Source organism: Hakea prostrata, chromosome 10, assembly GCF_041222555.1.
Source record: "Hakea prostrata isolate BN-2017 chromosome 10, UWA_Hpros_2, whole genome shotgun sequence".
NCBI classification, from domain to species: Eukaryota; Viridiplantae; Streptophyta; class Magnoliopsida; order Proteales; family Proteaceae; genus Hakea; species Hakea prostrata.
This window is the reverse complement of record NC_142609.1, coordinates 2,734,192-2,805,189: the sequence shown is the minus strand read 5'-3', so window position 1 is coordinate 2,805,189 and position 70,998 is coordinate 2,734,192. Positions and strand designations below refer to the sequence as shown.

At 38.4% G+C, this 70,998-nt stretch overlaps 5 protein-coding genes across 12 annotated transcripts; 3 read left to right on the top strand and 2 right to left on the bottom strand.

Annotated features, from left to right (window-relative positions):
- The first annotated feature begins 4,974 nt into the window (after positions 1-4,974).
- Positions 4,975-9,838, top strand: LOC149001467 (WAT1-related protein At1g43650-like). 2 transcript variants are annotated; one of them, XM_089137202.1, is made up of 6 exons: positions 4,975-5,166; positions 5,489-6,083; positions 6,638-6,789; positions 8,482-9,082; positions 9,363-9,514; positions 9,606-9,838. In XM_089137202.1, the coding sequence occupies exons 1-6, from the start codon at positions 4,985-4,987 to the stop codon at positions 9,796-9,798; spliced, it is 1,875 nt and encodes a 624-aa protein (XP_088993328.1). In that variant the 5' UTR covers positions 4,975-4,984; the 3' UTR covers positions 9,799-9,838. The 2 variants fall into 2 exon arrangements, with proteins under 2 accessions (XP_088993328.1, XP_088993329.1); XM_089137203.1 differs by lacking the exons at positions 8,482-9,082; positions 9,363-9,514; positions 9,606-9,838 and adding an exon at positions 6,883-7,171.
- A 4,240-nt stretch (positions 9,839-14,078) lies between these two features.
- LOC149001466 (uncharacterized) lies at positions 14,079-26,934 on the top strand. Its single transcript, XM_089137047.1, has 11 exons — positions 14,079-14,401; positions 20,530-20,681; positions 21,089-21,695; positions 22,191-22,342; positions 22,436-22,621; positions 24,322-24,416; positions 24,557-24,618; positions 24,706-24,905; positions 25,408-26,011; positions 26,493-26,644; positions 26,745-26,934. The coding sequence occupies exons 1-11, from the start codon at positions 14,372-14,374 to the stop codon at positions 26,932-26,934; spliced, it is 2,430 nt and encodes an 809-aa protein (XP_088993173.1). The 5' UTR covers positions 14,079-14,371.
- A 138-nt stretch (positions 26,935-27,072) lies between these two features.
- Positions 27,073-35,879, bottom strand: LOC149001465 (beta-glucosidase 12-like). Of its 6 annotated transcripts, none has more exons than XM_089136660.1 (14): positions 35,670-35,879; positions 35,490-35,559; positions 33,070-33,128; positions 32,887-32,962; positions 32,679-32,756; positions 32,516-32,603; positions 31,992-32,244; positions 31,766-31,881; positions 30,980-31,197; positions 30,854-30,885; positions 29,963-30,065; positions 29,728-29,836; positions 29,454-29,622; positions 27,073-27,275 (listed from the first exon to the last, which is right to left on the bottom strand). In XM_089136660.1, the coding sequence occupies exons 1-13, from the start codon at positions 35,817-35,819 to the stop codon at positions 29,454-29,456; spliced, it is 1,521 nt and encodes a 506-aa protein (XP_088992786.1). In that variant the 5' UTR covers positions 35,820-35,879; the 3' UTR covers positions 27,073-27,275. The 6 variants fall into 6 exon arrangements, with proteins under 6 accessions (XP_088992786.1, XP_088992785.1, XP_088992784.1 ...); XM_089136659.1 differs by lacking the exon at positions 27,073-27,275 and adding an exon at positions 27,890-29,356; XM_089136658.1 differs by lacking the exon at positions 27,073-27,275 and adding an exon at positions 27,890-29,314.
- A 4,730-nt stretch (positions 35,880-40,609) lies between these two features.
- On the top strand, positions 40,610-42,432 carry LOC149001464 (D111/G-patch domain-containing protein). Of its 2 annotated transcripts, XM_089136667.1 has the most exons (4): positions 40,615-40,930; positions 41,005-41,541; positions 41,788-41,853; positions 41,948-42,432. In XM_089136667.1, the coding sequence occupies exons 1-4, from the start codon at positions 40,814-40,816 to the stop codon at positions 42,005-42,007; spliced, it is 780 nt and encodes a 259-aa protein (XP_088992793.1). In that variant the 5' UTR covers positions 40,615-40,813; the 3' UTR covers positions 42,008-42,432. The 2 variants fall into 2 exon arrangements, with proteins under 2 accessions (XP_088992791.1, XP_088992793.1); XM_089136665.1 differs by lacking the exons at positions 41,788-41,853; positions 41,948-42,432 and having other exon boundaries at positions 40,610-40,930; positions 41,005-41,756.
- Positions 42,433-42,484: 52 nt separating this feature from the next.
- Positions 42,485-62,349, bottom strand: LOC149001463 (squamosa promoter-binding-like protein 14). The gene is made up of 3 exons (XM_089136664.1): positions 61,562-62,349; positions 43,580-43,719; positions 42,485-43,460 (listed from the first exon to the last, which is right to left on the bottom strand). The coding sequence occupies exons 1-3, from the start codon at positions 61,948-61,950 to the stop codon at positions 42,820-42,822; spliced, it is 1,170 nt and encodes a 389-aa protein (XP_088992790.1). The 5' UTR covers positions 61,951-62,349; the 3' UTR covers positions 42,485-42,819.
- Positions 62,350-70,998: the final 8,649 nt, after the last annotated feature.

The following is a 70,998-nucleotide window of genomic DNA, read 5'->3' as shown; positions in this document are numbered from 1 at the left end:
ACATAAATTAGAACATGTTTTTTATATAAAAAATTTGACAAGGATCAAAAGGGTAAATTAGTGGCCATTAAATTGAGAAAACATGCTTCCATATTGTGGGAACATATTAAGAAGCAACATGCTAGAGAAGGAAATGCAAAGATAGATAGATGGATAAGATGAAGAAGTTGCTACAAAAAAAAAAAAAAAAAACTCCCACTCATTATAAACAGGAGGCGTTCATTGAGTATCATAATATTCAGCAGAAAAACTCCACAGTCAAGCAGTATACTAATGAATTTGATCGCTTGTGATTGTGGTGTGATGTGGCAGAGGAAGATGAATAGACTATTGTTCAATATTTGGCAAGGCTGCGATCTAAAATCTCAAATGTTGTTCAGTTGCAACAATATTGGACTTATGAGGATGTGTGCAGATTGACTTTGAAAGTGGAAGCTGGACAGTGCAATAGAAAGGGCAATATTTCTAGGAACAAATTCCATAATAGATTTCCAAACAAAAATTCTACAACAAGTTCAACACCATCAACAATTAAGGGTGATAATTCTAAACCTGCAATATCCAAAGAGGGTCATAGTAGTGGAACTAGAAAGGGAGGAGCTGCAGCCAAGCAATGTTTTAAGTGTCAGGAAATTGGGCATTTTGTTGCTGATTGCCCAAACCGACAGGTTGTGACATTAGTTGATAACCCAAACTTGGATAACACCCTAGTCTTTGATGAATCCAATGGCGAAGAAGAGGGTGATAATTCATGAGGAAGAGATCCTTTATCCTGATATTGGTGAGTCCCTAGTTATTAGAAGAGTTTTAAACACTGTTGTAGCAGATGATGAATTGTGGCTTAGGCATAACATCTTTCATACAACGTGCACGAATAAAGGAAAAGTCTGCAATATGATTATTGATGGAGGGAGCTACGAGAATGTGGTGTCTATTACCATGGTGGAAAAGTTGAGACTGAAAACAGTGGATCATCCTCAACCATATAAGCTATCATGGCTTAAGAAAGGGAATGAGATGAAAGTGACAAAAAGATGACTTATGTAGTTTTCCATTGGAAAGAAATATGGTGTGATATGATCCCTATAGATGCTTGTCATATTCTGTTAAGAAGACCGCAGCAGTTTGATTGAAAGACACAACATGATGGATTCAAGAACACCTACACCTTCAAGAATGATGGTAAAACTATTACACTTGATCCTTCAGATTTAAGAAAATAGTTAATGAATAGGTTGTTGTCCAGGTCAGAGTTTTAGGAGGCAATTAAAGCACCTGAGATTTTTGCATTTGTGTTCGTATTTCACAAATGGAAAGAGGTGTGATTGTCTATGAGGGTAATTTGGGGGTTTAAACTAAAACGTCTTTTCAGTTAAGTGTAATTTAATGTTTTAGAAAAAAAATTTAATGGTAAAAATGAAATTTAACTAAAAAAATATATAACATAAGGAAAGTGTTTGATACTTTTACCATGGTAGAGGGGAGGCCAGTGATATTATCCAACTAAAAGGGCTCAATTGCCATTTGGTCCAATAAGAGGGGAGGTAAGTGATATTTACCCTTTTTTCTTTCACTCTTTTAATAACGCTAATCTTTTTAGTTTAAAAAAACAAAATGGCTGATGATGGAGATTGGTCAAAAGCCTTTGCAAAAAAACAATATTTTCAATTCAATCCATTAAACTATTCAGTGAGATTACACATAATAGAGCTAGCAGTAATATTATCATATCACAATATGACCATATTCTGATGAACTCAAATAATATCTTATTAGTATTTTGATGGATTCAAACACATCGGATAGTTTTTAGATAGATATTTTTCCAAGTTTTTTACGCGTTGGGTCCTCTTAGTAGAGCATAAACTAATGTTGGATCCTCTTAATGCAATAAATTATGCTTGGGTCCTAAAGCAACTAACATTGTTTGAGAAATTTTAAATTTATTCGTGAAATGACCAAAGTGCCCTTCCACCTAATGAGAGAAATCCTAATTCTGACCTTCTTTAGGCTCACCCTGAAAAACTCTCAAAGAAGATTGGCAATTGATGTTTCTAATGATTATGAATCTTCAAAAAGAAGAGTCCATAGAAAACGTAAAGGTTGAAGAACAAATTAATTGATATTCAAGAAAAAAATTGAGAAAAATCCACTTTTCTCTTCTTTGATCTTTCTAAAATCTGAAAGTTGAAAAAGAAAAAGAAATACATATGATAAAACATGTAAAGAATTTGTCTTGGGACTTGGAAGCAATCCCAAAAGCTCATCACATATGATAAATCTGTTCATAGAGAAATTGTAGGAGATTATATTTAGGACTTGGAGAAGGATTTTTATTTTGCATAATTGTCAAGATTTATCTTCTTTGGTTTAAAATTCTTCCCTTGAAGTTCTCAAATTTTAACTATTTGCAAATAACTATTTTATTGGGTCTCGAGTTCAAACTCCAAGATATTTCATCCAATTCAACTAACTCAAACCGCTCGCCTTTCTCTCTGTTTTAAAATCCTAATTCCCATTCACCGAAGAGATCCTACAACTTTGGTTGACTAGGAAGAAAATAGAAATGGCAATGTCCGATAAAGAAGGCTTTATGAACAAAGGCGGTAAACACAATAGTGTTATTGTGGACATAGAAGGTTGTCTAATACTCTAATGTCACAAACAATGACATCTCCCTAGTAGGTGCTTGTTGAGCTACGATCCATAACAAAAACAAGAGCCGAGTTTTCCCTTAAGATTGAGGAAAATCCCGGTATGGTGAAGGTGGGGACCAGCAAAGAGGCTGGGCGTGGGGTGACTAGGTGTGGGTGTGGGGGGTATGTGGGGGGCTAGGTGTGGGTGGAGGGGTACTTTGTTTATTTCACGAGAAAATTTGACGCTTCTCAAACAGTGTTAGTTGCTTTGAGACTTAGATGTAAGTTATTGCACTAAAGGGATCCAACATAGTTTATGCTCTACTAATAGGACCCATGCTTAAAAGACTATTTTTTAATATAGATTCTTCTATATGGGTATCAATTGTAGATTGAATACAAATTTTTGACTATGTTGCAATGTGGACTATACAATGCACAAGACAATTCTTCAATATTCTTCTAGTAGCCAATGAATTCCATGCAGAATTTTTTTTTCCCCAAATATAATCAAACATTAGAATTCCAATACAACCATGTATAATTGGAGAGACATTAATTGTGAATTAACCAAAATTCACAATACATATGATTGCATTGATAACGACCCTCAAGTCAAGAAAACGATATATCATACACCATAATAATGACAATTAATTTCGAAATAAACCAACAATAGTACATGGCAAATAAACATGTGATACGGTTCAATATTATTAGGGATATTTTTGGCAAACCACCCAAAACCCAAGCCACCACTTCCTCTCAGGCTTATGCGACTAGAGTTGCTTCTAAGATATCCAAAGTTGATCAAACTCCTACTATTATACTCAAGATGGTTTCTACAGATGATACTCACAAGGACTCTAACTGATCCAATGAAGAGTTTGAAGTAGATTACAATTTCTATAAAATCCAGCTTGATATGTTATGTAATCTCAAATACTTATCTTCATGTAAATCCAAACTCTACAAGCACTGTAACATAGGAATCTACATGATGACAACTACAAGAGTCCTAGAAAACTGATGAACAAAGACTTTGACTCTATATAAGAAGTCATGTACACAACTAAATTACATAATGAAAACATCTCAAACTCTCACGTGGACATAGGTTGCAATTCAACCGAACCATGTAAACTTTGGTCTCTCTCTCACTCTTTCACACACACACATCTCCATCATTCCCACGGTTTCTAGAAAATATACACAATACACGCACCTGCACTCGGAGTTTGTATCCTCCACCCATCAGGGTGGGGGTCTATGTTCCCTTCTATCCTCTCCACCATACATGAGGAGGGGGCTTGAACTCTCCTGAGTTTGTATCCTCCACCCATCAGGGTGGGGGTCTATGTTACCTTCTCTCTCTCTCCACCATCATGGGGGGGCTTGAACTCTCTCTCTCTGGATGCGTCGGTCGCATTCAACCAAACCATGTAAACTTTGGTCTCTCTCTCTCTCTCTCTCTCTCTCTCTCTCTCTCTCTCTCTCTCTCTCTCTCTCTCTCTCTCTCTCTCTCTCTCTCTCTCTCTCTCTCTCTCTCTCTCACACACACACACACACACACACACGCATCTCTCTCTCTCTCTCTTCATCATTCCCATGGTTTTTAGCCAATATACACAATACACGCACCTAACTATCCTCCACCCACAAGGTAGGGGTCTATGCTCCCTTCCGTCCTCTCCACCATACATGAGAAGGGGGCTCATGGGAGGCCCACTAAGGGTCCCACCTCTGATTCATTTTATCAGAACTCAGGGATACAATTCTTCCAATAAATAATATATATATGTGAGGGGAGCATGAACTTTTGAACTTGTGCCCTAGGAACTCTAATTTTTTTTTTTGTTTTTGAGCCTGAAGAATCTCTTTTATTAGGTGCATAAATTGCATATTATCACTCTTTGTCTAACTTTTGTGCTTGTCTCGCATCCATAGATGTTGTTGTCTGGTGGAAATTAACAGGGAAGAGATAGAGAATGTAAACTATAAAGAAATGGGCTTCGTATATGCTCATGTTGGTGGTACGATCGGTTTAGTGACTAAGTCAATATCCTTTGCGTACATTTACACACCACAATTAACAATAGAAAGTTGAAGCTGATACTTCACAACTATTTAAGCCTTAATTTCCATGAGTTTAATGTTCCATATGACCATAAGCCTATTGCAAAATTCTCTCTTACTCTCTTTACTGCTCATGTGTTCACACATAGCTGAGGTTGATTCTCCACTATAAGATCTGGGGAACTTATTCAGTCCCTTTGTATCTGACTTCTCAGTTGGGCTCTTTTAACTATAAAATTTGTTCTTCAAACAACAAGAGCTAGAGATAAGGCATGGGGGCCATAAAGATATGCGCTCCTTACATAGCCATGGTGCTGGTACAGCTTGGTAATGGTGGATTCACCGTTCTCATCAAAATTGCACTAAACCAGGGGCTCAATCAATTTGTCTTTCCAATTTACAGATACCTATTTGCAATGATCTTGCTAGGGCCTTTTGCTTATTTCCTTGAGAGGTAATTAAGTACTCATTCCATTCTTCTCTATCTCGTATTGCACTTGCATCAATCTGTTGGAGAGATTAACAAAACACATGGATTGCATTTGATTCTAACTCTGAGTTATCTCCCAATTATATTGGTTATATAAAGATAATCAAACATCATCATCGGTAACTTGATAAAATGAGGGTTTTCTTGTGGACTTAGGTTTTTTACAGTAGAGGCCAAACCACATAAAACATTGTTCGTCTTTCTTTTCTTGTTCTCATTGTTCTTCATTGCATGAAATGGTGGGGTCAACACAATCTCACACCTTCTGCTCTGTTTATGATTGCAGGAAACAAAGGCCTCCTCTTTCGATCCCTATAATGATCAAGGTTTTCATTTTATCGACATTTGGAACAACCATTTGTGTCAATGTCTTCTATGTTGGTCTCCAGTACACTTCCCCAACTGTGGCAAGTGTCTTAGGTAATGTAACTCCTGGTTTCACCTTTGTCATGGCACTTCTGTTCAGGTTGGAGAAAGTGAAGATGAAGACTGCTAAGGGGAAAGCTAAAGCCTATGGTACATTGCTTATAATTGGTGGAGCCATGATTTTTACTTTCTGGAAAGGAGGGTACCAAGTTGAAGGCTTCATTAGAAGTCCATTGCTCAACACCAGAGACTCAGTTCATGGATCAACTTTAAAGCACCACAAAGAGGACTGGATCAAAGGTTCACTTCTGATTCTAATTAGTTTTATTGGCTGGAGTGCATCGTTCATACTACAGGCATTGGTTTCAAATGTCTATCCAGCTCCATTATCATTGAACACAATGATATGTTTCTTTGCTTCGTTGGAATCTGCTATTCTTGCTCTCTTTCTTGTAAGGGAACCAACGTTGTGGAGAGTGGAGTGGAATATGGAGCTTTTGATCATCGTCTACTCGGTGAGTTATCTTCTATGCTTCAGGTGGAAATACAGTAGATATGTTAGTATCCTCAACTTTTGCTTCTGTTGGAAAGCAGAAGAAGACATCAATCTGTTGGGTACGTATGCACAACTACAAAGAATAATATAAGCAAAAGCACGACACAACAGCAAGGAATTTTCCATGGTTTAGCAAAATTGTCTATATCCACCAAAGATAAAAAGAGAGTCCACTATTTCTTGAGAATCTCACTACTTTTTCACCTTACAAAGTGTTATCATTTGTTAAACTTGTTTCCTAAGTTATCCCACATAGACTATTCATAGGAAACTTAGAACCCTAATCCCCATTTAATTATAATTCTACGTACCCCTCGTGCAATTAATTGATCGAAAGTCTGTTTTAATTACAAGTACGGTCATACTCTAATTATATAGACCCATAAAATACAAAGACATATCCAAACACAACACAATCTTCTCTTCTTTAACAGCGCTTTTAGTAACTTGTAAGGAAGTTCTTGTAAAGTAATCAGATAGCAAGTACATGAATGATATTTTCTTATTTGGCAGGGTACTATCAACTCAGCTATAGTGGCTTTCCTACTAACATGGAGTATCAAAGAAAGAGGACCAGTTTTTGCAGCTATGTTTTGTCCCTTGCAGTTGATAATTGTCTACATACTCTCGGTATTTGTCTTCGCTGAGAGTTTTCACTTGGGAAGGTAAGCAAACTAAACATGGATTGATCATTCCTAATTGCGATATCTGCAGCCTCAAATCTCAGATGGGTATGGATTGTTTCTGGTTTCTTGCAGCTTGATCGGTGCATTTCTCATTGTCATTGGCCTTTATATTGTATTATGGGGCAAAAGCACATACAGTAGCAGTGAAGGGAAGGTAGTGAACGATAAATGTTCACTTGATCATCATCAAATACAAGAAATCCCCATAGCTATTCAACCCTTAAGTATGACCATCCCAATCACAACTGTAAAAAACTGAGTAGATTTCTGTGCTTCTACTTTAAAGAGCTTGTCATAAACCGTTCAAGGTTACTTGGATTACCCAAGTGTATTCTATAGCAAATAGTTAAAATTTACCTTTCTTCCCTATAAACGAAAGAAAAATATTTCTTCAATTTAATATCTCATAAAGTAATGAGAAGTACTCACTTACATGACCATCTAATCCGATCTAATGTCAATATGCCTCGTCTAATAAGCCCCAGTTTGATTTAGCTCGAACCATAAAGGGCTGGTTCAATTCGATTTATAAAGTGCAATCGGTTCTAATGCCAATATACCCAGGTCACAAACCTTGTGGTTGATACGAAAGCACCTTTTTTTTTCCACTAAGTCGAATATATTAAAGACAAATCACATCAATACATATTCGAAATTCTGGCACATGCATGCTGTGTCCTCTAACCTCTTATCTGAGTCAAAAATGAAAAGGTTGGACCAAAGGTGTCAAGAATTCTACATGTTCCAGAATCATATCTTATTCCAATTTACTGGGAGGAGCAACATTAGAGCTTCAGAACAAAACCTGCACTAACAGAGGTAGCAATCAAACCTGAGTCTTATCAAAGTTTCAGATAAAATCACAAGACACCTAATTCATAATTAATGGCTAAAGATCAATGATGCTCGACAACACTTTATCTCCGCTGGCCTAATTTCTGCTGAAGTAGCTTAGATTTTCATAGCCTGATCTTGCACTTTTTTTTTTTTTTGGATGAATGGTCTTGCACATCTTATTCTTTCTTTTTTTCATTCTCTTTTATTCGCAACTATAAATGTTTCTTGCAATAACAATCAAGAAGTAAACAATGAGAATGGGAGCCTTAAAGATCTGCGCTCCCTACATTGTAATGGTGCTGACACAGTTCGCTTATGGTGGATTCTACATTCTTATAAAGATTTGTCTCAGCAAGGGCCTTAGTCAATTCGTCTTTCTTGTTTATAGACACCTTCTAGCAATGTTCTTGCTAGGTCCTTTAGCCTATTTTCTTGAGAGGTACGCTAGCTTTTTTTCTTTTCCTTCTCTTCATGGTGGTTCACCCTGTAATTAAACTGATATGTTCGAAGGTTAGCTTCCCTCATTTATGTTATGTATGTGGGTTTGATTCGGTGCGACTCCACCCCATCCCCCGGCACCCCCTACCCTGGCGGACAGAGCTTGCTAAGTCCAAATTGCATTCGAATTATTTTTCTGATAGCTCAAATTCCTCACCCTGTCATTGATTTTTGACAATTGAAACTAGTGGATTGTTGACGGCCCGTGGGGTTTTCTCTCCCTTGAGGGTTTCCTACGTAAATATCTTTTGTGTCTCTATGTTCAATTTTTTTATTTTCTTTTGTTGTGTAGTTGTTCCTCGGATTCAACTCTTACACTTTATATATAAGTTGCAGGAAACAACGCCCTTCTCTTTCAGTTCCAATACTGATCAAGATTTTCTTCCTTTCCACACTTGGAACTACCATATATCAAAATGTCTACTATATTGGCCTTAGATACACTACTGCTACTGTTGGAACTGCCTTAAGTAATGTAACCCCAGCTTTCACATTCATCATGGCACTTCTCTTCAAGTTGGAGAAAGTGAAAATCAAGACTGCTAAGGGAAAAGCTAAGGTCTATGGTACATTTATTTGTATTGGAGGAGCTATGATTTTTATATTCTGGAACGGAGGGTACCACTTCAGAAGCTTAACCAGGGTCCCATTAATCTACATTGATGATACTAGAAGTTCTGCTCATGGGTCAATAGGGCACCAGCAAGAGGACTGGGTTAAAGGTTCACTTCTTATCCTGACCAGCTTTATTGCCTTGAGTGCATCTTTCATACTACAGGCACTCACCTCTAGTGTCTATCCAGCTCCATTGTCATTAAGTACTTTGATTTGTTTCTTCACTTCTTTGGAATGTACTGTTCTTGCTCTGATCTTTGAGAGGGAAACAATGGCGTGGAAATTGGAGCCGAATATCCAGTTTTATACCCTCATCTACGCTGTGAGTCAATTTCCTATTTTATAGTAACATAAGTCCGGATCCTCTACTGTTAGGGTTGAGGTTTGTGTGCTTCCTTCACACCTCTACATCATATATTAGAATCAAGGCCTATGTGAGGCTTAGCAGGAGTCTCATCTTTAATATATTTTCTCAATATTCAAAGGTGAGCCCGTCCCTAATGTATGATGGAGAAGTATGAGAAGAGAACAAACCTCTATCCTGAAGATCCAGACTCCGAATATAATAGGGTTTTGAAACCATAAGATTTGATTTCTGACAGGGAGTTGTCAGCTCAGCCCTAGTGTATTACCTGCAAACATGGTGTATCAGTGTGAAGGGCCCAGTTTTTTCTGTTATGTTCTTTCCCTTGTCACTGCTGATCGTCGGTGTATTCTCAGCAATTTTCTTCGCCGAGCAGCTTCACCTAGGAAGGTGAGTAACAAAAGATAGAATTATTATTCATACCAATAATTTCTACTGCTTCAATCACTAATAAATGTAGGTTGCTTCTGGTTTTTTATAGTGTGATCGGTGCATTCCTCATTATCGTGGGTCTTTATACAGTATTATGGGGCAAAAGCACAGATGTTTACAGTGAAGGCAAGGTTGTGAACAATGACAAAAGTTCACTTGAGGATCAAGAGACACTAGAGATCTCCATAGCTAATCAACCCTTTAGCATGAAGATACCAACCAGATCCGATGAAAGGAACTGATTAGTCTTTTATATTGTACTTTGAAAGAGCTTGTTAAACATTACTGATTGAGTCATTAATTGAAATAATACATGAAATAAGTGAATATGTCTACTACATACCTTTAAAAATATATGTTTGCAAGGTTAATTAACATATGTGAAGGTCACTTTTGCTTTTAGGCAGGGTTTCTTTCATAAGGCCGATGTACCTCAGTAATACATCTCATTTTCACATTGAAGGATCAAATTTAGATGTGGATCATGGTTACATAAGTGACAATCCGAATGTATCACATCCCAAATTTCAAATCCAAATTCTATGAACCAAGTATTTTCCTTAGGGTTGCAATAGGGACGGGGCTGAGCCAAGCTTTTCAAAATCTAAATCTGGTCATGTATGTTCTTAGCTAAGTCCATTCCAGCCTTGACCCTTACCCAAGGCTTAAAATTCTTGTATCAACATTTAATCCTAACTGGACAAGCCAGTACTAGTCCTGCCTTGATTATCCTTGATTGCACCGCGTTGAGACAGGTCAACCCTATCGATATCCCTATCCCTATCTTGATTGGTCGTATCCCTAACCCCTAATTCACCCTTGTTCTTGACCCTGACTTTGATGCTGGTCGTGGCCTTGGACCTAATAAATCTAATATTAAAAATAAGAAAAAACAATTGCAAATACAAATGTCGATAGCATTAGCCATATAGTAATGTTTTAGCAATCTTTCCCTTTTCAATCTCTTTGCAAATTGATCTCACATCCATTTAGTACTAGAACCAAAATCAAAACCAAAAGATATAGATACTGGAGTAACGAAAATCTTCTATTAGCTAAAATTGTATTGAACCACCCGATTGATACCCACAAGTTATGATACGCACATTCACCTTTATCCAGTTTCATCAACTATTGCATGACTGTACATGTAAAACTAATTAATCTTCACTTGTGACCGTCGGTGTCTTCTCAACAATCTTCTTGGCTGAGCAGCTTCACCTGAGAAGGTGAGCAACAAAATATAGATTTGTTATTCCTATCAATATTTTTTCTATTACTTCAATCTGATGAATACGGATTACTTATGGGTACATTGCAGCGTGTTTGGTGCATTCCTTGTTATCCTGGGTCTTATACAGTATTATGGGGCAAAAGTATAGACAGTTATAGTGAAGGCAATGCTGGCAAAGATGATAAAAGATCTCTTGAGGATCAAGAGATAGGTTAGATCTCTATAGCTGTTGTAGTGAAAATGTGTTGGGGACTTCTTGGTTCACTCCTGATCCGGGTCTGGTTCCTAAAACCACACCAATGGTGAGAGTGGGCCTCCTATGGGGACGGAAAGCTACCTCCAATGATTAAATCAGTTCAGTTAAAATTATGTGGAGTAAAGTTGGCAAATATATTAGATATTGGTAGATTTTAAAATCATGGGATTCAATCTTGCTACCCAAGAGAGCATCTCTTAGCCAAATTGGAAACAAGTGGAGGTCTAACGAACAAAATTGGTAATAAATCTGAAAATCATGTAAATAGACTCACCTTCAGTAATTTGAAAATATCTCTCTCGTATGAGCTCGGATTGCAGTGATTCAAGATGTTATGGAACGATATTAAAAATATCTACAACTTTGTAGTTTTGAGTTTTTCCAAAATCCGAACAAATAAAGTTTGAATTGACGAGTAAAGAGAAGAAATTCATTGTGTGGGAATGCATAAAAGAGAAGTCAACCATAAAGAAGAGAACATGGATCTTGGCTTTCATCTCTCTCTCTCTCTCTCTCTCTCTCTCTCTCTCTCTCTCTCTCTCTCTCTCTCTCTCTCTCTCTCTCTCTCTCTCTCTCTCTCTCTCTCTCTCTCTCTCTCTCTCTCTCTCTCTCTCTCTCTCTCTCTCTATGTTTGATCTTTATTTGTCTTATGAACGTTGTGATAATGAGTAGCTAATTCCTTTTCTTTGGGATGTAGATGAACTAATGCTTATTTCATTAATTTGAATGTTCTATATCTTCTAGTTGATTTTGTTTGAGTTTGGCCAAAGATATTCTATAGCTCAGCAAACTAAGCGTGCCAAACTTCGGCGAAGGAGGATAGTCTTGCGAAGATAAAGCATATCTAGGAAGACCATCCTTAATTTGCTTGGAAGTGTAGAGTTATATCAGTTAGTGAAAAGATTAGAGATTCGAAATCCCAAAGATCTTCACGTATTCATAGTTAAATTTTTTGCATTAATTAATAGATTTAATTTAAATTTAATTTTATTGATTTCAATCTTAATAACTTAGCATTTTAGTTCCTCATAGTTCCACCCCATACTTTCTGCTAGCTACATTAGTATAGCCTTTTATTTTATTTTTTTATTTCTGCTGAGAAGAAGATGCATGAGGTTAATGCTAGGTGTTCGGGAGTGAGTCCTTTGAAGAAAACATCTGTTATATAAGCGTGCAACATTGTGTAGAGTTCCTTGACGCTTGAATGGTGTGGCAAAGTGTGGTAGGTAGGTAGATCGGATCTGCAGCCTCAGGAAAAACCATTGAAGAGAAAAGCTCCATTAACTATGGATTGTCCTAGAGAGGGCAGTTCATTCCTCGGCGGCCCACTCGAAAACAATATGGGGCAAATGGTAGCTGGTTTGTACTCCTAACCATATTGAATGAAAACTGGTTGGTTTTGCTAACTTTCCTGCAGAGATGGTGACTATTGGAGGTTGGCGAATTGGAAGGCTGCGTTTCTTAGCAAACTCTGAGGATAGGGCATCCTCAGCAAGGAACTTAGAAGAAGAGGTTGAAGAAAGAAGGAACCGGGCCATGCTGACAAAATCTAAAAACACAGACTGGTATACTAAGGACAAGAACGCTCTGTATACTAACAAAGCTCTGCACCTGGATTCCAGAACTAGCGATGAAAGCTCAACAAAGAGGCTTGGAGGAAATATATAAGGAAGGTCAAGAGAAACTACAGAGAGTTCCCAAAACTTGATCTTAAAAATTCTTGAACTTTTCAGAAGCCTAAGAAACATGTGTTAAGTAATTGGGACAATTGCAAGCAAGAGTAATAAGGGCTCTAGAACCGCTAGGGTGACCCTATGGCTTTTACCTTTGCTCCATAAGAACAACCAAGACGATGAAGGAGATGCAAAAACATCTAGCAAGTGTTTCTGCAAGTGTAGTTTACTCATTATCCACAAGATACACTAATCAACCCATTGGGTGTTTATTTTTCCATGTGGAAAATTAGATTAGTTTACTTATCCACAAGATATACCAAACTAATCTAATTTGCCACGTGGAAATTGAAATAAACACCCAATCCCTGGTTGATTATGTGAACTGCACCATAAGATCAAAACACATTTTAATATTATCACTACGAACCACCAAGCACCAACAGTGCCACGCATTACCAAAAAGAGAAGAAAATATCAAAAAGAAAAAGACTACAAGATAAAAAGTACTCCATATAGTCATATTCGAATTGATGACTATCTTCTTATCGTTTTGTTTTTGCTAATGCGAGGCACTGTTGGTTGTGACACTATTTAAACCGTGCAGGAATTAAAGGTAAATGAGGATTTTGAACAATCTTGTTAAAGTATGGTGTGACTTATATACATGTGTTGGAACTTTTACTTTTGAGAATAGAGGATTATGCTCTCCAATATATCTCATCATTTCATATTTAAGAGGAAAATGTACATTTAATCCACTAGGGAGAGTCCAACCTGACACTTCACTGTTGATCATTGCCAACTAAGCTAAACTTTTGATGATATTTTTACAGAATATTTACATTCAATATTTATATATATTATGCTTGAAAGATGAGATGTCATCTTAAAGGGTTATTTTTGTGTTTTTGCTCTCTTACATTTAAAAAATAATAATTTTACGTTCAAAAGTAGGAATAATTCGACCGACAAAATCCCACTACTATTTTTTGCTTGTAATTCTTCGTAGTTATCCACTATTAGTTATCAAAGGCTTGACCGTTAATTTTATTGGTGAAGTGAGTAAGAAAGTAAGAATCCTCTGAACCAGTTAAATGACTAAAGGTCCATTAAAGTGGTCGCCATGAATCCGTTCAACTAGTTTTGAACTTTTTTATTTCGAAAATCTCTCCTGCTCTGCATCGGATAGCAATTACCTGACCCTTCAACTAAATTTAAGATAAAGCCAGAACACACATTCATCATCAATGGCAGGCCAGATGACAAAGCTCCACAATTATTTAGTGGTCCACATGTTGATGATTCGTAAGCCCATTCTAAAGTCTATTCTAAAGCTTCCACTGGCTGATTTAAATAAGTATAGATCAATCCAGTGAGCTGTGAGTGGATTTTACTGCATGCACAGTGATCTTCTTCTCTTGCACGGCTTATTCTCTCATTCTCTCCTCCACTATTGTAAGGTGTAAATTGTTCAAGTGGGTGCAATTGATTGTCGAATATAACTTCTGGGAACTTATTCAGATCTCTTAAAACCTCACTTCATAACTTGTTCTATTCTCTGTATTGGTCACACTTCAGCGATTCTTCCTCTCTCCTACCCACCCTCTTCGCCTCTTGGATTCTTGTTGAAAACAAGGAAGAAAGAAACTATGGGAGCCTTGAAAACATGTGCTCCGTATTGTTGAAGTTCAAACACCGACTTGTAGGTCGGCAAACTCAAAGTCGGTTCAGTTCAGAAGCTTCATGAAGATGGTAGAACACTGCAGAAATTTCAAGAGATTGTAGAAAAGATAAGGTGGCTGTTGAAGAAGATTGTAATTGGTAGCAGCTTCACGGTGGTAAAAATCAGAGGCGGTTTCAAGAGTCGGTCCAGTATGAAGAATATTGTGATTTGAGAACAGAATGGCGGTCTTTATGTCTATATAAAGAGCCTAGTCATGTTGTGTTGTACGGTGTGTGTGTAGTTAGAAAAAGTTAGTGGGAGGAGAAGAGTGTGGTAAAGTGTTGAAACACCTTTATCATACGTAAGAACAAAAAAAGGAAGAGTGGAGAGAAAGCATAAGGGAGCCATTAAAGGTGAGGGAATGAAAAAAGTGGTGTAGCATTTTGTTTGTAGCTTTTTTTATTAGAGGTGATTTTTGTGGTGTTTGTTTTTTAACACCTCTTCTTGTATACTGTGAGTGGTTACACCATCACCCTGCTGCACCAACACGTGGTATCGAGCCTGTTCGATTCTAGTTGATGAGCATCAACTTGATGAGATGGCAATATGATCCAGCCTCGATTCCTAAATTGAGAGTCAATTATGATAATTGGAGCATTCAATGAAGGTACTACTCGGATCTCAAGATCTATGGGAGATTGTTGATGAAGGCTATCTGAACCACTACTGGCTTGTCCGATGCCCGAAGTGCGTTGAGGTTCAGAAAGATAAGAAAGCTCTCTTCCTCATCTATCAAGGGTTGAAATCGGTGTTGAAGATTTGAATGCCATATCGAGCTGGGATATTTAGTCCTACGGCGTGGATAAAGCAGTCGCCTTGCTCTGGCTGTTTGAACTCTTAGAATGAGTACATCTGTTATTGTGATTACTTTAGTGAGTTCGACTATTGTTCAAATGAAATGGAGAATATTAGATGATGTCGGATTATGAGATCCTTAGATCCCTTGTTCCAAAATTTGAACATATTGTGGTGGCTATTGAGGAATCTAGGATCTATCCACAATCTCTATTGATGAGCTTATGGGTTCTCTAAGCTCACGAGCAAAGGATAAATAGAAATAAAAGTCTGGTGAAAGTCTGGATCAGCTCTCGAGTAAATTATCCATGAAAGATGAAGGTTCAAGTAGCGAGTCAAGGACGAGGACGAGATGTGGAGGTTGGACGAAACATTCAGGGAGCACTATAGCAATTATGGTGGAGTGGAGGTGACAAATAATTATGATCGAGGACGATCAATATAGAGGTAAGGTTGGAGATCAGAGGGCGTGGTTCTTATTCTCAAAGAAATGAAAGATCCCAATATCAATGCTATAGGCAAGAGGTTGGTCATCTCGGCTATGGTGCCGGGCTTGAACAAATATTGAAGAAAGACTCACCTTGCTAAAGAAGTGGCGAATGATCAATCCACGGTGTTGTGACCTATGAGGAGTGGAGAACGAGATACTGGTTCCTTGACACCGGAAGTATCACATGTGCGGCTTGGAGTATTTTCTGAATTGAGCGAGACGTCAGGAAGTCATGTTTGGTGACTCATCCAAGATTCGTCAAAGGGGGCAACATAATGATCCAGTGAAGAATGGAGACCACAAGTTTATCACGGATGTCTATTATGTTCCGGGACTACAAAGCAACATATGTCTTGGACAACTCCTAGAAGGGTATGATATTCATCTCCGGATTTCACACTCACTATTATGAACAAGGTTGGAGATTTGATTGCAAGAGTAAAGATGTCTAGAGCGGACTATTTACTTTGGACATCAAAGAAGAAAAGGTAAAGTGCCTAAACTCCATCATCAAGAATGACTCATGGTTATGGCATTTGCGGTTTGGGCATCTTGGCTTCAGCGGCTTAAAATTACTATGGAAATCAAAGATGGTGAATGGTTTACCAAATATTAATCATCCAGATCAAATTTGTGAAGGGTGCATTGAGAAGTCACCGGAAGCTTTGAAGTTGGAAAGTCAAGAAGAGCAACAAAGCCATTGCAGTGATTCACGGTGATATAGTTGGACCACTTGAGGTTGCATCACTTGGAGGTCACGGTGCTTTATTACTTTCATTGATGATTTTAGCGGGTATTTGGGTATATTTCATTAAAGAAAAATCGGATGCTTTAGACAAATTTAAAGAGTTTAAAGCATTTGGTTGAAAAACAAAGTGGCTATCATATCAAGACTCTCGGATCGGATAGAGGAGGCGGTATACTTCAAGATTATTTGAAAGCTTTTGCAAAGAAAATGGTATCTTGCACCAACTCACAGCTGCTTATACTCCACAACAAAATGGAATCGCGAACGGAGAATCGCACAATTCTGACATGGTGAAGCATCTTGAAAGGTAAGAATCTACCTAAAGTCTTTTGGGCTGAAGTGTAGCATGTCTTGTCTATCTACTCAATAGATGCCCAACTAAAGTGTCAAGTTCAAGACACCTTTCGAGCATGGACCGGGTACAAACCCGGTGTTAGTCATTTCAAAATCTTTGGATGCATTGCATATGCACATGTGCGAGCAAGGAGGCTAGATGATAGAGAGAAGCATATTTTCATAGGCTATGATGCAAGAACAAGCCTACGGACTCTACAACCCAATTAGCAAGAAAGTTGTAATCTCAAGAGATGTTGATTTCGATGAAGCGGATCATTGAGTGGACGAAGAGAAAGAATGTCGGAACATTTTTGAAAGACGAGAGCTCTTCAAGAACAGCACCAACACGGATGAAGATCCGGATCGGACTCCTCCACCAAGTCCGGTTCAATAACTCCAGGCAGCAGCAGCTCCTCAACGAGCTCCTACAAGAACACGAAGGCTTAGTGATGTCTACAACACTCTGAACCAATACAAATGGTAGATGATTTTACATTGTTTTGCCTTTTAGCAGAATGTGATCCAATCACATATGAAGAAGCTGCTCGTGAAAAGAAATGGCAAAAAGCCATGGATGAAGAAATAGAAGCAATCAAGAAAAATGATACGTGGGAGCTCATTGATTTGCCAAAAGGACACAAGACAATTGGAGTAAAGTGGGTATACAAGACGAAGACGAATCAAGAAGGAAAGTTGAGAAATACAAGGCAAGACTTGTTGCAAAAGGCTACAAGCAACAACAAGGTATTGACTATGATGAAGTATTTGCACCGGTTGCAAGGATTGACACCATCGGACTTCGATTGCTTTAGCGGCTCGGAACAAGTGGAGAATCTATCGGATGGATGTAAAGTCGGCTTTTCTCAATGGATACCGGAAGAAGAAGTATACATTGAGCAACCCCAAGGATATGTGAAGAGGCCAAGAAGATAAGGTATACAAGCTAAAGAAGCATTGTATGGCTTAAAGCAGCACCAAGGGCTTGGAACATGAGGATTGATGCATATTTCCAGGACGGCTTCATAAAGAGTCCATATGAACACACCTTATATACAAAGATAAATGGAGATGGAGATATCATGTTCATCTGTCTCTATGTGGATGACATGATTTTCACGGGGCAATAATCCGGTATGTTTGAAGAATTTAAGAAGGCCATGACACAAGAATTTCGGATGACGGATATTGGAAAGATGTCATATTTTCTTGGAATAGAGGTAATGCAAGCGAGATGAAGGAATCTTCATTTCACGGAAGAGTATGCGAACAAGTACTCAAGAAGTTCAAGATGGATCGTTGCAAGGCAATAGAAACACCGCAGATGCAAATGTGGCTTAGACATGATTCAAGAAGAACCGGTCAACCCTACTTTTCGAAGCTTGATTGGAAGTTTAAGATACTTAACTTTCACAAGACCGGACATCATGTATATAGTAGGTGTCGTCAATGAGATACATGGAAGAACCAAAGCGAGTCACTTCATCGCAGCAAAGAGGATTCTAAGGTACATAAGAGGTACAACTTCTCAAGGTCTTTCTATACTCGGTTAGATAATCCAAGACTGGTTGGTTACACCGATAGTGATTATGGGGGAGACCTAGATACAAGAAAAAGTACTTCGGTACGTATTTCTTATTGGATCTGCGCAGTTTCATGGTCGTCAAAGAAGCAATCAATGCTGGCGCTTTCATCATGTGAAGCGGGAATATATTGCAGCATTATGTACGTGCCAAGCAATATGGTTGAGAAATCTTATGCAAGAGATGCATCATCCACAAAAGGATCCTACAACCATATATATTGACAACAAGTCGGGCTCTCTCTCGGAAGAATCCGGTGGCCCACAACGAACTAAGCACATTGACACAGTACCACTTTATACGACGACATGTGAAAGACAACAATGTGAAGTTGGCATCTTGTCAAGCGAAGATCGGATTGCGGACATTTTTACCAAGCCACTCAAGACTGAAGTATTCAAGAGATTAAAAGCACAACTCGGCATGACAAGTCGGGTTTGAGGGGGAGTGTTGAAGTTCAAACACCGACTTGTAGGTCGGCAAACTCAAAGTCGGTTCAGTTCAGAAGCTTCATGAAGATGGTAGAACACTGCAGAAATTTCAAGAAGATTGTAGAAAGAGATAGAGGTGGCTGTTGAAGAAGATTGTAGAAGTTGGTAGCGACTTCACGAAGCCGGTAGAAAGAAATCGGGGGCGGTTTCAAGAGTCGGTCCGGTATGAACAGATATTGTAGAAGTTTGAAGAAACAGCAATGGCGGTCTTTATGTCTATATAAAGGAAGCCTAGTCATGTTGTGTTGTACGGTGTGTGTGTAGTTAGAGAGAAGAAAGAATTGGTGCAGCAGGGTGATGGTGTAACCACTCACAGTGTATACAAGAAGAGGTGTTAAAAAACAAACACCACAAAAATCACTTCTCTAATAAAAAAAAGCTTACAAACAAAATGCTACACCACTTTTCTCTCTTTCTATTTCTCTCTCCTCACCTTTAATGGCTGCCCTTTATGCTCTCTCTCTCCACTCTTCCTTTTTTTTGTTGCTTACGTATGATAAAGGTGTTTCAACACCTTTATCCACTTACTCTCCTTCTCTCCTCCCACTAACTTTCTTTCTTCTCTCTAACTACACACACACCGTACAACACAACATGACTAGGCTTCCTTTATATAGACATAAAGACCGCCATTGCTGTTTCTTCAAACTTCTACAATATTTCTGTTCATACTGGACCGACTCTTGAAACCGCCTCTGATTTCTTTCTACCAGCTTCGTGAAGCTGCTACCAACTTCTACAATCTTCTTCAACAGCCACCTCTATCTCTTTCTACAATCTTCTTGAAATTTCTGCAGTGTTCTACCATCTTCATGAAGCTTCTGAACTGAACCGACTTTGAGTTTGCCGACCTACAAGTCGGTGTTTGAACTGATACCACGTGTTGGTGCAGCAGGGTGATGGTGTAACCACTCACAGTGTATACAAGAAGAGGTGTTAAAAAACAAACACCACAAAAATCACTTCTCTAATAAAAAAAAGCTTACAAACAAAATGCTACACCACTTTTCTCTCTTTCTATTTCTCTCTCCTCACCTTTAATGGCTGCCCTTTATGCTCTCTCTCTCCACTCTTCCTTTTTTTTGTTGCTTACGTATGATAAAGGTGTTTCAACACCTTTATCCACTTACTCTCCTTCTCTCCTCCCACTAACTTTCTTTCTTCTCTCTAACTACACACACACCGTACAACACAACATGACTAGGCTTCCTTTATATAGACATAAAGACCGCCATTGCTGTTTCTTCAAACTTCTACAATATTTCTGTTCATACTGGACCGACTCTTGAAACCGCCTCCGATTTCTTTCTACCAGCTTCGGAAGCTGCTACCAACTTCTACAATCTTCTTCAACAGCCACCTCTATCTCTTTCTACAATCTTCTTGAAATTTCTCCGTGTTCTACCATCTTCATGAAGCTTCTGAACTGAACCGACTTTGAGTTTGCCGACCTACAAGTCGGTGTTTGAACTTCAACACTCCCCCTCAAACCCGACTTGTCATGCCGAGTTGTGCTTTTAATCTCTTGAATACTTCAGTCTTGAGTGGCTTAGAGAAGTGATTTTTGTGGTGTTTGTTTTTTAACACCTCTTCTTGTATACACTGTGAGTGGTTACACCATCACCCTGCTGCACCAACACGTATATGGCCATGGTGTTAATACAGTTCGGTTATGCTGGATTCAACATTCTCCTGAAGATTTCTCTCGACAAAGGAGTTGGTCAAGTTGTATTTATAGTGTACAGGCATCTAATTGGCTTGATCTTGTTAGGCCCTCTAGCCTATTTTCTTGAGAGGTAATCTCTTTCCCCTTGTTCTATCACCTATGTCCTTGCATTTTTATAGGTTCCCTATCTTCTTTGAGTTATGTGTGGGTTTGATTCTGCATGACTGCTGAGAGATGGCAGGGGGCAGCAGCAATTTTGAGCCGAAATTATTTTGGTGAAGCCAGAACTACATTCAATTCTCCATCCAATAGCCCAGATTATCCTGAGATATGTTAGGGGTCTGATATAAATATGTAACTCTCCTCTCTTGTAATTGATTGTTGACAATTGAAATTAGTATTATTTGCAGCTGTTATTTTTTTTCCCCTTGAGGGCTTCAACATAAAAATCTTGGGTGTTTTTTCCTTCTTTCCTTTCATTGTGAGGTTGCTCCTAAGATTTGATTCTAACACTTCATGGGCACCATACAACTTCAGGAAACAAAGGCCTTCTCTTTCTCTTCCCATGTTGATCAAGATTTTCGTCCTATCATCACTTGGTACAACCATTTTTCTTAACCTCTACTATGCTGGCTTATATTACACTTCTCCCACTGTTGGGTCTGCCTTAGGAAATGTAGCCCCTGCTTACACATTCGTTATGGCTCTTCTGCTGAGGCTGGAGAAAGTGAGGCTTAAGACTGCAAAGGGAAGAGCTAAGATCTTGGGTACAGTGGTTTGTATTGGTGGAGCATTGATTTTTATATTCTGGAAAGGTGGGTACCAGTTCAAAAGCTTGACTAGAAATCCATTGATCGACGTTGGTGACACAAGAGGTGCTTCTGCTTCTGTTCATGGGACAAGGCACCCCAAAGAAGACTGGGTTAAAGGTTCACTCCTTATCCTAACAGGTTATATGGCTTGGAGCGCATCACTTGTACAACAGTCATTCGTCTCAAATGACTATCCAGCGCCATTATCTTTGAACGCTATGATTTGTTTCTTTGCTACGCTACAATGTTCTGTAATTGCTCTCTTCTGCGAGAGGGAAGCAAGCTTATGGAGACTCCATTGGAATGTTGATCTCTTGACGGTTGTTTACACTGTAAGTTAATTTATAGATTTGCAGTGGAAATAGCTAGTGTTATGGATTTATATTATGTTGTAACCAAGTTGCAAGATGGACCAGCACTAATATATTTTAGTAAGGAACCATGTGACCTAATTCATAAGATATGTGATAGAATGAGAGAACTACCCATCACTGATCTCAATTTATGGTGGTGTGGGGGCAAACCTCCTGCAGTATGCTATGACCTGACCCAGTGGATCAACCTGTTTACCTGATTAAAGTTTATATATATGTACCTTACGCTCACGGGAGCATCGACTTAAGATTTTGGATGAGAGTTCTTGACGTTGTTTAGGCATTCTGTTTTGCTTTCACATGGTAAAAAGTTCTTCTTCTTCATCAGTTGACGTAACACACTGCATTAGTGTGTCAACCACGATAAATCTCGGTGTGTTTTATTCATGATTTCTTGATGTTCATTTTAACATTTTACCCAATCTGTTTTCGATGATCATTGCTTCTTTACAGGGACTAGTTAACTCAGGCTTCGTGTATTACCTACAAACATGGTGTATCAGTGTGAAGGGACCAGTTTTTTCAGCTATGTTTTTTCCTCTCTCGTTGATAATCGTGGGCATACTCTCAGCCATTATCTTCAGTGAAAGACTTCACTTGGGAAGGTAAACAACAAAGCATAGAGTGGTTCATCTTATTGCTATTTCTAAAGCACCAATCTCACTAGCAAGTACTGGATTTCTTCTGGTTCACTACAGCTTGATCGGTGCGTTGCTCACAGTTGTAGGGCTTTATATAGTATTATGGGGGAAAAGCACAAATAGCTGCAGTGAAGGAAACATTGAGGAAGACGAAAAAAACTCTATTGATCATCAGAACCTGGACATCACCATAGCTAATCAGTCCTTGAGCATGAACAGTGTCACAATCACGAGAGAAAAAAACTGACCAATTCTTACCGTCAACTTCAAATCAAGAGCTCATCAATTAAGCACCTACTGTTCTCTTTAGTGGAGCTAAGCTCGCGTGGTTTCAGTTATAACAGTTGTGACTGGGGTGCCAAATACAGCCTCAGATGTAATTTTTCTTCTGTTTTTTTTGTGTGCAAAAAATGAAATTTTAATTTTTGGGTCATTACGAAATTAATTATTCATAATTTATTATGGCTTTTTGACTAACATACTTCATTAAGGTTAATAATTAATTTTGGAGGGCCCTGCTTCTCTGGTAAGTATTGAATCAGTAGTCAACGCAGAGCTATTCTAGTGGTTGAAATCAACACCTCTTAGTGAAAAGAACGTGGGTTTGACTCTCACTGAAGCAGTATCCCCATCCCCCGACTTAATAAAGCCCTTTTGTACTAAAAAAAAAAGTGTTGAATCAGTATTGAAGTTTTTACCCCAAAAAATCCGAGGTGATAAATGTTTCTTTTTACGGTTAAGTATCAATTGTAACTTTTTTGTTGACTAAATAACATTAAGACCTCTTTTCAATGAACAATGACAGTTACACCTTTTTATGTAACTTTCTTTGATTGGTGGTACTTTTACTGTTAAATATTCTTGTGAGACTCTAAAATACCTTAAATTAATATATAGATGTAGAAGAGATGTAAATTTAAAAAAGCTCTAATGGCCTATTTGGTTACATGAGTATGGAGATTTCAAAAATCTAGAGATTTCAAATCTATAGATGTCAAATTTATGGAGTCATAATTTATAAAATTAAATGTTTGGTTGTAGAATGAAATTTGTGGATTCATCCTAAAAAACTAATATATTTTTGTGAATGTGCGAAATCTCTGGATTTCACCCATCACCCATAAATCTACAGATTCACGTTTTCGGTATAAAAAGGTGAATCTCTAGATTTCATGAATCTGAAGATTTTTACAACCAAACGGGTATAATTCTCAGATTCATGAATCTAGAGATTTGAAATATCTGGATTCAAGTAGCCAAACAGGCCCTAAACAAATTTTCTCATTGATTTTTTCAAAAGTTAACAACTCAATTTATAGATTCACTTAGGGTCTGTTTGGTTACATGAATACAAAATCTTTGGGTTCATAAATAGGAGATTTATATTTATTTGTTTGTGTTAATCCCTAGATTCATGAAATCTAGAATTCACATTTTTAGTGTAAAAAGGTGAATTCCTAGATTTCATGAATCCAGGAATTCACACAACCAAACCGGTATAAATCTCTCATTTGTTTTCAAATCTCTGGATTCATGTAATCAAACATGCCCTAAAAACGTTAAATATTTGAACCATAACTCCATAAATATTTTTGTAGGGTAAATCTATAGATTTCATTCCAAATATTGAGGCTAACTAAACAGTTATTTTATAAACCATGACTTCATATATTTGAAATCTCTAGATTTTTTAAATTTTCAGACTCAAGTAACCAAAGAGGCCCTTAACTCTAGAATTTTTAATTAATTTGACTATTAAAAAATAAAATTACTCTAGGATAATTAAAAAATAATTAAAATTTTTAAAATTCTAATAACTCTAAGTTGAAAATATAAATGACCCTTTTCACATAGATTTCACGTAATCCAAGTTCATAGATTCTAAGAATTCATTCCAAATTCTATTGATAAATTACTATTTTTTTTTTTCATTTCATATTCAGGTTTGTCCTACATCAAGAGGACGCGCGTCCATTTCAACTGAAGTGTGAGAATCATAAGAGAATTTGCAATAATCAACTATTAACGGCACCGGAAGGTGATTCTCTGTACTATCAAGAGGTTTGAGGTTGATGTTTCATTAGCCCATCGCAAAAATTTATTCTCATTCTTTCTCTGATTCTAGCAATCTAAGTTTATTGGAGCCTGTTGCACATCATCTTATTCTGCTTTTTTCAGGGCTTATTCGATATGATCAGGAGCACATATGTTCAACTGGCTTGGAGTTGTGCTCCGCTGAAGTTCTGGGAACTTGTTCAAACCTCTCTGTCTCAATTTCAACTTGTGTGTGTCTTTTTTGAGTATATAAACGTTTCTTGTAATCAATAACAAGGAAGAGAGAAGCTATGGGTGCCTTAAAGACATGTGCTCCGTATATGGCCATGGTGGTAGCACAGTTCGCTTATGGTGGATTCAACATTCTCATGAAGATTTCTCTCAACAGAGGACTCAGTCAACTTGTATTTATAGTGTACAGACACTTAATTGGCATGTTCTTGCTTGGCCCTTTAGCCTATTTCTTTGAAAGGTAAGCTCTTTCCCCTTGTTCTATATATCAAACCAATTCGGATCGTCTCTTTTGTCCAGTCTGTCTGACCGTCAGATGGGCTACGCATGGACGGAAAGGATGGCAACCGTCAGATGGAGGAGAATCACACCTTTTGAAAACTGACTAGCTCCGTTTCAGCCATTTCCAAACACAAACTGCTTGGAAGCAGTGCTGTCCCAAGTAGTTCGCAGTCAGGATGCATTTTGGACTCCAAAGTGCATCTCGATCATTGAATCAAATGTGAATTGATACAATTTGGAGCCAAATTTGCATCCCGACCGACTACTGTTGGGAGCGACGCTGCTCCCAAGTATAACCCTTTCCAAACAGCCAACAGTTGCCATCCTCTCCATCCATGTTGCCCACCCACACTAGGGCAGATTGGACAGACGAGAAGCTTGGACGCAGTGGATCTGAATCCATTCAAAAATTTCCATATGTGATCCCTTATCTTCGTTGTGGGCAACATATATAATTGCAGGAAACAAAGACCTTCTCTTTCTCTTCCATTGATGATCAAGATTTTCTTCCTATCATCGCTTGGAACAACCATTTATCTAAACGTCTACTATGCTGGCTTAAATTATACCTCTCCAACTGTTGCATGCGCCTTAGGTAATGTAATCCCTGGTTTCACATTGGTCATTTCACTTCTGCTCAAACTGGAGAAAGTGAAAATTGGAACTGCAAAGGGGAGAGCTAAGATCTTGGGTACATTGGTTTGTATTGGTGGAGCATTGATTTTTACATTCTGGAAAGAAGGATACCAGTTCAAAAGCTTGACTAAAAGCCCATTGATCGACATTGATGACACCAGAGGTACTTCTGTTCATGAGACAAGAAGACACCACAAGGAGGATTGGGTTAAAGGTTCACTTCTTATTCTAGCAAGCTATATTGCATGGAGTGTTTGGCTCATACAACAGTCACTACTCTCAAATGTCTATCCCGCGCCATTGTCAATGAACACTATGGTTTGTTTGTTTGCTGCGTTGGAATCTTCTGTCATTGCTCTCTTCTTCGACAGGGAACCAAGGTTGTGGAGACTCGAGTGGAATGTCGAGCTCTTGACTGTTGTTTACTCTGTAAGTTATTTTGTATGTCTGTAGTGGAAATATTGTTAATCTGGAAGTTACTTTTGGACTCAAATCCTACATGTGTGTTATGTATCTGTGTTTGATTCTACATGACTGTTGGGGATGGATGGGGGCAGTATTTGCTTTGCACTGAAAACTATTTTGGTGAAGTCCAAACTGCATTCAGATTCTTTATCTGACAGTTCAGTTTGCCCACAGTTCAGTTTGCCCTGAGAAATGTACAGTGTTGATTATTATCGAATTAGGGTTTGGATATAAATATGTAACACTCCTCTCTCTTTAACACGTTTGACAATTGAAATAATTGGAATGTATAGGGCCGGGCTTTCGTCTCCTCGAAGATCTCTACATAAAAATCTTATGTCTCTATATTCAAATTTTTTTTCTTTTCTTTTTTTGTGATTTTCCCAGGTTTCGATCCTAACAGTGCGGGCAAATAATTTTTCTGACGACTTTTGATATCGTACAGGGACTAATCAACTCCGGCTTGCTGTATTTCCTTCAAACATGGTGTATCAGTGTGAAGGGACCAGTTTTTTCAGCTATGTTTAGTCCATTGTCCATGGTGATCGTGGGAATTTTCTCAGCCATTTTCTTCTCTGAGAGGCTTCACATGGGAAGGTGACCCCAGAACACAGGGTGATGAGTTCTTATTCTTATAAACAGCTATTTTTTACAGCCACAATCTCACCTGGTATGGATTGCTTTTGATTTAATGCAGCTTGATCGGTGCATTCCTCACTGTTGTGGGGCTTTATGCAGTACTATGGGGCAAAAGCACAAATGGTTGCAGCGAAGAGAAGGTTGCCAACAACAACAAAGCTTCTTTTGATCATCAGACAGTAGATATTAGTGTAGCTAATCAATCCTCGAACATGGAGAATATCCCAACAACAAATAGCAACAACTGACTAGTCTTCTCTTTTCAACCCATAGGGCATCTCATGCACTTGCCATTTTCTTGAGGGTGAAGCTAAGCACTTCATTTGAAATGTAAGAGAAGTGGGGAAGATATGATATCAGAGTAAAGGTATATACCAACAAAAATCGAAAGCACAATAAGCATTACTAACCATAACCCATTCTTTATTCCATTGTTCAGATTCTTATAGATAGATAATCACCACCCGCAGAAATACTTACTTGATGGCTCTGTTTAGGAATAATAGATGATCAAGGTGATAGGTTATTCTCATGGTATCTTTTAGTGCTTCCTCCATTGTCTGTGTATTGTTATTGAGCTCTGATATCCCTACAAATAATAAATACAAAATTAATACAAATTAATAAATGGATATAATTAGTTCCAAGTCAATATCTTTTAACATGTGTAGTTTGTCGACGTTCTAAATATTTTATTGCTCTTAGTACAAATGACTTTTAGCCAAAAAAAAAAAAAAATTATTCCAAATCCGTTGTCTCACCATTCTCAGTGATATAGATCACCAGGTTATTATATCTTCGTTTTGTATAACGCAATACTATATACGAACAACCAATTTGAAGCAGCCTGTGAAAAATCTATGTAAAGTTTAAATTTGTAATATCTTATTACCATTAGTTGTCAAATAATTCGTAATCTTATTTTTATATATTATAAGTATTTTTTTTTTTAATAAATATGATTATAAGGCAAGATACATGTGAAAAGGGTTTGACTGAGTTTTTTTCCAGTGTCATATGTTGATCTGATACACCAGCCCTCCTCCTTTATCTGGATTAAGGACCGGCAACAAATACTAGTAGAATGTTGCATGGACTATTAAAAAGCATTATATAGATAAATACAGAAATGATTGAAGATGCTAAGATGGATAAGTCAACAAAAACTAGGAACCATGAGATAAATAACAGTCATATGGAGCCAGCAAGGGAGTAGCTCTGGGTAAATGATAACTTAAAAGAAAGTCGTTTGAAATAGAAGGAAATAGAAGAACAAGGGTAAGCTATAAGATAATCTTAAGAGAATTGTGAGAAATAATGTGCTTAGCTTAGGTCATGTATCTAACATGACCTTCAAGGTTTCAATGGAGCTAATTGAAAAGCAAAAAACCATGTACGAACCCTATTTTATTGGGACATGACTTCTTGTTGTGGTGGTGGTGATAATAATAAAATAGGAAGTGGAGGATCTGTCCTTCATCCCAATATACAAATAACTATCATATGCACTACAAAGAAATCCAAACTCAAGGAGGAAGCTACTAAACTAATCAAACCATGCTCGCGGTGCCTGCTTCAAACCATAAAACAAGCATTGCAACCAACTGACATAATCAGGACAAGATGCATATAAACGGAAGTGGAGAGATGTCCATGCAAAAAGGCATTCTTGACATCTAATTGCTTAAAACTAATCGTATAGTATCGGTTTAATAACTGGACTAAATATCTCAAGATAATCCACTCCTTCCTATTGGTTAAAACCACGGGCGACTAAACGGGCTTTAAGGCGTTCTAAAGAGCCATCAGCTTGTAACTTTGCCTTGAAAATCCACTTACACCCAAACAAGTTCATATGGGGAGAGAATGGAACTAGAGTCCAAGTGTGATTTAGCATACAAGGCCTCCATTTCATCATGCATTGCAGTAGTCTACCTAGGATGTTTAAGAGCTGGCTTAAGAGTCTTAGGCTCATCAAGAACAAGGGAGATATTTTGGATTGGGCTTTTGAATCCCAGATTTTGAACGAATCATCATAGCATGACTCGAAGTACCAGGCACCAATGCATTAACAGATGGGCCATAATCCAAAGTAGGTAGCTTGCTAGATGGGCCAGAAGTCAAACCCATAATAGGCATAGGCATTAGCTCTCCTAATCTTGGGCTAGCTCTTCAAATTATTTGAATTAACATCCGAATCAGAAATTAATAAAGAGTCCATAATAGTCCCAAAGTCATGTACAGTCTTCCAAGTTAGATACAGGCCCAGAACTATTAGAATCTAACAAAACAACACTATTTGCACCATTCCCAGCCGGAGAAGCCATAGAAGAACCAGAGCAGCAGCAATCTCATCCGAACTATTCAAAACAGCAGTAGAACCGCCCATAGGCAGTGTAGAACCCACATTATCCGCTACATTAGTCAATGGAGCAAAGTCATCAAACCATGAGTGAACCAAGTGTGTAACTGGGTCAGCCGCAAGCAAAGTAGGCAACATTGGTTCCTACCGCTCGTGGACGAACTATTCGATGAGTTAAATGGGGCTGGATATTTTTCAAAGCTGGATTTAAGGTCTGGATACCACCAAATTAGAGTTCGGCATGACTACATACCAAAGACGGTGTTCTGCACACATGAGTGGCATGACTACATACCAAAGACGGTGTTCTGCACACATGAGTGGCACTATGAGTTCCTCATCATGCCATTGGGGATAATGAATGCCCTGGAAACCATACAATATAGGAAACCATGCAAGTTATACCTATTTTTTCAGGAAACTTTTAAACCAAATGGCAGAATGCTTTGGGTATCTCTTCTGTCCATCTTTGTAATCTACATAATTAATACCAAAACGAACTGTGTATCCATCGCCCCACTCGAAGTTGTCGAGAAGCGACCATGCAAAGTATCCCCTCACATCCACACCCTCTCTGCATTCAGACATTTTCTGTAGTCATTACCAAACACAAAATGCACATCTAATTAAGAGGATTTATAGCGAGTTAAGGCACAAGATCTTGTAAAGAAATTCTCACTCGATGGCTCTGCGGATATATATAAGATGGAGACGATGGTACTCTATTCTCAGGTTGTCCTTCAGAGCTTCCTCCAATGTTAGTGTGCCGTTATTGACTTCCGACACCCCTAAAGCACAAATCAAACAGATCTGTTCATCAGTTCTAATGTAGTAAGTTTGATATATGCATTGTTCTTACTTAGCTCCTCATCATATTTGAACCTTATCGGAGAAAGATTCAATATTTGTCTCACCGTTTTCGGTTATATAGATGGTTGGATTATTGTATCTTTTCTTCGTAAGAAGCAGAAGCTCCCAGATTCCTCGAGGATACATGTAGAGCCAATCCGAACCAGCCTGTTCGAATTTTATGACATATGTTATAGAAAACAAAATCTAAAACGATGCCAAAAATTTTATATATAATTATAAACTGTTGAAAAGAATACCAAGAAATGAGAAATCAAAACAAAAGAATGAAAGAACACTGGAGATTTAACATGGTCCAACACCAATGCAGGTGCTACGTCCATAGGTGAAAAGAAAAGCTTAATTTCCACCATGTAGAAGGAGAAAATAAATAAGAAGAAAATAATATTGACAAAAAAATAATAATAATAATAATAATAGAGATCTCATAATCAGTCACAAGAATGGTGTAAACTACAAAAATACTCGCCCAAAATGCCAAGGCAAAAATCTCAAATCTCACATTGACCTTGTAGCGAACATAAGGTACATATATAGACTTAATAGGGTAAACAGGTAATCCATCACAAGTCTCCCGAATTGGGTCATTCAAGTCACTCACCAAAATATGTCGGCGACGGTCCAACTTCAAAGTCAGGTACTAGAATTCGGGTCACAACATAACATAAACAACCATCATATAGTCACACATAAAAACTTATTTTGCTTGTAAGATTGTTTACGTCAATGATTATATGAGATATGTTTCACTCTCAATGGAGAATGAGGTTATATTTGCTTTTACCACAATAATGCGAGCAATGAAATAAAAAATATCTACCCCAGTCATTCACATATATATTACCAACTTAATCATGCATCTGCAGTAGAAATTCAACTAGCAGATAGATATCATATATATGGAAGAGTGTTTTATAGCTGTGAATTACTCTTACCTTTGGACCAATGGCAACTCCATGCCGCACCCCTGTCATGATAATACAAGGAATCAGTAATTGAATTTCCATGAAACTATTCAAGCTTATATAAACAAACTACATTAGGGTTTGTTTTCAACTTACCCATGAGAGCAGTGTGAAAGTCTGTAAAATAGCTCTGATTAACACTGTTTCTGTAGGGAGAATTAGCTGCATAATTTGCAGTATAGTAATTTAGTCCCAGGAAATCAAAGGATCCTTTTACCATTGCAGATTGCTCTTTTTTGAACCTTGGCAAGCGGTTTCCGAGCAGGGATTGCATGCTTTTTGGATAGTAACCAAAGGATAATGGTTGCATGAACCTGTCAAAAGAAAAAAAAATTAAGGACTTAATTAGTTTATTAAAATTGTTCCCAGCTCCTTGTCTGGGTAAGAATCTACTTGAATTGTTCATGGAACCTAACTGTCTATAATGCTAAACATTTTAAGGGGTTGAGTGATAACCTTTGTGGATTAATATTTCTGTTCCATTTCCTTGTTTTTAGGTAAGAAATTGTTTTTTCTGTTTCTGTATATTTTCATTATTTCTCATAATTTTCAAGTGCAGAAATCATGTATAGTTACACAAGCAAGAGAGAGCAAAAAGGGTTCAGTTATTAGGGTTTTGAAATAAGAAGTTATATTTTGTCATCAAAAAGACAAGAATGTCCTCGGCTTTTGCAAGAGAATTGTCTTTTTCTTCATGATTGTTGTTTTTTGAAGTGAGCTCGGAAAAAAAAAAACTCACACATACATAAGAAACATATTGAATTACACATCCATGATTTGAGCTATTTCTGTTCCAAAAATGTTCCAAAACATAAATCATAAGAAATAAGAAACAGAAAAATTACCATACAACCCCTAAAACAAGATAATAACATTACTTACCATCCAAACATAAAATCAAGAGCTCGCTGAGCAGCAACATAGTTGGATACATCCTTAGAGAAAGGCACCATCCAGTGTGAGACCACTGTTATTCCAATTTTTCCCTTTTGAGAAGCCTGCATCACCACAGATTTCACCTTAAACCATATTGATCGATCAACTTAAATAAAAGGAAAATTTTTCAAAATATCTTACTGGTTCTATTATCGTATGTAAACCTTCTGACCTGATACTTGTCCTTGTAAACTTTGACAGCAGCTGCATGAGCCAGGAGCTGGTGATGGGCTACCAAGTATGGCTCTGTTCCTGAATTTCCACTGCTACAATTTCCTATCCATTTAGAACAGCGACCTGGTGCATGAATGCCCATGTCATATCCTCCGATGCTGAATGACCATGGCTCATTCAAGGTGATCCAATGCTTCACTCTATCACCAAACTCTTGATAACATAGCTCCGCGTAATCACGGAAGTCTTCACTACATGCATATTCGTTAGGTATCCTCTAACTAGCCAGTTCATCAAGTTGGGACATATGAGTATGGATCATCCACCCGTTAGGGTAGAGGTTTGTGCTCCCCTTTCATATCTCCATTGTACACTAAGAGGGGGTCCACTTCTGAGTTCTAACAAAATAAATCAAAGGTGACCCTCTTAATATGTGGTAGAAAGGTACGAGGAGAGCAATAGACCTCTACTCTGACAGATAGAGGCTAGACTCAGGACATAAAAGCAAAAGATACTACTTACATGATGTGAGGACTTAAAAAACCACTGTATTCATCTTCCAGGGCTTGTGGAAGATCCCAATGAAATAGAGTCACAAAGGGCTCCATACCTACATATGATTTATATCAAACAATGTAAGTAATTATGTGTCTGTGTGTACATGTGAGAGAGAGAGAAAAACAACCATTTGATATAAGCTCGTTGATGAGGTTATTGTAATACATGATTCCTTCTTTGTTCACTCCTCCACTCAATTTCCCGTCTGAAAGAGGGGAGGGGGAAAAAATCAAAACGTATCTATGGTATAGTGTGATCATCAAGAAAATTATTGAATTCATATAAATTCATTTGGAAAAAACTTGTGTAGTTAGAAAAAGCATGTGTGATCTTACGAGGCAATAAACGAGACCAAGATATTGAGAATCTGTAGGCGTCCAAGCCCATCTCCTTCATTATCCCTACATCTTCCTAAATTGGATAATAAACAACAATAATTTTCACTAATTAATCAACATAATCTTCATTACCATAGAAATTAATAATAAATTTACATATCGCAGGAATAAAAGTCATACCTTGTACCTGTGATAAGAATCATCAGCTACAGCTCCATTATTATGATCCTTTATTTTACCTGCAGGGCCAGTAATCAATAAATCAAATACCGTCCAATTTAAAGACCAAATCAAAGAGATACCCAAGCTGCCTTTTCGTTTGTAGTGGGTTCTTTTTGTTTGAGGAGCTGAGGTTCATCCGGGCTAGCTTACGTATACCTCGACTACATCCTCAAGAGAGCTTTTACATAATTAATATAAGGCAGAGCTTCGCCCTACTTTGAGGAGATTCGAACTCTGACCTCCTATATGACAGAGTTGAACTTTTGCCAACTGAGCAACCCTAAGGTTTCAGCTATATGAAAAAATCACTCGAACCCAAACAAGGAAAGATGACAGCAAGTTAGATTCCTTCAATCTAGATCGTCAAAATATATAAATATTTTTTTCTTCCGGTAAATAGAAATATAGAATACCTTATAAATATATTGACAATTGAGGACCAACACCACCCACGAATCACGATGGTAGTGTTTGCTTAAACATTTAATTATTATTCTTTTTTGGTGAAAAAACATTTAATTATTATTCAAATCTTGCACGTCTAAGAAATTGTACACCGACGTTTTCTTTTTGTCGCCAAAGCAAGCTGATGACACATTATTGTATCTAGGGGTATCAACGGTGCCGTTTGGGGCTGGACCTAACGGTTTCAGACTGAAAAACATCTAGCCCAAACACGGCCCATTAGCAAAATAACGATTTCAGGCCGGTTTCGATTTGGGTTCGGGCTAACTAACGATTTGAGCTAATAGTTTAGATTCAGGTTGATTAACGATTTATGGTGTAAGAAAAAGAACAAGAATAAACAATTGAGCATCCTACAACAAAAACGAAAATTATATGGAAAGCAAAGTTGCTATTGGTCAATTTGCATTAAAAAAAACCCACCCATTTTATAGAAGTCGAGACCCTAGATATTAGTAAGAAAATGACTATTTGATCTTTGAATTCATGCTTAATTTTTTTTAATTGTCTATACCAACTATCTAATGGTAATATAATGATTCAAATACTATTTAATGTAAAATTACAAAACGGGTTATAACGGGTTGCGGTTCGGTTTTAGGTTGGTGTGGGCTCCACAATCCTCAGCCCAATTACGGCCCATTAAGGTTCGGTTCGGGCCGGTTCAGTCTATAACGTGCCGTGCAGTTCGGTTTTAACGGTTCGGGCTATAAATTAACACCCCTAATTGTATCTCCCGACTTACTCACTAATCGCCACATATGACACACAGATGAGCTAAAAGATGGACTCGGATGAGTATGGATGAGTTGACAACCCGGCTCAACTTTGATATTCTTGGACGCGAGTAAATGAAGTTGTAACAACAGGGGAACCAAATTCAGATTATTTGAGGATGTAAATATCAATAATTTCATCTAGCCAGTAAAAGGTATTTCCTTTTTCTTTCTTTTTTAAACCAAGTTGATTGATGATTAACGGCCCACATGCCCTTCGGAGATGGGATGGGGGGAGGGAAAGTGTGGATGGAATGGAAGATCGAACTACAGACCTCCTAGGCTTTACGTCTCTAACAAAATACCGTCTCCTAATATGCTAAAAGTACACCCACAAAAGATTTCTTTTTAAGGTAAAGTCAATAAAAGGCTTATGAATCATGGTTAAAGACTTAAAAGTTAAAACCACCAGCTAAAAAAATTTAAAAAATAAAAACAAATAATAAATAAATAAAAAAACTCAAGACCACGGGTTTGGATCTTCTATCTTAAATAGAGGTTTATTATGTTCCTTTCACACATCTTCATTGTATATTAGATAACGGGGTCCACTTAAGATTTATCGTGAGACGAATGTCTTATTCGTCTCACTTATGATTCATTTTCCAAAAAAAAAAAAAAGTAGGCCTTGTCCCGTATTATATGGTAAAGAAGTGTGAAAGAGATGTACCTCTAAACTGACGGGTAAAGGATTTAAGCCCAGTACCCACTTCTTCGAATTTGACTAATGTTACCTGCACGTAGGCTGTTTCTCTTTTTTTATCTTTTTTTTTCCTTTTTTTTATTTTTTTATTATCCTTTTTTCCCTTCTGGTCGTAATCTGCACGTAGTATCATGTGCATGTAGATCTGAGAGTTCCATTTGGTTTTTCATGAAAATAAAAATCAGACTTAGATTGTCTAGACCGACTGAAACCAATCCCTTTTCCTGCTCTGCAATGTTCTAGAACTCAGAGACGCCTTAGCTAAACCATGCAAATGTTAATTGTTAACCCTAATAAGATCTAGATCCCTTATGCATTCTCTCCTTCCACAGCTCTTTGGCTATTCATTTTTTTCCGAAACCCCAAATTACAAATTTTTTTCCAGGAAAAAAAACTGATCAATGTAAGAGAGAAAGAGAAAGAAAGAGAGAGACCTGGATATCTTTGAGTGAAAACATCCCAGATACTGGGCCCTCTACCACCTTCTTTAGCAGCACCTTCGTACTGAGAATATAAGAAGGAAATTGAAGAGAAAGAAAACGAAACACATGCATCAGAAAAAACAAGCTAGCTTTGGTATTTAAAAAACCACGAAACACATTCAATTGACGGACCTGGTAAGCAGAGGAAGCTGTGCCAAAGATGAAACCTGCCGGAAAACTGCTCCGGTTGAATGAAACCGAGTCTTGAATCGCAACCGAGTTGACCACCAGGAGAAAGACCCAGCCCAGCCAGACTGGAATTTCAGAGCTTCCGTTTGCCATATCACAAATTGGATCTTCACTTCACCTTCGTATGGTTCTCTTCTCGATAAGAGTCTATTTCACTTCCTATCTTCACCAAAAGACAAAGTTTCAAAGTTGATTAATAAATTTTATAATTTAGAAATCCACCATCATTTTCTAGAATGTCCGAAATGCCCTTAAAACTAGAGCCACGTTGATACACGTACATTGCTAATGATGCTCACGATGGGCAAACCCCATAACTGGTCTGGCTCGAACGGTTTAACCGGGCTGATTTGAATGGTTTATTTTTTGTAAGTCATTCTAACTTTCGGATCTATGCATGGTTGATGGTACTTATATATATAGTGATCTTTTATAATTAATCTGATACCTATTTCTTGAATATGCAAATGCATCTCCTTCATTTCTTCAATTTTGTATTATAAATGAATATCATAGAATTCAAGTGAAAGAAATTTTGGTGCCTGACACAAAAGTGTTGATCTTTGAAAATGCAATAAAAGATTTGAAGAATTCAAACTAGATTCTCAATGTGATGCGTTCAAAATCTGTTCAACCCTCAAATTTCTTGAAATTTGACTGCAAAATAGAGTTAGATGTGGGCCGATTGCATAGTCGGGCAGCTACCTCCAAAGGCTAAATTAGACAGTGGAACACCACAGAGCTCTGGTTAATGTCAAAGCTTAAATTGAAAATGATAATGGAGAGAAATGATTCAGATACATCTTTTGGGGGTTAGACATTTGTTTATATAGGATTTATCTTCTTTCCTTAACTGTTGGATTCATTCATGCCTCTTCTTGTTGGTTGTTCAATTCTAAGGTTTTACCCTTTCGATGGTAAGGAGAGTTACCTTATTTAACACGATCGCCTATCTCATATTAATGATAGTTACATTTTACAACACGATCATATCCCCCGAATCTTACAGGATCACACTCATCTTCATAACCGTAGATCTAGTTCCTTCTCTCCTACATAACTGATTTGTTCGAATTCTAGACCGGTCTCGACCATGATCAATTCATCCCGACCCGAGTCCACGACCTAACCGTGTTTAAACCCGGTTTGATGTTATTTGTCCTCATCACTATGGTTAGACGTTTGTGCTCTTCTCATATTTTTCATCGTACAATAAATATGAAACCCATTTTTAAGTACCAATAAAATGAATAAAAAATGAGATTTCTAGCTAATATGTGATAGAAAAGTGTGAAGAAAACATAAACCTCTATCATAACCGATTGAGAATCCAAACTCCGAAGAACCAGTGATTTGGTTGAAATGTTGTTCATCTCCTTCCATTATTTACAAATCCAAGTGCAGCCAATTGGTCAAGTCGATTCAAATTTTGAACCAGCCGACTCACCCGATTTAAAATTTAATGGACCAGACAACCGACATGAACCGTCCTGAATCTGATTAGCCCAAAATTAGGCTTTAAGACTGTAGGCCCCACCATGTGATCATGCGAGAATCACCAGATGGCCTCACACTTATTGTTTATTATTTTTTTCTTCTCCTCCATGAGCATATAAACAAACAAATCCCCTACTGAGTGGTCTTGGACTATTTCAATCTTTGACTTAGTGATCCAAAACTGAAATATTTTAATTGAGGTTTGTCGGATGTTGGACTTTAATGGGCCACAGCTCATTCCCAGATTCCAATTGGGCTCCACTGGGCTTCAGGTGGGCCCAAGGTTATTTTCTTAGGACAAAGAGTAGAAGAATTCGAGTGTGGATCATCTTCCTTCACAGAGAGGACTCTGTGTTTTCCCGACAACATTACAATCACAAATTATGTGAAGGTCACAAGTAAAAAATAATAAAATATTTTTAAAAAATAAACTTTATCACACTAACCTTATGAGTTCCCTGTAATTCGTGGTCAACAGCCGTCAGAGGAGACGATCAAGACTCGAAGAATTCAGTGGAATCATTGTCGATTTAATGGGTCACCATCCATTTGTCTATAGACATAGTTGGGCTCCACTGAACCTTGGAAGGGAATAAATTATAAATTGTCGGATCCACTACTTTGTTTAATCCCATTTAACCCAAGTATGGCCCACTTAATCCTTCTATTAATCTAATGGTTTGATTACCTTAAGCATAGTTATGTTCATGCCCTAGCCTAGGAGACTCACTCAATAAACAGGCAAAGATTGTCTAGGGGCCATCATTTGTCCCCTTGAACACCCTTTTGAAATGCAGCTCCGCTTTGGGTATAGATCCTCTACCCTATAAAGAGGAAATTTAACCACACATTCCTAGAGTTCAAAGGTGAGTGCTTGATATAATAGAACTCCACTTGGTAGTATCAAAGGTTAAAATAAGAAAATAAAAAGCAAGTGAAAAGAAAAACCAACGTTGCACCACCCCTCATGTCCACATTATTGTTCTTATTTAATGAGCCTAAATCCTCTCACATAAAAAGCAACTCATATGGTTGAATTCTTGAGGTGTGTAACATCAAAGCAAAATTCATTTTTTTTTTTTTGGATAAATTAGCTATAAAGGGGTTTATTCTACCCAAAAAAGAAAGCTATAATGGTGTTTAATGGTATTAATTTGTAATTTAACTCATTTACATAAAAAAAAATGGGCATTTTGCTTTAAGATTGGACATCTGTCAGAAATTTATAAATAAATAAGAGCCCGGGGCTATGACTGAGGGTGGAAAGACTTCTTGGGTGGATTGAAAGAATTCAGTCAGGAAGCCCGCACATAAGTTCATTTCACGAACATGGTGGTTAAAGGTTCATTCATGAAATTCAGCTGTTAACTCTAGGATTTCGAACACAATATGCATCAAATACCAAGGCACTCTAAACACTCATCAAATGGTTTGAATCGTATTTTTGAATCCAAAATTTTCCTCTTCGTGTGGTTAGAAATTGGATCCCTTTTTAACTTACCATCCTAGGGTCTTTCCCATTTGAGGTACAAGCCACAAACATGGGAAATTCCAAAGTGGTAGGTAATCTTGTTAATAATAGATGTTCTAAGGAAGTATGAGATTTTAGGTCCATTCTCCTATATTAGGGCCACTTACACGTTTAATACAATTTCTACTTCCAATGAAAGTGGAGTAGTTCTCATTTAACCACGATAAATGACTGAATTCATGTCATTTGACCAATATCGACAAACAAAAATAGTTAAGCCAAGGAGCTGTGTGCCCAAGGTTAACAAAGGAGAAAAGAAAAATCACCATGCTGCGTGGTTGAGCTATCCACGCATGCTCTAGTAAAATTTTGTAACAAATGCACCCACTAGAAAGATGAGGTCTAGTTTTTCTTTGATCAAAAAAAAAGGGATAATTACTGTTGCCCCCCTGTACTTTGATTTTATTACTAATAAAATCCTGTTCTTTACAAAATTACTGTTGCCCCCTTCCTTATAACGGTGTTAAGTAACCGTTAAGTTTGAATATGTAATGTCCACTTTGTCCTTCATTAAGATTAAGAAATCAAAAGACGAAACGACCCCATTTATAAATGTCAATTTTACCCTAACTTCATTTATTTTGAATTAAAAAAATATTGGTTTTCTACCTTCACTAAACTTATTTATTTTGAATTAAAGAAATTGGCAAAATTCAAATTCGATTTGGTTTCCCACCTTCTTCTCTAGCATACGTAGGGAAGGAAATCACAAATTTTTTTTTTTTTTTGGGACTGGTGCTTTTTTAATATTGGAAACGAAACGTAACACCTCCCCATGGGAGTTTAGACTTTTAACCGCTTTACTAACCCACCATTGACGAAACCACAAAATCTTGCCAGAGAAGGAATTAACAAAATAGGTGATATTCAGTTTTCAAATTTGAGTTGAATTCTATCTTCCCTCCTCTTCGGTTTCTATTTTAATTTTATTCAATTATTATTTCTTTATTTTGGTGATTTTTTTTAAAGTAAAACAGATTATGATTATTTTTTTCTCTACAATTAATTAAGGGTATTACTGTAACTTGACAAAAGGGTAAATAAGTAAAGAGATAAGTAAAAGGGTATTTTGGGATTTTTAAAAAATATGGAGATGCCACATCATCAATAAACTAACGGAACTTAACAGTAGGGGGGCATTAGTAATTATAGACAAAATTAAAGGTTGGATTAATAATTTTGCAAAATACAGGGATACATTAGTAATAAAATCAAAGTATAGGGGGGCAATAGTAATTATCCCAAAAAAAAACAAAAAACAAAAAAAAAGAAAGATGAGGTCGATATACATAGTGGTTTCGTGGTTGCACACTTGCACTTGTCTTGACTACAGCCTCATGGTAACTTTTATAATTTAAAGTTATCACCATGAGAGTTAAAACCATAGTCTCTTCACTAAGAGGTATTAATCGTTTGTCGACTCAATAAAGTGATTTTCAATGAAAGATCATTTTCTTTGAGTTTTGATCCTTGATTTTCAATTTTAGGCAATAATAATATATAAGATATTCGATGAAATTTCAAACTATTCAACAACAACAATAATAAGCCTTGTTCCAACTAAATAGAGTCGGCTACATGGATTCTTGCTCTCCAATTAGTTCTGTTCGAGGTCATGGTAGATACAAAACCTAAACTATACATATCATTTCACACCACTTATTCTAAAGTTATCTTAGATCTACCCTTAACTCTTGTAGTTCCTTCAATATGGATTTTACCAAAAAAAAATATATGATTATATCACTTCTCCGTATAGGGCATTTATAGGTCTCCGTTGAACGTGGTTGTGCCACCTCAAACGACTTTCTCGAAATTACTTTCTCGAAACTTATCACTTATGGGAGCAAAAATTCAAAAATGCATTTTAATGAAACATGCATCTAAGTAGCGTTCAGTTTCTAAGAATGCATTCTAGAAAATCCAAACAGTACTCATTCTAATTCATTTCTCACCACGGGCATGGAGAACACCGAATCATCCCCCTGAACTGCCTTACAGGTGGAACACTCGTTCACTGTAATTCTTCCGCCGCCGTTGTGTTCTCAAGCTCGAATTAATGGCGTCAACTAATAAAAATACAAAAACTGAAGATGGCGACGAAGATTACATGGGCGATCTCTCTCTGTTCCTCCCTCCCGAAAACAACGAGGCTTCAAAAACCTCCCAGAAAAAGGTAATCAATTCATGGTTTCTCTCGTCCTTCTAATGTTTAATTAACCAAAACCCTAACTTCTTTCCTCTACACAGAGCTTCTCTAAAACCCATGTCGATGAACCATCAAAGAAGAAACTTAAAACCTTCAACTGGCGAGAACAACGGAAACTCGATCGAGAGCGGAAGCAGAGGGAAGAAGATGACCAAACCCTAGCGAAACTGGATTATGCGATTCCTCAATCCAACATCGGGTTCAAGATGTTGAAGCAGATGGGTTACAATCCTGGTTCAGCGCTGGGCAAAGACGGTTCCGGTCTGGCCCAGCCGGTTGGGCTCGAGATTCGGCGGTCACGGGCTGGGATTGGGAGGGAAGACCCACACAAGGAGAAGCAGAGAAGAGAAGAGGCAATGACGAAGATGAGGAGCAAGAACGAAGAAGCTTTAATGGCTGAGTTTGGTTCTCGGCAAAAGTCTCAGTGGAGAAGTCGCAAGATTGCTGGTGATTTCATCAAGGCTAAAGCAGCACTAGCCCAGTTGGAGAACAAGGAGGTTATCGAATCTGACAAGGAAGAAGACGAAGATAGTGATGGAGCTGAAGAGGAGGAAGAAGAAGAAGTGATAACCGAAGAGGTTTGTTTCTTGTCATGGATTGAATTTCTTTCCTTAATCTTTGCCTTGCATTCTAAATTTCTTTTGCATCAACATGGGTTCTTCTGTCTACAATTCAAGATAATCAAACACCCATTTGTAGAGTTGAATTTGCCTCTCACCATGTTGGTCATTGCCTCTGAAAATTGAGCCAGAAGCAGCTCCTGCTACATGGGTTCTTTCTCTCTTTCCTTTTGCACTCAAAACATGTTGAAATCATGGATGCAGGATTTGCTAGAGATATTGACGAAGCTCAGAGATGAACATCGATACTGCCTCTACTGTGGATGTCAAGTAAGATGAACACCCATACTCCCTACCTTCAGGATTAATTTCAAAGCATGGAAAATTCTGATTGTTGTTTACATTCACATTACTCTTATTTCAGTATGAATCAGTAGAAGCACTGGAGTCCAACTGTCCAGGAACTAATGAGGATGACCATTGAGCCCTGCTCATGCCATAGAACGCAGCAAAGAAACAAGTGGGTTCCGAGAATTTCTATGCTGAGAATTGAATCCAAGACCTCCAGGGACCAGCTACCAACACAGTACTGACAGATGGAACCACATCAGAAGTACATGGCAAGAATTGTAAAATTGTCAAAAGTGTTTTGGGGTGTTGTATTTGCCATTAGAAGAGAGTTTAGGTTTCATCTGTACTAGCTTCAACACAACTCACACCCTGTGATTGTATACCATTAACTCAGAATCGGAATACAGTGGGAAGAGAAAAGAGTACCCATTTGACTCGTCTTTATTAAGACAATTTTGTAGTATTCATTTAAGATTGTCTTGTTTCCTGTTCAAGCTGGTAACGTATGAACATACGCGGAATTTTTCCTGGCCACATCTGACTGCAAATCATCAACATCTAAGTACGTTCTACTGAATAAATTTGCCAGATCTACTCCTAAGATCAGCTTTTGACAGAGAATCACCAGAAAATGCAGAAATACCACACCACATAATTGAGACGTGTAACAATTAAGTTCATACAGATACCACTCCATAGCATATCTTAAGTGATTTTAGTGTTTCAACCATCATCGACAATGTTACTATTTCTGTCGAGTGTCGACATTACAAACACTTGAGGATAGCAACCATTGTTCACCAGGCTCAAACTCAGGATATAGCAGACTAAATTTAAGTCACTGGTAGCACAAAATGGATTATTTATCAAACCAAGATGCAAACCTTCAGTACGGACAGAAGTAATCCAAGTAACATGGAACAGTCACTGCTCCATACCCAGTCTCTAGAGAGACCAGTGCATCTGGCTGTTGGAGGAGCCACATCCCCTGGCACTTCCTAGTCCAATGTCTTGATGGCTTCTCTGATGAGCCAACTCAAGGTCATCTGAGAACTGAATGCCAACACATTGCGAGACTTGTCCAACACCCAGATCGTGTGGCATTTGTTGTGGACAACTAAAACCGACTGCATTGCCCTTGAAACTCCATGTGTTTCTTGCAATGTCACTTGATGAAGCACCATGTGGTGCTACTGAATGAACTACTGAAGCTCCATCTGCATCTTTTAAGGTGTCTGCTGAAAGACTAGATACTTGATTTCTGGAGCCCCATGGCTGATTTGACAGAAGAGAGAGAGCACAGCTGGAGTCAGAGACTCCAGCAAAACATTCATCCGAAGGAATATTAGCATTGGAGAAGGCTGTTCCACCTGTTGAACCTTGCATGTACATGGGGGGTACATGAGACAAGACGTTAGCAGGTCGCCTTTCTGGGCTTCCATGCCATGATTGTGGAAACAACTTCCCCGTAGCCGTTGGTTGGTAGCTCGGCCGATGGCTGTCACTTGCAGTTGACCACGCTTCCCTTGAAGGCAGCCTCGAGTGCATTGAGAAATCCATGAGAAAGCCTCCAACTCTCCTGCTGGCTGCAGTCAATTGATAATCAAAATATTAACCTGGTTATCCAACTGAGATAAAATCTTACTGGGAAAAAATGCAGTGTTAGTGTTCCTCTCCAAAAGCAATTATGCCGATCTCGTCTAACCCTGGAAAGATGATGACAGCTGCCCAAAGCGCGAACCAAATAAAGAGCCAGCTGATGGCTTTCTACGACGCTCATTATGCCCTGCCAAACGCCTACGACAACTCCGCTTCCCTTGGTCAAATTCAGGAAGCTGATGAAACCTGTAAATTGAATAACACAGAACATGTTTATCCAAAGTAGTCATCCAAGACTGGATAATCAAGTACTCCAAAACATGGAAAAAGAAATATGGTTTTTTGATGACAGTAAATCAGGGAGAAAACAATCAAGAACTTTTAGTTGATAAGCTAATAAACGAAAGCTGTTACGAGGTATGTAAGCATCCTTTATCTCAAAGGGTCCAAGTCATCAACAAGGCAATGTTAAAGCATTAAACAAAGGAAAACCAGACAACCTTCAACGACAACATATTGAGCTATCAAATTAAAATTAATCATAGGAGAAAATTTGCTGATCCCCACCATGAATTTGTCCTTTTACACAGCGCTGTTTGAAGGCCTAGGGCCTGGTTATCACAAACCTTCGAAGATACTTAGTAATGCACAAGTGCACATGCTAGTATCTTCTTCCAAATTTCACAGAGAACTAACGAGGATTCTTTTTTTTAGGTGAATACAAATGAGAATTCCTGCTTGGTTCTAATATGCCCCTTCGAGATTTCTTAAGAGATATTATATAGTCTTGATGCATTACTTAGTCTACTATTCTATCATTTAGTCCAGTAATCTATCATTTCTTTTTTCATTTTTATATAGCAAATGGTGCATAGTGATCCTACATCGGGAGAGCGGGAAGTGTTTAAATAATCGTGTTAAGATTTACCTGAGATATGGATACAGCTGAAGTTCGATTGGAGATCTGGATCTTCTGTAGTTTCTATTTTGATCTGCAGTTTCTATTTTTATGAATTCTTGCTTTCTATTTTTATGCAAACAGAATATTGGACTGAATAGTCTTCAATATTAATTCTTATTTTATTGGACAGAATATTCTGTCCTGGTCTATCATAATTGCAGATTGCTGCTTGTAAATAAAGTGGCCCGCAATTCTGGACATCTATCCAGAATCGCATGGAGATATTCTCTGCTAGTATGAGATATTTTATGCTTGCACATTCTTCTTCTTCTTCTTCCTTTTCTTCGGGTTTTTTGCTTCCTTCTTTGTTCTAGCTTCTGGTTTGTTTCTTAGTATGGTTTCTAACATGGTATCAGAGCTCTAATAATCAAACTAGAGTTCTTCAAATCAACGTCTTCTGAGAGAGATTTCTTTTCTTGTCTTGGTGTGCAGCCACCTATTGCAGCAACTAATATGTTTTAGATCAGTTTTTCATGTAATCTGATCTTCCTATATCTACTACTGCTTGTACTGAAGACCCCAGAGCTTGGATCGACTTCAGTTATCTACCCTAACCTATCAATCAATTCTGTACTCAGAAGAAAATTGTTTGCTATATGCTCTCCAAGTTCAGGCTGCTGTTCATGCTTTTATTATCTCAGTTATTGTGATTTCTACTACAGTACTAGTGCCAATAGCATTAGGTGAGTTTTCATTAAAGATCCACTTCAGTTTTTCATGTCGGACATAAATAGTGATTCCACCACGAGTACTGCCGAGTCTGAGGGACCTTTAGGAGATAATGTGAAAATCGCGCATTTTGCCTCAGAATGCCTTCAAAAGACTAAATCCCATAAGAAAATGAAAAGTTCTGTGAAGAAAATAGTTATGAGACTATGAGAGTCTTTGAGAAAGAAGTAAATGACAAAACTAATATTAATTATGCTTTAAGCACAGGTTCAAAGCCCGATATATCTAACTCTGAAACTGAGTTTGTGTTTATCCTCAACAGGCTAAACTCAAATGAATCATCCTCCACTCCTGTAGAACCCCAACAAGAAGTTACGACAAATGAATCTGAAAAAATAACTCTCCAACTTAGTAAGAAAAGATTTGACATTATGTACAGATCACATCCATTAAATTAACAAGTAGTTCCAACTACTTATTATGGTCCCAAGCTGTTAGTGTCTATATTCTTGAACATCTTAGGCCTTTCTCATGCAGGTAACTCAACCTTACTTCTACATCCACCACTTGGATCATCAATTCAGGGGCTTCTGTTCATATGACTAGTAAGTCATCCATGTTTAGTTCTTTCTCTAAATCGACTATAAATAGTTTTGTTATCATTGCTAATGGAACTACCACACCTATCTTAGGTTTTAGAAGTGTTTCTCCCACACCTTCCCTTACATTAACATCAGTTTTGTATGTTGTTCACTTTTCTTAACTTATTATCTGTAAGCTAGTTGACTAAAGCCTTAAATTGTTCTGTAACATTTACCCCTACCTCTTGCGTTTATCAGAATTTTCACATGAGGAAGACAATCTGTGGAGGGTGTGAGCAGAATGGACTTTACTATCTAGACCGTGCTGCTCCAAATGTTTCTCTCTGATAATGGCATATTTGTGTCCTAATGGCATTGTCATTTAGGTCATCTTTTTTCAGCTAAGTTGCAGCTTTTATTTCTGTCTTTAAATTCCTTATCTAAATTAAAATGTGAGGCATGTGAGTTAGGGAAGCATCATCGTGCCACCTCTCCTCGCTCTGTCCTTGTAGTTAGTCCTTATTTTCCTTAGTTCACTATAAGAAATACGTTCACATTCTTTCTACCGGAAAACATGGACAATCCCATCTCCATTGTCCTTCCCTCGGATCATAACGCGCTCTAATACCAATTGATAGGAACTCATGAATCAAACACGAAAACTAATAAGATTTAACTACTAGACTAACAAAGAAAAAAACAAAATAAAAGATACAATGGTTTTGGTGATGTCAGTCACTCCCTACACCAAATGATGCCCTCAGCCAAGGGCTGCCCAAACGTCACATGAAACATCCAATAAGCTTTCCTCACACCTTCCCCCTATTTATAACCCAACTTGTTCTCTATACTCTATGTGGCATCCTCCCAAGATCCTAAAAAACTTTGGGGTTTTCTTATTCCACCACTTCTATCAATATTGCTGCCTTGGCTATGCCTTCGTGAACTCCTCTAGTGCCATCTCCATACTTGATTTCTTCAAGCACAGCACCTTAAATTTCAAGGGCTTCTAAGGAAGTGTCCTCCATCACCTTCTTTGCCTCCATGGTGTTAGCCTGGATTGGTTTGATCTTATCTACCTTGACACCTACAGAAGATTCTTCAAGGGAATGATGAGGGTTGCATGAAGTAGGGACTAGGTCGGACAACTTTCCTGGTGTCTCTTCAAATTTTTGGGGCAAGAATTCTCCATCTTCCAACTCAAACGCTCAGTGAACTTCCAGTAGGTGGGGTACTTCTTCAGGCACATCTCCAACTGGATTTGTGGCTTTGAACTTGACCCTATAATCTATTATACCACCTTCTTTGGCTGATGTTATTACTATGACCTCATCTCCTGTTGTAACACATTCTTCAATTGTTATGACCTTGTTGTCAAGGGCTTGAATCAATATTTGGTCCTTCTCTACTTAAGCTTTGTCTGTATCAATCTCCTTCAGCACCGACTCTAGAAGAAGCTTCTGGATTGGTAAAAAGGGTTCACCCTGTAGCTGTAGAGTCTTAGCCTTAGTGCTTGTGGAGGTGCCTTGGGTGCCCTCTTGACTAGGTCGTTCAAATTCCCTTGGTGGAGTTAATCTCTAGTTGCTTTCTCTACCGGGTCCTTCAGATTCTGGAACTACCAAGTGTTGCGTTTTGGTACTGGGATCCTTCTGAGTTGCTCTGAGGGCCTGCTCCTCCCTGATTTCTCTTGTGACTGAGTCCTAAAATTCTTTGAGAAATTCTTGGACTTGTGCTGGTGGTTCCACTTCAAGTTGAGAAGTCTATGACTGAGTAGCTAGTGCCAACAGCACACTAGGTTCCTCCTTGGGATCATCTAGACTCTTAGGGAGGGTCACCAAAGGTTGTGCTTGGGGGTTGGGTTCACCCTAGATTGAACTATCGACCTTTCTTTGCCTAGCCTCCTCTTGGAGATTCATGGGGAGGAACACAATTTTCTTCCCATTATGGTCAAACTTACAAATAGTCTCCCTCCCATAAATAGTTAAATCATTATCAAATAACTAGGGTCTATCCAAAATTAAACCAGTCACTTTATGGGAACCATATTACACCAAATCTATTCAGAATAGGAATGGAGACTAATGGTACAAGATATCTGAATTTTCCTCAGCATATTCATTGTTGAGAAGACCTACTCAACAAGGATCGGCATGTTCTTCCACTGGGAGCTTGGCCTTCTGGATACAGAGCTTAGATACTACATTAGAACTACACCCACTGTCCACTATGACTTTGGCTAAAGATCCTCCTACTCTAACTTTGGTGTGGCAATTCCTCCTCCAGTCTTCATCTTCATTTCAGTGACAAGAATCTTCAAGAGAATGTTCATCGATGGGCCATACTCTAAGTGACCTTCAATATTGGGATGTTAGATATTTCATCCATGGCTCTGGCTATTGTTGATTCATCTAGCTTTGACTACCAATCGGACCTTTCTACGTCTGGTTCTTGCTGGTTCATCTGGATTATCATTTAGGATCTTTCTTTAACAAATCGGTTATCCCTAAGGTAAGGATTTTATCTATGGGATGGTTTTTGGTAACAAATGGTGATTTTAGGATAATAAGGATTCTTAGGAAGGTTAGATCTATATGAAAAGTTGTGTCTTGTATAGGGAAGGGTTTAGGTTTTAACAATCAACCAGATGGGATAGACTAGGAAACTTTAGGGTTTCAAGGCTACCAACAATACCCTAAGATGGGATGGGAATGGCTAACGTCTTTAGTATGTAGCTAGGGGAAGGTAAGGGTTAATATTTTGGGCAAGGGGACAGGTAGGGATCTTACGGTTAGGTATGGGATGGGTTCTTGGGATTTTCAAGAATCTTGATTCTTGATCTTGCCTTCTTTCTTTCTTCCTTCTTCCTTTCTTTCTTCTTTCTTTTCCTTTCTTTTCCTATTCTTTCTTTTCTTTTCCATTCTTTTCCTTTCTTTCCCTATTATTTCTTTCTTTTCTCTTCCCTTTCTATCTTTTCTTGTTTCCTTTCTTCTCTAATGCTTCTGCAAGATCAAAAACAGGTAAGATGAGGGGGGAAGGAGAAGGGGAGCTGGGGAGGGTTGCCACAGGGTTTGGGACGGGTGGGGGAGGTTTCTTGGGATGCTGCAGGGTAGGTGAGGAACTGTAATGGTTTGCATTAGAAGGGGGAGAAGTGGGGGAGTCCTTGCATGGGCTAGGGAAGAAGAGAGAGAGGCCGCACGAGAGCGCAGGGGGCTGGGATGTACTTACTAGTTTAGGGATGCTGCAGTTTGCTCTTGAGTTGAAGAAGGTGATCACCAAGATGAAGAACAATGCTGGAATTTCGGAAAAATAACTCAAAACTTCTCAGCCAGGTCATGTGGTAGCTTGACTAGCGTCTGACAACTCCAAGCCTTAAACTTCAATCTTCAACTGAATTCTTTACAAGGAGGTGGGGGGCGATAAATAGCTTTACATTGAAGAAGTTGGAGTCAAATCTTGAAAACCTCATTGGGCTCAACTACTTGTAACCACAGAAAAAAAACTCTTCAAAAACACTTTATTGCCAATTAAGTGACAACTAAGTCCACAAGAAATAACAAAATAAAATAAGAATATCTAGAAAGAATCTTGCAAATAGATTCCAAAGATTCCAACTAAGACTGTCACATAGACTAGGACTCTTGATTATCTTGACTATGACAAAATCAATTAAAGAAAATAAAATATTCTGGACGCCTCATAAGGCAAAGAATCTAATTGGACTTAGGAAACCCAAGGGGGCATGAAAATGACCAAAATACCCTTTAGGGCAGCCAACCCTGGTTGCCACATGGACAGGGGGCTGATTTGGGCCCAATTTTCATGCCTCCTTGTCCTTGAGCTTGCTGACCCTAGTTACATAAGGCTTCCTCCTCTAGGAATTAAACATCACATGTATTTGCCTCATCCCAAAAGCAAAGGTGGCAGACATTCTGGATCAGCTCAGATCTATAAGCCTATGTAATATGGATTATAAAATTTAAGCAATGAGTCCGCCCATTAGACTTGAAAAATAAAAAATTGACCTTATCATTGCCCCAAAGTAATGGTGTTATTGCGGTGCAGCATATCTGAGAACATGCTATTGCACATGAGCTCTTCCATCAGATTAAATGTAAGAAGATTGGTCGGGTACACAATGCAGCACTCATGTTGGACATGGAGAATGCATGTGACAGGACTCAATGGGATTTCCATTCTGCAGCTCTTTTGAGCAGTGGCGGAGCCACGTTGGGACCGGAAGGGGCCATGCCCCCCCCCCCCGGATTTTTTGAAATTGTAAATATCCTTGTTTTTTTCCTTATCTCTCTATCTTTAAATGTGATATACCACTATTTGGCCCCCCTCCAAAAATTAAAAATAAAAATTTAAGATAAAGATGATGGGTACAAATGTCATTCATAATCTTTATCTAATGGTTATAATTAAATCCCTAGTTTTAAGGAATAAAAGGTTAAATTCTAATTAAAAACTAACTCATGATCCATGAATTTTTCCTTATATATTCTCTCCTATTTTCATTTCTATTTATTCTCTCATGAATCTCCTCTTTTATTCCTATTTTTTCTCTTTTTTTTTTCTCACACATCTCACAAAATATTGAAGTAGTTAGCAAATTTTGAAATTTTCCTAAATCTTCTCCACATCAGGTATTCACTCTCTTTCTCAAATTATTCCTTTCTCTCTCTCTCTCACTCACGAATTTTCTATTAATTTACTTAATTTTTAATGTAAACTCCACATTAAAATATAATAATATATTATGATATGGGACCTACAGTGGGTCCCACATTGGCCCACATACATTCGCCCCCCCCCCCAATGTTCAATCCTGGCTCCGCCCCTGCTTTTGAGATTTGATTCTCTGAGATATGAACTAGGCTATCTCACAATACCTTAGCACCTTCTTCTAGTAAAGGCTCCTTCTTCCCTTAAGAGGCATCCACCAAGGTGATCCACTCTCTCTGAGCGCATTCATTACATGTACTAGGTTTCTCACATCTTTGATTTTAACAGTGACTTCCTAAAACAATTTTCAGGTGCACAAGTATCTCGCAGGTGACCACTCCCTCTTTCAGACAACTGTTTGATCTTCCTACAACCAAATCACAGTTCCTTTCAATGGCTGAAGAGTATCCTTGGCATTTGTTATGCAACATCTAGCTTGGCTGTGCATCTCCATAAGTCTTCTGTCGCACTCAACCAAACACTCCAGCCCAGCCATGCAGGATCTATGTTATGACTCTTGAGGTGCCAACTTTTGTCACCGCAGGTAAAAATACCTGGGTTTGTCTTCCAAGAGTGGCCATAACAAGAAGGCTGCCTTCCAGAGATCAAGGATAGAAACCTAAACAAGATAGCGGGGTAGAAAGAAAAAATGATTTCTCCACCTGGTAGATTAGTCCTTGTAAAGGCTGTAGCAATGGCAGCCCTATTTACACCATGGACCGTTACAAGGTCCCAGGTAACTCCCAGATGACCTCAACAGGGCAAGAAGCAGATCTCTTTGGGGACAGCAATGGGGAGGAAATTCACTGGTCGTTTTGGGATTAACTAAGGATGGGAATGGTTTAGAGATCATGCTTTACTTTACCACGTTGCCTAAGCCAGGGTGGCAGCTCCCACATAAGCCAAATTCCATTGTGTTAGACTTCTTGGTAGCATCTATTTCCCAGATGGATACCTTCAACCAGCTTCACTAGGGAACCAGCCCTCTCAGGGATTAAGGAGTATTATGAAAGGCAAGGTATTACTTCTTAGTGATTTCCTTTTGATTGTGGGGAATGGAAGAAATATTAGTACTTGGGACAATTCCTAGATAAAGTGTATACTCCCCTATACCCCCCACAATGTAAAATGCTTGGGTGTCCAACCTCCTCACTAGCGATGCTAAGTGGAACATTAGTAAGGTAAACAACTTTCTTATCCTCAAAAGCGGAACTCAGCCTAAAGGTCCCTCCTAGTACTAAACAATCTGAGGATCAACTTTGTAGGAGTCCTCAACTAAAGGGTCATTTCTCCATTAAGTCAGCTTACAGACAAAGTACCTCTTTAGTCCCTGAACTGTCTTCCTTTACAAGAGTGGGTGTGACTCCAAAGGTTGTGTCTATGTGATTCCACAGGTTGAAAGAAAGATTCTTTAGAACTCATGGATTCCCCAAAAACGACCAATGTCTATTTGGAAAGGTTGCATAAATGCTATGAGAGCACAGTCCAACCACCAAAGATGTCATATGATTGTTCAAAGTCATGCCAAGGTGCAAGGGGAACCATTGATGATGCTCTTCTTCATTGTCCATATGACCAACATGCAATGGTTAGCCCCTTGTGTTTGAAATCATCAGCAAACCTTGGGTAGCCCATTACTGTTTACGTGCTTAAATGGGGGCATAGCCCAAGTTTGACTGAGAGGGAACATAAGTGTCACCGCTGCTGCTGCTGCAGCGATTTTTTGGGAGATCTGGAAGTGTAACAATTCATGACACTATATGAATATTTACAAAATGAGTGTGGCTGACACGGCACTCAGAAGTTCAGTGACTCCCTATGGATATTGTTAAAGCTATGTGAAAGTGATGCAGAATTAAAGACATATTTAAGAAACAAAAAGCCCATCGGATTAGGCCCATCAAAGGCCTAAAGCTATCACCTGAGTCAACCCATAGCTTTCATGGGCTAGGACTGTTTTAGTAGGTAAAAGTTAGCCCACATATGTTGAACTTCATAGTTTAGACCTAAGCCCAAGTCTAGTTTTTGAAAAGTTAATAGAAGGGGCTATGGTTTGAAATTAAAGAACTCATTGTCAAAGAGTTAGATAGTAGTTAAGTTATTAATAGGTAGGTGATGTTAGCTAGAGGTTGGATGTTACCATTAATGTTTATGTCTCTTTAGAATGTTATATAAAGAGACTTGTGTAGGAGGTGAAGACAACTCATGAATTAAAATCAAATTGCTTTGTTAGCATTCCTTCTCTATGGAGAATTCTTGTGTTTGATCAAAGTAGGTTGGTGTTCGATCCAAATGATCCACCATGCTGTGTGAAACCCGGGTGTTACATTGTTCTCAATTCCCTCGTATTGTCCTTTCAATTTCTTCATCATAGTTTTGCCCCTGTTTTGAAGATCGATTCAGCACGCATTGTCATGCTATTATCCTTATAATAACACTCTAGTTTCAGCCCTCTTTCACATCTCAATTCTATTTCATCTTAAGTCTATCAAATCTGAAATTGATTCCCTGGGAAAGGTCCTATTTGGCTACCGTTTTGATTAAGCAAATACAGTAGTACATTATTTGGTATCAGAGCCATGACAGGGAGTGAAAATTTTGGACCATCCAGTCCAATTAATCCTATGGCGGCAATGATGGAGATGGTTCAACAACTGAGCAACCAAATCACCGCGAACCAGAAGCAAATGGACGAGAGGTTCTCAAAATTGAAGGCCAGAGTTGCTGCCTCTACCATGTTCCTCACCCTCCACTTGGTGAAGAATTCCATCCAGCTCATTCTGTAGCCAATTTTCCTGCTCGGAGAAATATGGGTAGAGGACCCCAAAGGATTCCAGTTGTGCAACCAACTTTTGAGGAGCACCTACGAAGTTATTTCGCTGGAGAACAACCTACATTCAATAAGCATGTTGGTGACTCTCACAGGGTTAAGCTTGAACTCAAAGAATACTCGAATAAGCATGATCCTCAAGTCATTTTTTATTGGTTGGCAGCATTGGATGACTATTTTGATTGGTATGAACTATCAGAGGTACGAATGATGAAGTTAGCACGTAACAAGCTAGTTGGAGTTGCACGTGAATGATGGAGAACTCGCGAATATGAATTGGAAAATTGTGGTAGAGCTCCTACTACATAGGAGGAAATGAAGGAAGAACTGAGAGAAAAATATTTGTCATCTACTTTTTGATTGCAACTACAAGACAAGTTAAATTCTCTTCGTCAAAGGAACTTGTCAGTTGCAAAATATATGAAACAATTTGACTCTCTTTCTTCTCATACAGGAATTTGAGAGAGATCCAAATCTTGTCAAGTTTCAGATTGGGTTTACGGCCTAAAATCAATAGGTTCAATGGCGTTGTGGATGTAGAGAACGTGCGGGATTGTTTTGAAAAGGCCCTACGTGCGGAAGAATTATTGGAATCCAACAACAAAAGGTTTAGATACCAAGCCGGGGAGGCTAGGCGAAAATTTCCAGCACCAAAACCTACAACAACCACCCCTACTCAACCCACATTTCCTACCCAACAAGAAAAGGGCAAGGCTCCTATGACTAGTGGCAGCCAAGCACAATGTTTTCACTATCAAGAGGTTGGACATTATGCTAAATATTGCCCACAACGTCAAAAGATTAATGTTGTTGCTAAGATAGAATAGTCAACAAAGGAAGAAGATCTTGATCTATTCCCATACCCGCTCGATGATGGCAACTATGACGGAACTGCATATGATGAGGATGATGCTAATAGAGGTGATTCTTATGGCATTCATATAGTAAGCCGCATCTTGGTGGCTTAAACCAAAGGAGAGGACTGGCAGCGCAATTTTATATTCTACAGCCGTATGAAGTCCGGAGATAATACTGCTTTGGTGATAGTTGACAGTGGGAGCTACGTCAACGTTATTTTAGACACCTTTGCGAAGAAAGCAAACTTGAAGGTGGAGAAGCACCCTCAACCATATCGGGTATCCTTGTTGAATGGGAATACTCTGGAGGTAAATCAACGGTGTTTCATACCACTGAAGCTCCATCGATATGAGGAAGAGGTATGGTGTGATGTAATCCCTATGCGTCATACTGATGTTCTGTTTGGTCGACCATGGATGTATGATAATGATGTTATGGTCGGCGGGAAGAAAAACCAGTGTGTATTCAAGTCCAAAGGACTTCACACTGTCCTCCACCCAGTCAAATGTCCCAGCTGAAATGCGTCAGCGGAGGTCCTTGAGGACTAACCAAAAGGGGACTAATGAAGCACAAAAGTTGTTGTCCATACTGCAAAAGAAGCTGTTAGTTGTTCCTCACAAGGAGTTCATTCACACTAGCCATGATACAGGACTGGTATTGGCTCTTGTTACAAGGGAAGTCATGCCTCCACCTAAGGTGACAGTCCCTCCACCCATCAAAGAGTTACTTTCTGATTTTTCTGATGTGGTTCCTGATGAGTTGCCTAATGAGCTACCTCCTATGCGCGATATTCAACATGCCATTGATTTGGTACCGGGTTTGGTGTTACCAAACCTACCGGCTTATCGCCTTAGCCCAACAGAGCACAATGAACTCAAAAGACAGGTGAATGAGTTGCTACATAAAGGATTCATTCAGGAGAGCTTAAGTCCATGTGTTGTACCAGCATTACTGACTCCAAAGAAGGATGGCTCATGGTGCATGTGTGTGGACAGTAGAGCAATCAACAAGATTACAGTCAAGTATAAGTTTCCTATACAGCGGCTTGATGACATGTTAGAAATGCTATCCAGGGCTAAGATCTTTTCCAAATTGGATCTTAGAAGTGGCTATCATCAGATTCGTATTAGACTTGGAGACGAGTGGAAGACTGCCTTCAAGACCAAGGATGGACTATTCGAATGGAAAGTCATGCCTTTTAATCTGACAAATGCACCTAGTAAATTCATGAGGGTGATGATACAAGAACTCCGTCCTTTTATTGGTCAATTTTTTGTCGTATACTTTGATGATATAATGATCTACAACAAGCATCCAGACGATCACATCGATCATCTACGGCAAGTCTTGAGAGTACTTCACCATGAGAAGCTATACATTAATCTCAAGAAATGCTCCTTTATGCTGCCAAAGGTTGTGTTCCTTGGTTTTATTGTCTCATCACAAGGGCTTGAAGCTGATCCAAAGAAGATAAAAAGTATAACAGATTGGGCTACACCAAAGACAATCACCGAGGTTCGTAGTTTTCATGGACTTGCATCGTTTTACAGGAGATTCATTCGGAACTTTAGTGCAGTCATGGCACCTATTACCGAGTGTTTGAAGCAAAGCAAAGGTGAGTTCAAGTGGACAGCAGCGGCAACCAAAGCCTTTCATCTTATCAAGCAAAAGATGACAGAGGCTCCAATACTTCGCCTGCCAGATTTCTACAAGATATTTGAGGTAGCAACTGATGCCTCACATATTGGTCTAGGAGGTGTATTAATACAAGGAGGGCACCCTATCGCTTTCTATAGCGAGAAACTTAACGATGCTAAGCGACGTTATTCAACATATGATCTAGTTGTATGTTGTTGTCCAGGTGTTACGCCATTGAAGACATTATCTCATCGGCAAAAAGTTCATTCTCTATACCGATCAAGAGGCCCTCAAGTATTTACATTCACAGAAGTCAATTAGCAACAAGCACGCTAAATGGGTTGCTTATCTACAAGAGTTTGTGTTCACAATGAAGTACAAAGCAGGAAAGGAGAATACAGTGGCTGATGCATTGAGCCGAAAAATACTTACTCTTAGCACATTCTCAACACATGCAGTTAGCATTGATCAGATACGTGATGAGTACGCATTTGACGAAGATTTTAGCATGCCATACAAGGAGTTACAACAAGGATCATAAATACTCACTTCACGATGAGTATTTGTTTTTGGGAACTCGGTTATGCATTTCAAATTCCTCCCTACGACATCACATCATACGGGAGCTGCATGGAGGAGGTTTGGGAGGTCACTTCGGCAGGGATAAGACTATCATACAAGTTACCAATCGAGATTATTGGCCTCATATTGCAAAGGATGTTGATAATGTAATCAAGAGATGCAGAGTTTGTCAGCTAGCCAAGGGAACCAAGCAAAATACAGGTCTGTACTCACCATTACCAGTTCCTCATGCACCTTGGATTTATATTAGTATGGATTTCGTACTTGGGCTACCCTCAAAAAGAGCGATCTGACTCCATCATGGTTGTGGTTGATCGTTTTTCAAAGATGGCTCAATTTATACCATATTGCAAGACCTTTGATGCATCTCACATTGCAAAGATATTCTTTAAGGAGGTTGTACGACTACATGGGTTACCAAGTAGCATTGTCTCAAATCATGATGTCAAGTTCACGAGCTGCTTTTGGAAGACATCGTGGCTGAAAACTAAAACAAAATTACAGTTTTCAACCGCATTCCATCCACAAACTGACGAGCAAACAAAGGTGGTGAATCAAAGCTTGGGAAACTTAATGAGGTGTTTGGTTCATGCCTATGAGAAGACATGGCCATCCATACTCGACATAGCTGAGTTTGCTTACAACAGTTCAGTTAATCGTACGACAGGTTGTACTCTTTTTGAGATTCTACTCGGAGTTCAACCCTGACGGCCGATAGACCTCATTCCACTACCACCACAAGCACGCGAGAAGGCTAACGAGTTTCTGCGTCATATCACAGAGGTATATGTTGACGTTCGCCGAAGAATAGCTCTCAACAATGATGACTACAAGGCTACAATAGATCGTCATCGACGATATGTGGAGTTTCAACTGAGAGACATGGTGATAGTTCGTATCAACCCAGAAAGGTTCCAACATGGGGTCAACAACAAACTCCATCCAAAGAAGATGGGTCCACACAAGGTGCAGAACCACATTAGACCAAATGCTTATGTACTCGAGCTACCAAAAGAAATGAACATAAGCAACGTCTTCAACGTGGCTGACTTACATCTTTATGTAGGACACCACTTTGATGTTGGAGACACTGAACATATGTTGAGGTTGCCCCAACTCAAGCCACCAATCACTGACATCATTGAGGAGGTTTTGGATGACTCTTACAAAACCACTCGTTGTGGCACTAGATACCATGCTTTCCTCGTCAAATGGAAGAATCGTCCACGACATGATAGTACTTAGGCCCATCAAAGGCCTAAAGCTATCACCTGAATCAGCCCATGGCTTTCATGGGCTAAACTGTTTTAGTGGGTTGAAATTAGCCCACATATGTTGAACTTCATAGTCTAGACCTAAGTCCAAGTCTAGTTTTTGAAAAGTCAATAAAAGGGGATGTGGTTTGAAAATAAAAGAACTCATTGACAAAGAAGTTTTCATTTGTCAAAGAGTTAGGTAGTAATTGAGTTATTAATAGATAGGTGGTGTTAGCTAGTGGTTGGATGTTACTATTAATGTTTATGTCTCTTTAGAATGCTATATAAAGAGACTTATGTAAAAGGTGAAGACAACTTCTGAATTGAAATCAAATTGCTTTGTTAGCATTCCTTCTCTATGGAGAATCCTTGTGTTTGATCAAGGTAGGATGGTGTTCGATCCAATCGATTCACCTTGCAATGTGAAGCCCGGGTGTTACATTGTTGTTCTCAATTCCCTCATATTGTCCTTTCAATTTCTTCATCATAGTCCAAAAGTTGTGGCTGCGACGCTTCATGCAAAGAACTGCGGAAACTTAGGGCACATTTGGTAACGGGCTAGAGAACTATTTTCAGCGTTCTATCGTTCTCAGAACATAGAAAAACGACCAAAATGCGTTTGGCAAATTGGGTCGTTCTATCATTCTCAGGAAATGAACCGGTTCAATTTTCATGCTTGAAAAGGCTTTTTGCAAAACAACTTTGACATACTTCGTCATTTTCAAGATTAAAAAGCAACTCTTGGAAACAAAAAGGGATTACACACAACTTAAATTTCCTTCACACATGATTCAACCCCTTCCCACTTTCATAAAAAAATTAAAATTAAAATTAAAGACTTTAAACAAGGGATAATTACCAATGTCCCCCACAAACTATAGCTTAATTACTACCTTATCACCCATAGTTTTGAGATTACTAATTTAGCCTAAGACTTAACTTGAAATTACTAATGCCTGCTACTGTTAAGCTCTTTTAGTCAGCTGGTGGCGTGGCATATTTGCATTTTCCAAAAACAGCAAAATAATCCTAAGGTTTGTCACTATTTATTCACTCATCAAGATTCAACTCTTTGAAATCAAAAATGAGAAAAACATAAAGGCAAAATCGGCATTTCATATGGTTTTTCTAAACGAGGGTAACTTTGCCTTTCGGCTCTTTAATTCTAACTAATAATAATGAAGGGCAAAATGGAAACTACACATATAACTTTAATAGCCTCTTAACGCCATTAGAAGTGAGAGGGCACTAGTAATTTCATAAAGAGCAGGGTTCTATTAATAATTAAGCTTATTATACAAGGGGGCAACAATAATTATCTCTTTTTTTCTTTTTGTATTTTAAATATTAAAGTACGATTTAGTATATTAGACTCCGCACAACCAAAAAAAAAAAAGGGCCTATTTTATATATGTATAATGGCAGCTTTCATCATAAAATCATTCTTAAGAACAAAAATTACCAAACATTAATTTGTTCCACAACCATTCTCAAAAGTTCTGAGCACAAGTTTTACCAAACAGCCAAAATTGTGACCACCATTCATTAATGAAAACACCAGAAAATGATTCTAGAGAAGAACGTCATTTTCAGGAAAGATTATTACCAAACGCATACTTAGGACCAACTCCAGTTTACCCTGTAGAGACCAAGAGAAAACAGGACTTGAGCCTGGTACCACTACTATCCAGAATAGTGTTTGGGAGATAACCAAGTAATGCAATTGGTAAAAATGAGAAATTAGGGAATGTACACCTGGCTAAATAGACTTATAATGGAAGCATTAGTTGAGTAGAAAAAATACGATGCCAGAATTGGACAGTTTAAACAGAATTAAGTTTGAAAATGGATGAAGAAAAACTTTTACGCTCAACACATATAATTCCCTTTGATCAACCAACAGTACATAATTGGAAATTGCTGTGGTTGAATAAATCTTTGCAAATCAAGAAGACAAAAGTGTGCAATTGCTCAAACTCAGAAAATCATAAATTGATGCGAAAAATTTAAACTGTTTGGCTCCTAAGTATTAAGTCAAAAAAATCATAAGGTAATTCTACCAGGCCGTATATATGCCTCTTGGGGGATCCAACCCAAAATCTAAAGCTACTTGGCAAAGATTGCCCAATGTCATAAGAACAGATATCCAAGATCCCGAATAATCAATGGTGGGATTAAATCTCTATGCTTCACAACACCTCAACACTCAAACCTTGTTAGATTATATCAAGGAGCAAAAGGATAAGAAGGGGATGGAGGGAACCCCATTACATATACACAGGAAGTTTCATTATCCTACATGAAGCTTATCTGATCTACATCAACTTCTTCTTTCTTCATCTTCCCTCTTTTTTTCATTTCCTTGATTAACACACCTCATGTGTGGCTCCTAACACACCTGGCTATACGCATGAGCCGACAACTTAGGGAGGACGACAAACAAACCTAGTTTTATACCATACTGAATAAAGTGAGATAACCCACGAAATATCACCTTGTGGTCCACCCTAAAGGCTTAAGCTAAGGATTTTACATGAAACGGATCCTCTTAAACTTGTTGTTACAAATCATCAAAGCTGTGTGCCCTTACCAATAAAAATATTTATTTGTTTGAGAAGTTTGTGATATTATGGTTTCTTTTAGGTGGGAACAAATCGTTACTTTTTTTGGTGAATATCCAAATTATTACTTTGCTTCCCTAATTCTATCACTTTAGCTGAATTTTGTCTTCCTACAATTTTTGCACACAGTGGGCGCAATGAGAGAGCCAGGATTACTTCTCTTGAAATTTATTTAATTTCCCCCTGACCTCTCCTTCATTTCTGGACCGAAAATACAAGTGGCTTGAGATTTGTCTGTCCTCTTCGCAAAGCAATCAATCGCAGTATAAAGGAGGTAAAGCAAACATAGAGGGCAGCAAGTCACACAGTATAAGTCAGAAATGGGACTTTCGGTTCATACTCAAGCATGGTAAATTACAGTCACTAATAGAATGTCATTCATTACTTTATCCAAAGACAGAAAGAGAGACAGAATTGCCTTTATATCTCCTCATTCAGATCCGAGTTAGAGACTCTAGATACAGAAAAAAATTTCCATCAAAAACATAATAAGTAAATATAAGAAATCAGTCTGCAGAACTGGCCACAGGATTCAAAACTCTAGTGTTCAGTCATTCATGACCAGATTCAAAAGCAACCCACTACACATCCGCAGTTACCTAAACGTATATGTTTTAGCTGTGGTAAACTTAACTGTGGACTGGCTTTTATGGTTAGGTGAAGTCATTACTCATTAGGGATGATCAGGACCCACAGTGCAATTTTCTTTTTCAGAGTCTCTAAAAACTTTAAAAAAAAGCACCTAAGGGATTTTAGTCATTACTTTGTTTTCGGGAACTCTTTTTTTTCCTTCTTTCGACCTACAGAAAGAGAAAATCCCAAAATTCCGCTTACACAAAAAGTAGCAGAAGAGAGCGAAGAAAAGAAAATTTGAGTTGCAAAAAACAGCACTACACATCCAAAATACATCAAACCAAATTCATAAATACATCCAAATGCAAGATAACTTATATCTGTGCCCAATAATTCTCAAAAGTTCAGACTTCAGGATTCACAAAACAAAATAAGTTACAGAAAAGGTGAGTTCACGACCACAAGAAACAGTTCTGTCAGAAACCCAAGAAACAACAGCACGTAGCGAAAGACTAAGCCGAAGCAAATCCAAGAAAACACTAAAACTATCAGAAAACGAATCATCGAGCGATAACAGAACTATTTCACAAATCAGAAACACAAAACAAGAAGTCTAAACCTCCAACCATGGCAGAAATAATGAAACACTCAACACAAAACCTTAAAAATACTAAGCTTCAGAATAAGACTTGACTAACTGAATCACAATATCTAAAACGGGTAATACACAAAGGAGAGAGAAAGAGAAAGAGAAAGAGAAAGAGAAAGAGAAAGAGAGAAAAAACCTAACTGACCTGCTACACTGCTGACAGAACCTCTGCTCCAAGCCTGCAACAATGACCTTAGGAGACTTGGAGTGCATCCCACAAACCTTGTGCCTGGAATAGTAAACTTTCGCATCGCTCAGATCCACCATACACCCCTCAACCTGACATTTCGGAGGCTGCCCACCTTGCAGAACTCCTCTACCCTTCCTCGGTGGCGCCGGCGGCGGTGGAAGTGGACCTGCCAACGACTCCCCAGAAACAGGAACCGTAACCGACGACGACCCGGAAACCGATTTTGAAGGAATTCCAATACCCACATCTTCAAAGTAGATTTTTTGGCCAAATTTCAAACCATTGACAGAATCAGACGACCCAGAAGCTGCAGCCGCAGCCACGGAATCCGATGTTAACTCCATGCGGCGCGTTCTCTATTCTATTTTTCTATCCATGGCGCAAAAGTGAGTGAATGATAAAGAAGAATAGACCATGAATGGAATGTGAGTGAGGTTTTGTAGGTAAAGCAATAAAAGATTCAAAAGGACTAATGGGAAAAAGGAGGCCGTCAGAGGTGTTGATGGATACAGCTCTCCGGCCTCTATGCTGCTGCTGGAGTTGCTGTTCGGGAAGCAAAAAGCCAACACCCGCCATTTGGGCCATGACAGCTTGGGTTATAGTACTCTGAGGAGACACTTTCCAAAACAATTTAGTAGAGAGAGAGAGAGACAGAGGGGGAGAGAGAGAGAGAGAAACAGAGGCACTCTTGTACGTGAGTGCGTGTCTTTAGAGCGAGAAGAGAGAGAGCGAGAGAGAGAGAGGCACTCTTGGTATTCTTGGAGTTGGGTTCAAGAACCGTAAGCTTTTTGAAATCTTCTTTTTTCTGGTCATTAAAGTTGGCTTTCGTAAAAACACAGAATCGACCATTTCTCGAGGCAGCTTTAACTAGTCACATACTTACATACAGTACTGATACGTATATGTTGGGAAACAGAGATGCACAGAGAAATAGTGTTTCGGTGAAAATGGAACAAGACAAAAGTTTTCTGTCACACTCTTGGCTTTCCAAATTCAGATTCTCTCTTTTGATACCAAAACAGGTGGGTGATCTTACTTTCAAATGAGACCGAGGCTTCTTGACTTCTTCTACAGTTCTACTCTTGTGGGATCAGATACGTTCCTACCAAAAAAGAAAAAAAAGATCAGAGAGGTCATCTTCTATAATGCATTCTAACTCTAATTATTATTGCAGTGGGATTTGAATACTACATTTTGGATTTGAGGAACTAATGCTAAAAAAAATTAGTAGACTAGTTTCAACTCCTTCTAATCCAAAATGAATTAGAATTCTAAATTGATATCTCAAATTCAATACTAATTTCCAAATTTAGATTGTTGCCATAAATGACAAATTCACATTTTTTGAACAAAATTTAAATTGTCATTCTACATTATTATAGGGCGCATTGTAAGCATGGAACATTGTATTGGCAATATATCGTCAAGCCAAAAAATCATATATATCGTCGGAATGTCGATTTTTTGGAGGACGACAGGCTCATGGGGAGTGATTTTGACAGTGGTGATTTATTATTCTGAGAGAGCTTTCGACGGTAATAGTTTATATTGGAGTTGACTTAACGGGTGTAGATTCGGCGACGGTGGGTTGTGGGGTCGAAATTTCATTTGCGGTGAAAAGACGATGTTATTTATTAAAATTACATAAATAACCCTCCTAAAATCGCCAGAAATTTCGATGATTGTAGCCGTGACGATGGTGTCACGAGCCACCAACACGGCAACTTCAATCGACATATCATACCGTGATTGTAAGTACACTACTGATTTCCCATTTCAATGCTAAATAGCCCAAATGAGTATGTTTCACTTAAAAATGTTTTTTTTTTTTTTTTTAAAAAAATTTTTTTTTTTTTTTTTTTTTTGGTCAAGAACTAAAAGCATGTCATTAAGTAAAAGAGTGTAAGCCAGGAGACCTGGACAATAAAGAGACATCAACCATAAATAAAGGTGGGACATTCCACCATGAACGAGAAAGGGAAAGACGACAAGCTCCCTTAGCAAGAAAATCTGCAAAACCATTACTAGACCTAGGAACAAAATTGAAGATAACTACATTAAAACTCATGACAATCCGTTGAATCTCAGAAATAAGACTAATACTAGACCAATCTAAGGAAGCACTAAATCCTTGAAGTCCCAAAACAACCGGGAGACAATCAGAGTTCACTTGGATGTGAGATATCCCAAGTGAAAGTGCCAAAGTTAAACCATCTCTCACAACCCGAAGTTCCATCAATGAAGCTGAGGGGCCAAACCCATTGGTACATTGTGCAGCGACAAAAGATCCATTGGCGTCCCATAGAATGCAGCTCCTCCCTCCCTTTCTTGTGTTGCTCTCCCACGCACCATCCACAAAAACTTGAAAACAGCAAACATCTCCTAAGTGGTTTGCAACTGAAAGTGTTTGCTGATGATCTGGAACCTGAGAAGCATTTAAGAAATTTTGGATATCTGCAAATAAGAAAGAGAAGTGATTCATCGTGTAATGAATGGAAGCATCTATACCACGAAAAATAGCTGCATTCCTAGTATTCCAAATACACCAAATCAAAGCACTCCAGATTTGGTTTACTCGGTCCATATCTCCACAACCCTTAAATTTTGATTGAATAAAAACCATCCAATCATGAAAATGGTCACCTCTAAACTCATCCACATTAATGCGAAGAGGAGAAAGTTCCCAACAACGCTTTGCATGAGGACAAAATAATAGAGCATGACCCACATTTTCAACATTATGACCACATATCAAACATAATGGAGCCAGAGTAGCTTTTCTAGCAAATAAAGAACTACCAATTGCTATTGCCTCATGAGAAGTTCTCCAAAGAAAATGCTTGATCTTAGGGAGGGTGGGAATATGCCAAATTTGATTCCAAAAAATAGAATGGGTAGATGATGAAGCAGTATTACCATGAGCATTTGCCATAACCAAACATTGGTAATATGCAGATTTAACCGAAAACTTACCATTTCTATTTTTGTACCAAATCCAAGAATCATTAGTAATTATAGACAAGAGAGGGATGGTAAGAATGGCTTCTACCTCAATGGGGTTAAAGAGGGATTGGATAAGGGGGATGTCCCATTGTGTATCTTCCCATTTAATTAACTCCCCCCACCCATGTGGGGCCAGTTGTAAGAGGAGAGCTACTTATGCCCATAAATGGAAGAGAGGGCAACCAAGGATCCTTATAAATGTGTGTGTTGGCCCCATTGCCAATCTGTCTAACCAATCCATGCCTAAGAATATCTTTGCCTGTAAGGATACTACGCCAACCCCATGAACAAGAAGAAGGGGGTCTACAGTCAAGGAAAGGGGTGTCCTTTATATATTTTGCATGCATAACTTGCGCCCACAAGGAGTCAGGGTTCGTAAGCAAACGCCAGCTTTGCTTAGCCAACAGAGCCTTATTGAAACATTGAACATCCCGAAAACCCAAACCCCCTTCCCTTTTCACTTTGCATAAAGTTTCCCATTTTACCCAAAAAATACCTTTCCCATGATCGTCCTTCCACCAAAATTGCCGGATTTTCTGATTCATTTGTTGGCATAATTCATTTGGAATGAGAAAGCAAGACATAGCATAAACCGGCAGTGAAAAAGCAACCGCTTTAATCAAAGTTTCTTTCCCTGCTGGGGAAAGAAGTTTTCCTTCCAACTCGATAACTTTGAGGCAAGTCTATCAAGGATAAAAGAGAAAGTTTGTATTTTAGACTTGCCAATAGATGAGGGAAGACCAAGATAAGTACCATGGGATTGGACTTCTTTGATATCCAAAGCTGATACAATGTCACTCCTAGTATCGTGGGGAGTCCTAGAGCTAAAAAGAACAGCAGATTTATCAGGGTTGATGTGTAGTCCTGAAACTAGCTCAAAATCTTGAAGGAGGACATTTATCCGAGACGCATTAGATATGGAGGCAGGGGAGAAAAGCATGCAGTCATCGGCAAAAAAAAGATGATTAAGTTCCAGCGCACCACGAGCAATTTTAATGCCTGGGAGTCTTGGAATCCCTCTATTGGAAGTGAGTCTTTGGGATAGAGTCTCATGACATAAGATGAAGAGGTAAGGACTAAGGGGACAGCCTTGACGAATACCTCTTTGGGGAACAATTTTCTTGGAAAGGGCACCATTTATCTTGATCTGGTATTCCACTGTGGTAACACATTGCATCACCCACTGAACCCACTGATCAGCGAAACCAAAGTGTCTCAATGTATGTTCAATAAAAGACCACTCTAATTTGTCATAGGCCTTGCACAGGTCAAGTTTCAAAGCCATTAATCCAGAAGTAGATTTTGACTTTTTGAGAAAATACAGATATTCATGGGCAAGGTATATATTATCTGAGATGTCTCGACCTGGAACGAAGGCACTCTGAGTCTGGCTAATGATGGACCTAAGAATAGGTTTGAGACGATTAGCAAGACATTTGGCTATGACTTTATAAGGAGTGGTGCAAAGACTGATAGGACGAAAATGAGAGACCTCCTGGGGGTGCCCCCTTTTGGGGATGAGAGAGATAATTGTCTTGTTAAGGCTTCGAAGCATATAACCCCCGTTGAAAAAGTGTTGGACCCCATGAACAAAATCTAACCCAAGCCTATCCCAATGCTTCTGAAAGAAACGGGCTGGGAGACCATCAAAACCCGGGGCTTTGGTGCCTTTCATTTGAAAAAGGGTATTTTTGATTTCATCACCTGAGAAAGGGGAGCATAGGGTAGAGTTATCTAAAGCTGTAATGCATGGAGATGTACTAGAGAGAAATTCCTGGGGGGAAATTGGAGTAGATGTGGAGAAAAGGGTTACAAAATTAGAGCAAATTTCAGTGTGAATTTGAGATTCCTCAATTAGCCAATGACCACAGCTGTCTTTGAGTTTGGTGATAGAGTTTTCCTGCCTCCTATTGGTGGTGGAAGCATGGAAAAACTTGGTGTTCCTATCACCCTCTTGAAGCCAAAGAACCCTAGACCTTTGACACCAAAATTTCTCCTCTGATAAGAGTTGTTTTTCAATTTCCTTTTTGAGGTCCAGTTCTTCCTTTACAGAGGAATCAGAAGGGGGACTTTGTTGGCATTCTTCCAAAAGTTGGGATAGTCTAGCAATTTCCACAGAGGCGTTTGCAAAAGTTACCTTACTCCATGATCGAAGAGATTTTGTACAATGTTTAATTTTTTGCTGGAGTTGGTAACTAGGAGAGCCAATACTGGGGGCCTGCCAACCAAGATTGATTTGATTAATGAGGTCAGGGTGGTCTTCCCATTTAGTTTCATAATGAAACCTCATAGGTCTTTTGTTTGCAGGGTGTAACGAGATTTCCAAGGGGGTATGGTCAGAACCCACCATGGCATGTCTGTGGCCTTGAACACTCCCATAAAGATCAAGAAACTCAACATTTACAAAGGCCCTATCGAGGCATTCCTTTATCAAATCCCTCCCCTGACGCTTATTTGACCAAGAAAATTTAGGCCCAGTGCACTTTACCTCAAAGAGATGACAACTATCAATAGTCAATCTGAATGCATCTAATTGTGATTGGGGTCTAGGGATCCCTCCCAATTTATCATCATTTGACAATAATTCATTAAAATCACCAAGAACAAGCCAAGGAGAACTTACAGAGGAACCCAACTGTGACAATTCATACCAGATCCGTTGGCGATGCTCAACCTGAGGGTGGCCATATACCAAAGTAATTCGGAGCACTGCACCAGAGGATGAAATGGTAATTAGCAAATCTACTATATTTGAAGAAGATGAAAGAATAGTGACTGAAACATTACCATTCCATAAGACACCAATACCACCTGATAAACCAATGGGGTTCACAGAGAAAAAATCATTAAACCTTAAAGACCTTGCCACCCGATGTATCTCAGCATTATCTTGTTTTGTTTCCATAAGAAAAACAATGCTGGGCCTCCCTTTCCTGCATATTTTCCGCAGGTACTGCTTAGTCAGGGGAGGGCCAAGCCCCTGGCAGTTCCAGGATAGAAACTTCATGACCCCCCTGGGGGCTGATTAAGGGCAGCCTGCCTCACCCTGATCTCAGAAGGAATGGGATATCCCCTTGTTCTCATAACAGCCCTAAAAAACCTATCAGATCTGCCGCCAGCTCTACGGGCCATGGCATTTATGCTTGGGCCCCTACCACTCCAAGAATGATGATGCACTTCCATGTCCTCTAACCTAAGTCTTTTTAGCATCATTGCAACATGCTCAGGTGAGGCAGTTCTGAGGAAATGAGTAAGTGGTGGACAATTGATGACAGACACAATAAGTATCTTTTGTACCTCATACTTGTCAGACTTATTTTAGTTTTTTACAGATAAAAAAAAATGAATGATTAGCTACTTCTACAGTAAATGAAATTCTGCACTCGCAATTAATACTCAATGCAAAAAGTATTTCGAAAATCTAAAATTTCACTCGAGATTCAATATTTATTTAACCCATTTCTGAACATTAGTCAGGTGACTTCAAGGTAACCTTATTTTTAAATATGGGTCAGAAAGTATGAGATGAGTACAATCTTTTCGACCAGTCAATAAAGAAAAATGTGTTCTCCTAACACCTTTTTACCACACAACAGTTGTAAAGCTTACTTATAAATAAGAATCTTATAGTGAGTCCAATGTGCCTCATCTTGCTACTGTATGGTCCAAAAGCATGATGGGGAGCTGATCGAGATTCTGAGTTCTAGCTTTTAAAACTTGTCTCATTCCATGTAAAAGCCACCTCTATTATCGCTTGACAATTGTTGTCAAAAATCTCTTTTGCTATTGCCATACCCATTGAACAAAATTTTCTCGAAACTTACGAAATTTCTCATTTTATGAACCTCAAATGAAAAACTAGGAGATCGGAAAAAAATCTCAAGTTTCAATCGAAACCGTCGAAACTTGTCGAAACCTGGTTCAACTCAGCTAGACCAATTGGTTCATAAGAAATAAAAATTCCCAAACTCTGTGGGATGGGAAATTTCATGGAAACCTGGTAAATTTGTGGAAATCTGGGAAATTTCATGGAAACTTGAGAAATTTCATGGAAACCTGTGACTTTTTCCTACAAGTTTTGTAGCTTTCCCATATTTTCAATGTTTTTGTTTCTTTTATGTTTTCCCAAACACCCCTTTCATCAGGACTTCCCTATCCAAATTGCGCATTCCCTCAGACTGATATCTTAGGCATGTTGATGACCAAACTTATAAAGTTACAATTGTCGATTTTCTTGACAACCATAGGCATAAAATGTCATGCGATGTTTATGTTCATTGGTTTGAGGAGAGGATGTTCTAGACATAATACTACTCAGCTCATAGAATAGATCCACCGAGACACTCCTTTTGGCACTAAGTTGTATTTTCCTTTTATTGTTATTTACTTTGTATTTGAGTTTTGAAGTTATAAATTATACATTGAATATTATGTACTTAAGTAGAAGTAGATAAATTTATAGTGTACTTCTCAAACAACTCTACATTGATATTAAGTATATTAAATGACATATCTACATTGATTTTTGTTAGTAAAATACAACCAATGTATTATTTATACTCTAATAAGTTTAAATGCAGAGTCTCACCCTAAAATACTCTCTAAAACCTATTGAAACTTCATGACTTGCACAAAAATATCCTGAGTTTCCCTCAAATATTATTTTTTTTGGCCATACCCTCTACTATGAATGTACCACTGCTACTTATGCAAATCCCAACTAGTATCACCATTTATATTTCAGCTTCAAAATTTGTTCTCACATCTACATGAGGAAAGCATGTGAAAGCATCTAGAAGTATCATTAACTCCAGTATCGAAAACTTAATTACATTGATGCTGAGGAAAAAGAATAAGGAAAAAAAAAAAAAAACTCAGTTTCAAGCTTTCAGCTTCTCTACATGAATGTCAAATGCTATGAACAAAGTGATTTTCTTGGGTGAGACCTAAATGCTCTGCATTTATTTGTTGCCAAAGTTCGATCTTGACGGATCTCAACTGTTGATGGCAGATAAATGCGCTCCACTGGAATTGAACTGAATTTCCTTCCCCACCCCATCACAGTCATGAGTGAAGGCAAGAAAATAAAAAGGAAAAGAGACAGAGGAAATGTCGTATTGGCGATATTCAGCTGCACAGGTGAATTATTATCTCTTTAAAGATTGGGCTCAGCCATTGTTGGTGTAAAAACCTCGCAAGGGTACAAAGATGGTGATGGCTAGTCATATTATCGAACACGTGGTAGGCGTCCCTCCCTTTGCTTTTATTTTCTGTGGGCACCATGAGGCAGTCGTTCAGAGTCTGAGTCTTCAGACTCCTTCAGTTATTCTCCTCTTGGATCCCACCCAGGAACGGTAAATCTAGAACCAGCTAAGCCAAGGTTACCTGTCATACATAGCTAGCAGGTTAATGACAGATTTCTGCAAAAATGTGAGTGAGAAAGAGAGAGAGTTACATGTATTTGCTGCAGCACTCATTTTTGTAGTGTTTTGCAAGATTAATTTCTGAGTCAAAATCTTTCAGTTTTTCAATTTTGTAGATTTTGTATAAGAAGTGAAGATTTGGGATGATGCCAAAATGGATGTCACATCTATTTGGCACAATGCAACTTTCCGAAGATTCTAGCTTTCTGCTTCGAGATATTTGTGTAGTTTTCAAAGCCAAATCAAGTATAAGACCATCAGTCTTAAAATGCCTTTGCCCAAGCAATTTTGACATTCCCTTGGTTGGTCTAGTGGTGTTTGTGGTGTCTACAAATGGATACACTGCATGATACGTGAATTTCATTCAATTGTAGCCGCTCAAAACACCATGTGCACAGATAATCAACTTATATGAACAGATAAGATTAAATAGAATCTATGTAATTTATATCCAACGGTGGTCACCATAAGCATCACTATGTTAGACGCACTACTTGAGCAACAACCTACTTGGAGGCAGAAGCCTTCAACAACTGACTAGCTAATACATATCTTGATGAATATTCAAGTATATGTGTCATCCAGTAACATGTAAGGGTATTAATAAAACCCTCTTGACCCGGCCCAGCTTAAACCCGCCTTGAGCCCGGCCTGTTTTCAACTATATTTTTTCAACCCTAACAAGGTATAGTCAAGTTTGGGTTTGGCCCTCAAGCCATCCCAACCCAATATTAGTTTAATTGGATTAAATTACACTGAAAACAAAAATATAATACGAATGCAAGGTTGATTAGTTGGTAAGACCATTTACCAACCATTTTGTCTCACCCAAGAGATCTTGGGTTTGATTCCAAATTATCTATATTGTTTCCTACAAACTAAAGTCAGGTCAGGGTAAAATCAGCCCAACCCTAACCTCATAGGGTTAATTAGGACCAATCTGACCTTGTTAGGGTTAATTGGGGC

What these genes read in the sequence shown, in the direction of transcription:
- LOC149001467 (XM_089137202.1), top strand. Translation starts at nt 4,985, where the DNA reads ATGGGGGCCATAAAGATATGCGCTCCTTACATAGCCATGGTGCTGGTA. An exon ending in TTTGCTTATTTCCTTGAGAG is followed by an intron (nt 5,167 to 5,488) that starts GTAATTAAGTAC and finishes TTATGATTGCAG; the next exon opens with GAAACAAAGGCCTCCTCTTT. An exon ending in TTTATACCCTCATCTACGCT is followed by an intron (nt 9,083 to 9,362) that starts GTGAGTCAATTT and finishes GATTTCTGACAG; the next exon opens with GGAGTTGTCAGCTCAGCCCT.
- LOC149001466 (XM_089137047.1), top strand. Translation starts at nt 14,372, where the DNA reads ATGGGAGCCTTGAAAACATGTGCTCCGTAT. An exon ending in TCTTGACGGTTGTTTACACT is followed by an intron (nt 21,696 to 22,190) that starts GTAAGTTAATTT and finishes GCTTCTTTACAG; the next exon opens with GGACTAGTTAACTCAGGCTT. An exon ending in GAAAGACTTCACTTGGGAAG is followed by an intron (nt 22,343 to 22,435) that starts GTAAACAACAAA and finishes GGTTCACTACAG; the next exon opens with CTTGATCGGTGCGTTGCTCA.
- LOC149001465 (XM_089136660.1), bottom strand. Translation starts at nt 35,819, where the DNA reads ATGGCAAACGGAAGCTCTGAAATTCCAGTCTGGCTGGGCTGGGTCTTT. An exon ending in GAGTTGCCATTGGTCCAAAG is followed by an intron (nt 30,066 to 30,853) that starts GTAAGAGTAATT and finishes AAATTCGAACAG; the next exon opens with GCTGGTTCGGATTGGCTCTA. An exon ending in CATCTATATAACCGAAAACG is followed by an intron (nt 29,837 to 29,962) that starts GTGAGACAAATA and finishes TTTGTGCTTTAG; the next exon opens with GGGTGTCGGAAGTCAATAAC.
- LOC149001464 (XM_089136665.1), top strand. Translation starts at nt 40,814, where the DNA reads ATGGCGTCAACTAATAAAAATACAAAAACTGAAGATGGCGACGAAGAT. An exon ending in CAAAAACCTCCCAGAAAAAG is followed by an intron (nt 40,931 to 41,004) that starts GTAATCAATTCA and finishes TCCTCTACACAG; the next exon opens with AGCTTCTCTAAAACCCATGT.
- LOC149001463 (XM_089136664.1), bottom strand. Translation starts at nt 61,950, where the DNA reads ATGGAGTTAACATCGGATTCCGTGGCTGCGGCTGCAGCTTCTGGGTCG. An exon ending in TTCTGTCAGCAGTGTAGCAG is followed by an intron (nt 43,720 to 61,561) that starts GTCAGTTAGGTT and finishes TTCAATTTACAG; the next exon opens with GTTTCATCAGCTTCCTGAAT. An exon ending in GCTGTCATCATCTTTCCAGG is followed by an intron (nt 43,461 to 43,579) that starts GTTAGACGAGAT and finishes AATTGACTGCAG; the next exon opens with CCAGCAGGAGAGTTGGAGGC.